At 36.5% G+C, this 72089-nt stretch overlaps 1 protein-coding gene and 1 long non-coding RNA gene across 2 annotated transcripts; one reads left to right on the forward strand and one right to left on the reverse strand.

The window, feature by feature from the left end:
- Positions 1–3660: 3660 nt before the first annotated feature.
- ATXN7L3B (ataxin 7 like 3B) lies at positions 3661–7374 on the reverse strand. Its single transcript, XM_043446775.1, has one exon. The coding sequence runs from the start codon at positions 6992–6994 to the stop codon at positions 6701–6703; it is 294 nt and encodes a 97-aa protein (XP_043302710.1). The 5' UTR covers positions 6995–7374; the 3' UTR covers positions 3661–6700.
- On the forward strand, positions 7375–27567 carry LOC122427360. Its single transcript, XR_006265403.1, has 4 exons — positions 7375–7607; positions 18074–18112; positions 22873–23092; positions 26563–27567. It is a non-coding gene; the product is annotated as an uncharacterized LOC122427360 (long non-coding RNA).
- The last annotated feature ends 44522 nt before the right edge of the window (positions 27568–72089 follow it).

Genomic DNA, 72089 nt, shown 5'->3' on the forward strand with positions numbered 1-72089 from the left:
GTCCCATTTTCTGTTTTTGCTTGTCTTTGGTTGTGTATGTGTGTGTGTGTGTGGGGGGGCATCCACACATGTGTGTAATAGGAAGAGAGAGCTGAATATTTCCCATACTTTTTTGGGAGGATAACAAGACAGTTGATAGTATCTTTGTGGCAATTTATTCAGCATCCAGGTTCTTTTTGCATCAAGAAGTCTTTCTCCAACATCCAGACCATGATACACATAGAACTGGAAGTCTAGTTCACATTTTTGCTATAAATTTTATTACAGAGGTACATATCCCTAAACACAATATAGCATTGTTTTGCATACTGTTTCAAATAAAAGGTATCAAATTATAAGATCAAATGTTTTATGAAGTATTTTATTTGTGCAATCCTGTTATTTTCACTTTTGCATTTGACTTTTTAAAAAATGGATATTTATATCTCTTTCAGTTTTTTCATAGTAGAAAGCAATGCTGCAAGAGGTGGAAATATCGGGATATTGGTTATTCACATCAACTGCAGTAGATATTCCCCAACTGCTTTCCAAAAATTTTTTTATCATTTAACAGTCTGCAATGCACAAGACTTTTAACTGTTCCATATACCTGTCAGAGTTGATATCATCACACTTTTTTAGACTAACTGGTATAAATTGGTATTTAATTTGCTATTAGTTTTTATTTCTCTGAAACTAAGTGAACTTTTCACATTTTTTTTTTTTTACTGTCATTTGGCTTTCTTATTCTATAAATGAGCTGTTCTTTTATTTTGTCCATTATATAATTATTTTGTTAACAATCTTTTTTTAGTTCTAAGAATTTTAAGACTCCTACTAGCATGTTATGGTATCTTGTCATTGTGTGTGTGTTTCTGGTATGATGGTTCATAGATAGTTTTATTGTGGTCCAACATATCCATCTTTTGTTTGGTACTTTTATTTACTTATTTTTCCTTACCTACAATTATGAACATACCTTTCTGTATTTCCCTCTAAAGATTTGATGTTTTACTTTTTCACAATGTCTTAAATCCTCATGGGAATTATTTTTTGTGTCTAGAGTACAGTTTTAATATTTATGGCTAATCTATTCCAGAACTTGACAGTTCATAATCTACTGACTACAATACCAATTCAGTCACACATCAGGATGACATAAATGTGTTTGTTTTCCCATCTAATACTGAACTCTCTTCTATTGTTTCTGCACTGCAATCTCACTATGTATAAGATCCATTTGTCAATATGATCTTGTCTATTCTTGTGCCTTGATTTTCATATAAATCTTAAAATTAACATGGAAACATCTATTTGGATTTTAATCAAGATTACTTCCAACTCATATAATTTGAGTGATGATACTGACTTTCCTACCCACGAACATCCCGTCATTCTCCATTTATTTTGGTGTCTTATGATCATTTATTTGAGTTTTAACATTCCAGACGAAAATTTTTTTTCATAAAACCTTATACTTCTTGTTATATTAGTACTACATAGGACTGTATATACTTTTGTTGCATTACATTATAAATGCAAAATTTACAATGTTTCATTGTTCTGATTTTGGATTCTTATAACTAGCAACTTAACTGCATCCTATTATCACTTCCAATGGATGTTCCTAGAATCTATACAACTATCTATTTAGATATCATCTGAGAAGGAGAGTTTTGTTTCTTCCATTCCTGCTTTCAAAGAGAAAGCTTCCAAGTATTTGACCACTAAGCAAAGCAATTGTAGATTCCGATACATAAATTATCAGTGTATGGAAGTTCTTTAGCCCTTGTTTCTATATAACTAGTATTTTTAAAGCCAATAATTGGCACTGAATTTTGCAAACTGTTGTTCCGTATTGAAATTTCACATGGATTTTCTCTAATGGTGATGATTTTCTGAATCAAAATCTTTCCTGGGATTAACATGACTTGACAAAGTTTGGAGTTGGTTTGCTAAAATCTTCCTGAGTTTATAATGATTTTTGTTTTTGCTATACTGTCTGTAAAACTCTATGAGTCTAGTATTTTTATATGTATTTGGGTAGAAACAGGATCTTTTTAAAGTTCTAAATGTAAATTACTACATTTATTAAGATTAAAAATAAAAATTCCTTGTGAGTCACTTTTGTTAAATACATTTTCCACTTTTTCAATGTTTTCATTCATTGTCTTAAAGTTTTCATTAGCATCACATATTCATTCTACTTTAAAGGTAATTTATCTTTTAAAAAACTAGTCCTTTCAGTTAGTAAATTCTCTTGCTTCAACAAAGTGCGCTGGCCTTGCACTAGCATTGTTTTTGTTTCTGTAATTTTGTCTTTGAATTGTGGGCGTCACTGCTGCTGAATACATTTTCTCATCTCTGAAGGGACTATTTCCTTTTCAGCTCACATATGTTCAATTAGGTTCAAGTAACAAGGATCAAAATTTTCAAAATGGAAAAATCAAAACCAAGAAATCTACAGGTTTTTCTTTCTGAGCCAGTGCATCACCTATATTTTCTCTGGAAAATGTGTTAAGAATCAGAAAGCTTGTGCCCTCCACAACAGATTAAAACTTTCAAAGTCTGACATTATCTCTGAGAACCAGCAATTCACTATCCATAATTGAAGACTAATATTAAAATATATTTAAAGAAATCTATTCCTGAATCCTTTACTACTTGGGCATATCTCATTTTCTGTCAACATCAAGAAATCATTTATTTGGTTCCTGACCTCATGTTACATGCCACAGTTAAAACGTAGTATTTAAGGAGTTAAAGGGTATGTACTTTTTTTTAAAGTATAAAGATCATTAGTTAGAAAACATGAACAGAAGTAAACTTGTATGTCCTGCCATCAAGTAATTTAGTAGAGGTCTTGCAAATACCTCATTTCAGAAAAGTAGGTTAGCAAGAAATATATTAATTCAAATCTAAACATACAAAATAAGATACAAAAATATTTGAGGCAGCTGCATGAGTGTTAGGTGACTCAATACATGTCACGTGTCAGTAAGGTCCCCTGAGATATCTGCTTCAACAGGTTTCCTCTGGTCCCGTTCCTGATACATTTTATTCATCTAAATACTATTTATGCTTTTGGGCTGTTTCAAGACCTAGAACATTCAGCAAACAAGTGATTTTGATCAATATTAAGGAGCAATTGCTACAGTTTCTAGGGAAAGTGCTCTTAACTTTGGAATATGAACTGGAATAAATTTTTAAAAAATCTCTGAATTAATCTAAAAAACAAATTTACAGACCTAAACCCTTGGAGTAAAATGAAAAGTATTAGAAACAAATTAACTTTTAGAAAGGCTGACTCATTATTGCTATGAATTATTTGCCTCTCAAGAGCAAGAATATGTATATATTAAGCTACCTCTAGCACCATTTAAACTAAACTATCCTTCACACTGGACTTATTTAGTGACAGGACTGGATTATATTTTACCACCTTCTTACTTATTATCATAAAAGGAAGATTGTATAGCTTCTCTTTCTTACTGGATGTTGCAGAAAGCTAAATCTGAACTATCAGATGAAGAAATAAAATTCCTCTCTTCTGATAAAACTCCTATTCAGAAGAAAATGACTAAGGGTCAAGGGTCAACAGTGGTTCAACATTTATTTCACTATGTGAAAACCCAAGAAACATGTATAACCTTAAAAGATGAATATAGAGTCCAAATAAAATCATTTTTAAAATCTTGTTTATTGTCATCATTTGCCAATGAGGAGATGCAGTTTATTTACACCAGCAGCCATAGGGGCAAGGGGAATACACAGTTAGTTAGCAATCTGTATAGGATGGACTACTTATGCAAAAATAAGACTCTCCAAAACAGAGGACAATGAGTTTCACTATACTTCCCCAATGATCCCAGCATGCGACAATGCCAGGCAATGGCCCCTGGGCATGCGGTGGTGGGAACTAATGTATGGAAGAAAAAGCCACAAATCACAGAAATTTGTAAAGAACCCCCCCCCCCCCCCCCCATACATACACACTCAGATACATAATAGAATTACAGGGTGAGCAATACACTTAATTGAGGAGATTAGGACAGGAATTATGCTGTTAAGAGGAAAGCTAGGTAGGGAAAGGGAGAGTTCCTAACCACTGTCAACTATATGCTAGGGAGAATTCTCTCCCTCAAAATGAAAATAGTCTATCCCCTCAGGGCACCTGTTAGACCTAGCCCACCTCATACTCAATCAGGGGGCCACTGCCCTAATAATGGGGGGCAAAAAAACCAAAAATACAAACCAAGAGGGAGGTAATGTGAACCAACCACTACTCAAAACTATTTCCAATTCTTCCTCCTCTAACCAGGAGAAAAGGCCAGAAAGGAAACAGCAATGTCACAATCTGAGCTCCCTCTCTGAAGTAAGAGTGGACCATAACCTTAAGTTTAGCCTGTTTCCCAGACATTATTGTAGGTAGGCCAGAGTCTCACTTAGACCCTCCTTGCCTTCTGAATCTCCTTAGAAGGAGATGTCTATAAAAAAGTCAAGGGCAGGTAACCCCAAATTATTTTAGTTCTTGCCAAGATCTGACTTTATTACAATTTTTGAAGCCCAATCTATAGCTAGGACCTGATGCTGAGCAGGACAACTCTAGAGGGAGAATGCAATAATAAGCAGCCTCAAGGCCCATTACTATGCTTCCCTTACCCCTGCACGGTATGTAACCCAAACCAGTCCAAGGAAGAGTCCGAACAGTTCCTTCTGGGATCAGGAAGGATACGTGCACAGCAGGGGTGAGAGGAAATGGATCAGGACCTACTCCACTCCTGCGCATCAGTCCTTCAGTGCTCTTCTGCTTGGGTCCTAGAGGCAGTACCCAAGTGGAGGGGGGAGATAAACCTTCTCAGAAAGTGAGACACAGCAGGAAGGCATATCAGCAAGGCAGTCCTACAGGGGAAATGCTTAGGTATGACACTGTTTATCACATACAAAAAAAATTACTTTCTCCTCCCATCCCAATCCCAATAGAGGGAGCCGTAAGACAGATTCCGCTCTCTCTCACAAACACAAGAAAACAAAACAAACTTAAAAGAAGTCAAGGAAAGGGAAACTGGGCAGGCTTCAGAAGCAGGAGAATCAAGAGAGAGAAATTAGAACTGGTCAGCGTGAATGAAGAGTGGCAGGCAGCACCCGGGGTGATGAGCTGCACCAGACAGGCAGTGGGGCAGGGACTGGAGGACATGGGGCCAAGCCAGGAAAATGAGGCTGGGCCCCTTACTGGGGCACAGATGAGGTAAGAAAACATTTCAAAGAAAGCAGCACCGTTCCCGCTCACCTTGGGGGCTCCCACCCCTCTACACAGCATAAACTTCAATCAGGGAGTCAAGTGGAGAGTAGCTTTGAAACACAGCTCACAGTTCCCATCATCCCCTACCCCATTCTCTAAAACCAGGGGGTTTCTGGGGGTCCTTTCCTTGAAAGGTCCTGTCCTTCACGCAACAAAACGACAGCTCGTGTTGTCAAGAAAGTTCAAAGGGGACTGACTGGAGGGCACTGCCCCGTGTGAGGGGCAGGTGGGGACCATCTAGATGTTCGCCACCACAAAACCCTGTGACTGCCCAACCCAAGGAGCAGGGGTGTGCGACAGGATACTGCAGTCAGATGAGAGATGACCCAGGATTGCTCCTTGGTTCCCAGCACATTGCTGACTACAGATGGAAAAGGTCCCCTCTGGGCTCAACTTTGAAAGTTCAGCCTCCTGGCTAGCCATGATGCTCTTCCATAGTTCACTTCTGCCCTGAAAGTGGGAGGCAGGTAGTGACCTGGCACAATAACCAAGTTAGACCCACAGACTGGCAAGGTAACTAGTGACTCGAGAGTAGGAAAATGCCCCACTGAACTGCTGTCCACAGCATAAGACATCCAGTTAAGAATCTTGCAGTTTGAAAGATCGTGCATAGTTGCAGAAGGCCCTGCTACCTCCCCAAGGGATCATTACTCAATCCTCAGCCTGCTTGGATAACCAAGTTGTCCATCTGCTAAGCCTATGCCACCAGATGCGGTGCAAGAAAGAGGGCCCTGTTGAGCAAGATGCTAGCCCAAGTCCCCAAGTCCGTTGATGTCATTTTTAAATGCTGGACCTTTGGGAAACTGGTGACTTTGAGCTTTTCTTCTCCTTGCAGTCAAGACCACAGAGCTTCTCCTACAGATTCGGCCAAGAATTCTCTTTCATGGTTTTACTAGACTGGAATGCCTAATATCCAGCTCTCATCACTGACTTGCATGTGTCTTGGAGAAACCCAGGGCTGAGAGATCAGAGGTGTTGTCCCACTGTGGCCCAACGATAAAGGCCTGTCCATCAGTTATGTCCAAACTGTCACGTACCCAGAAAGCCCTTGACATCAGGCAGACAGAAAGGCTGAGGAACCAAAGAACTTTATATGCTGGGTGCACAGCTGCTCACCTGCGCACTGGGGACAGTACGGGGTTCTTGCGCACTAGAAATCAGCCGCGGCACGGCGCGCTGGATCCATAGTACAGCTCCTCCTGCTCAGGATTTCAAAGCTGACCCAACGCAATACACTTATACAAGGATCTGAATTCCTAAATTCTCCACTTCGGGTTTTTAAAGGGTAGGATCTTCAGTGGGAATTGGGACTTTTGTCTGATTTTTTTTTTTTTTTTTCTACTTAGCTACCTAACTTCTCAAAACCACAGGACTGGTCTATGTCATTGACCTGGTCACCCTCAGACTCTCACGTGGCGGCTACTGGAACTCCGGAGGTGAGCGTTGCAGCTGCTGGTCAGGCCCATTCCCAGATTCCCCAGGAAGGGAGCAAAGCGGGAGGCGACACGCTCCTTTATCTTCAACTGGCTGAATGCCAAAATCCTTCACGTTACCAGTCTCTGCGAATTCCAGGTAGAAGTAGCCACACTTGACTGCCCGGTGCACCTCAAAGCAGAAGCCCAAACAAGAATCCTCTATCAGGTCTACGTATATCTCCTGAGCGATGGCCTCCAGCTTGTTAGTATCCAGGTTAGCCAAGGAAATTTCCTCCATTTTAATCTGTAAACGGCCGTGGAGAGGGCGCTCGGATTACTCACAGCTGCACGGCGGCAACACGTCGGGCTCGGAGGGCCGCGCCTAGGCCTCTAGGCCTGTCAGGGCCGCGTCTTCAGCGGTGAGTGCGGAAGCGTCCGCCGCGGCAACGGCAGGGAAGCAGCAGTCAGCGGCGACTGCTCCGGAATCCCAGGTCCTTCCGTTTTTCCTGGCGTTTCCCCGGGGCTGGGACTTGCAGCTCTGGCTGCCCGGGACTCACCGCCGCCAAACGCTGTGGGTGCCGCTCTCCGCCGCCGCGGCCTCTTCCGCTCGCCGTCCCGGCTTAGCCCCGCCTCCCCACTTCCGCTCCTCAGCTCGCCTGCGCACGGGCGGCGCGCAGACGCGCGGGGCTCGTCCCTGCGCGCAGCTGCCTGGCGAGCGTTGGAGCTCAGGGAAACGGGTGGGAAGAAAGTAAAATATGTTAGACTCTCATTTCTGTAATGGGAAAAAGATGCTAAGGATGCTATTTTATGTTATTTTGTTTACAAATTTAAACATTCGCTATTGAATTGAGCACCCATGCTGATCAATTCCCCCTTAAAAAAGACAGAAGACGACTATGTCCATGTTTGAGGTATGAGCTGAAGTACAGTTTTAGCATTTGTTCTCCAGATGTTTGAAAATTTGACGTGTAATTGACTTATAATCATTTATACCACTGCCGCAGTTGTCATTTAAATCCACTAGATGGTGCAAGGAAGCAAATTACAGTATAATTTTTATCTTTGTTTTTTTTTTTTTTGAATGAAAAACTAGGCACTAAAGACATAATTCGTATGTATTGATCACATGAACCTAAGGCATTTGTCTCATTTATAAGACCATTAAGCCAGTGATTGTAAGTAAATCATCATATATATCTCTAAAATAATCCAAAGAGAAAATTATGAATATTCTCTATTGAAGAGGGAGGAAACCTGATCTACCTTAAAGTTAAATACTGGGAGGGAGGTAAAGGAAGCCTTTCCTAAAATTCTGCAGCATGAAATAATGGGATCTTGAACCAGTATTAAAAGTGAAAGTATTCGTGGCTCGGTCCTGTCAGACTCTTGCCAATGTCATGGACTGTAGCCTGCCAGTCTCCTTTGTCAATGGGATTCTCCAGTTAAGAATACTGAAGTGGGTTGCCATGCCCTTTTCCAAGAGACCTTTACAACCCAAGGAGCAAACCCTGAACTCCTGCATTGCAGGCAGATTCTTTACCATATGAGCCACCAGGGAAGCCCTGCCTATCTGGGTTTAAATCTTAGATCCAACATTTACCAATTCTGTGTCCTCATCGGAATAAAGCTAGCTCCTATTTCATGGCTAAAATTAAATGATAGTTAAAAAATCTTCTTGTGACAACTTCTTACATGTAAGCAAGTATTCAATAAGTGTCAGCTGTTTTAATCATAGTTATAACCATTAGTTACGAACTTGAATATATTACAAGAAAAATTTCCTGTATCTTGTTAGTCTTTTGTACCCACCCCCCCACTCATCACTGTGAAATAGAGTGGCATCTTGTACCTTTATACTTTATCAAAATGCAGCTGTAGCCAAAGAAACAAAAACTTTAAAATCATCTATTTGTATCTGTCAGATTCTATAATTCCCTTTCCAGAATAAAGGAAAATATAGATATGTATCTTTCCAGACAGGTACAAATAAGGATTTTCTAATGTACGTAGACATTATAATGTATATATATTGTGTGTGTGTGTATATATATATATATTGTATATATTATATATATATTGTATACATTATAATGTATATAATCATCAGACTACTATTAAATAGTTTTAGAATTCATTCATAGAATCACACTGTATATTTTTATGAGCAGAGGGTTAAGTACTAGTTTAACTATTAGTTGATGAGTATTTAGCCAGTACTTGTCCCCATCCAAATTTTCTGATTGTATGTTCTATCACCTTAAGAAACACAAATTGGCAGATATAGAGGATTTTGAAAGCTTAAGCTATTTAAGACCCATGCATGACAAAATTTTTTTCCTTTATCTAGGATGGAATTTTTTTCCATTGTAGCCTTTGTGCAATTTATACATTTGTCATTCATAAATTGGTACCATGCTTTGATATAAGTTGGAATCTGCATATTATGTGCTAAGCCATAAAATATAATGATTAAGTGCATACATTCTTGAGTCAGATGGCCTCCCTTCTACTAGTTACTATTTTTGTGAACTTACCTTATTTACTTAACTTCTGTAAATCACAGTTTTCTCATTGTAAAATGTCAATAACATTTTCATCATACAAGGTTGTGGTGAGATTTAAACTTGACAATGAATTTAAAAGTCTTCACAAAGTGTCTGACAAATAGTATATAATATTGTTTACCTACCAATTACATGCCTAGTTAGGTAAGAAAATACAGATAAAAATACAATCATTTCCACTCCCTCCTGACCCATGCTTTCTCCAAATTTCACTTAAATCAATGATTCTCAAAAAATCCTCAGGTGTAAATAAACCACTCAGAGATCCTTTTAAAATATAGATTATGATTTGTTAGTTCTGAAGTAGTACCTGGGTTTCTGCATTTCTAACATCTTTTGATGCTGCTGGTTCCTGAACTACACTTGGGTAACAAGAAATGAAAAGAGCTTGATTGTGTACTATTCTTCATATTGTTTTACTCCCATATAATTTTTCTCACCAAATTATTGTGAGAACCTTTGCATACTTGATTTTGACAGAAGAAGTGATTGTTTTTCTGCCTCTTAAATCCTCCTTATATTGTAAAAGAACTCAAATTCTCAATTTATTTAATGAAAAAATAGTTTATTCAGAACAAATGTGAGACCATCATATTAATTAGAATACAAATAATCAGGACTAGGACTAGACTTATATTTCTTGTCAGTGTTTTATTATATTTACTCTTAGAAAAAGAACACTCTTATGATGCTGAAAATTTATGCTCATAACCACCTTGTCACCTCCTTCTATTTGTATAATTTAAAATTGCCTTGCCTGCCTGCCTGCCTGCTAAGTCGCTTCAGTCGTATTCAGCTCTTTTCTAAGCTATGAACTGTAGCCCACCAGGCTCCTCTGTCCATGCGATTCTCCAGGCAAGAATACTGGACTGGGTTGTCATGCCTTTCTCCAGGTGATCTTCCCAAGCTAGGGGTTGAACATCTCCTGCACTGGCACGTGGGTTCTTTACCACTAGCGCCACCTGGGAAGCCCCTAAAATTCCCTTATGTCTTGTTAAAATGTACTGAAATTCTTCATGTTAAATCAGTGACATGTCACAAAAAAGATATTAGAAAGAATTTTGTTCCATTCCAATTAATAGGGTTGAAGGCATGTAAGCCTTTGGTGTACAAATATTTTTAAAAGTAGAAACTCTCCATTATCTAAATCATTTTTCTCAATACAAAGCAAGTAACAGGGATTTGATTCTTCATAAATGAGTGATCTTCAAAGAATATATACATCATATATGATTAAAATATTTAGAGTACAAATTAAGGGGAGTAAAAATATATTGAAATTTAATTGTCTTTGATTATTCTTTTGCCATTCAATAATCATAATATATACCCTGGGAGAATCAGCTCTTGCAAAGAGGAGCATGTTTTAAATTATTTAAAGCTTTCTCTTGGAGACTGAAATTTCCTGCTTTTTTGTGTGTGTTCACATAAAACAAAATAGTGACACAGTAGAGTGCACTCAGGGATACACCTGGGAGCCAAAAGACCTGACTTATCAGATGACATTTGGTCAGAAGGTGAATTCACATTTGTCAAAAATAGACACCTGGACTTAGGTTTTCTGACTGGTCCTTTGAAAACTAAATTTCTGCGAATCAAGTATTCTGAGGAAACAGGTTTCACCAAATAAAGTTCAAATGTTGGATCCTGGGTGTTTTCTTATCACAGACTAATCTGTTCAACTTCCTAGGGCGTCTGGAAGCACCCCACTGTCTTTGGGTTAAGAGCATTATTTGTCTTCAGAGCTCCAAGTGGGTGTTGTCATTATCTTGCCTAACATCTGGAGATGTAGCCTGTACATGGTCATTTTTAGTTGAAAATATTGTGACTCCCATCAAATCCATTTTCACCTATAAAATATTAGTTAAAACTTTACTTGCTTTTCTGTACCTACCTAGGTTTTTAAGGTAATTGAAGAGTAAATCAGAGAGAGAGGTAACATTTGACGATATTGTCTTCTTTTATTACTAGGACCGTGCTTTATGTCAGAAATAAACTATATAGTATGATGCCTTTTTGTCTATAATTTTCTGAAAGAAATATATGTGTGTCATAACTCAACTGTAAACATTCACATGTCCTTCCAGGCATGACCAGCTTGAAGTTTCAAATTCATCCTCTGCTGAAATCCATTTTTCAGGATTTGCATTTAAAACCTGATTATCATGCCTTGCATGAGATTCTCAGATGCTGAAATTTGATATGAGATAAGAGTGTCATGTTAAAATTGCAATGTCAAAAGTAAATTTACGATTTTAATCTGCCCTACTAAACTGTGATATCAAGGTGACTTAGTGAATTTTGGCATTTATAGCAACTATGGTTTACTATCTACTAAGGAAAAAAAAACAACAAAAAAACTGTGATCCTGAGCTAACTCCAGTTGGTAAGCAGTATAGTATGCTAATGTGAAAGAACAATTTCAGTATTTAGCATAACAGTCTTTCTTTAAAAATGATATTTTGATAGATCAATTGGTCAGCATCAGTTTGAACTATGTGAAGAGGCTCTCTGGAATTATTTCCACATATTTGCATGTTCAGGCAAATGTTAAACATATTTTTCAAGTGTTTATGACACTTGAAGATTATAAACTATTTTTTAAATAAAAATAATTATTGCTGGCCCCTCCTTTTGTGAGAGAGTCTGCATGGTAGTGCAGAAAAGGCTATTTGTTTACCTTATATGTAAATATAAGGATGGGCTCAGAAAAATGTAAACTCAAACAATGAAGATAATTTCTGTTTAGGCAATACCATTGTGATATGGCAACAATTAACAGAGACTTTAAAAAAAACCTTATTTAATAGAATTTCAAATTTACAGAAGTGTCGTGAGGCTATTGCAAATAATTTCTATATAACGACTCTTCACTCGACTTTAATTAACATTTTGCTCCTTTTACTTTGTCTCTCTGCTGTTTTCTGCATCCCTACCTTACTGCTGCTGCTGTCCCCTCCTCACTGTCCCCAGTCACAAACTACTCTGCGCTATTGTTTTTCCTAATCTATTTTGTCCGTACATTGCATACATCATGCCTTGCGTGCATGCTAAGTTGCTTCAGTTGTGTTGGACTCTTTTTGACCCTACAGACTATAACCCACAGTGTCCTCTGTTCATGGGGATTCTCCAGGCAAGAATACTGGAGTGGGTTGCACGCTTTCCTCCAAGGGATCTTCCTGGCCCAGGGATTGCACCCGCATCTCCTATCTCCTGCATTGGCAGGCGGGTTCTTTACCAACTGAGCTATCAGGGAAAGGAAGAAAGTGAAGTCGCTCAGTCGTGTCCGACTCTTTGCGACCCCATGGACTGTAGCCTACCAGGTTCCTCCTTCCATGGGATTTTCCAGGCAAGAGTACTGGAATGGGGTGCCATTGCCTTCTGCAGGAGATCTTCCTCACCCAGGGGTTGAGCTCCGGTCTCCCTTATTGTAGGCAGACGCTTTACCGTCTGAGCCACCAGGGAAGCCCTAATAATTGAATATGTGTGTGCCTTAAAAACAGGCATTCTTTTATATCACCACAATACAGTGATCAAATTTAGGATTTTGACTTGTTTAGGAAGTGACTATTGTTTTAAGTCTAAAATAAAATCCATATTCAAATATTGTCAAATGTGCTAATAATATCCTTTATAGTATTTTACCCTCTAGATCTAATCCAGTGTTATATATTGCCTTTACTTACTGTGTCTATTCAGTCCCCTCTAATCTGTAACAGTTATATAGCAGAAAACCTTGAGAATAAAAGAATATTGTACACCAGTTCAAAGACATTCCATTTCAACTTATGATAATAAAAATATATTTAAAGATATGCCATTTCCCTAATTATACCTTGATTATGGTAATAATGTGACTTAACAGGTTAGGACTCTGTAGCTATGTTGCTTGAAAATGAAGATGATAATGAAGGAAGTTTATCTACCAGACTAAGTTTGCCATGCCGACATATTATTATTATTATTATTTTTTAATAGATGCCTTCTGGAACTTCTGTTACATTCATTTTTTAGATATATTTAAGGACAGTAGTATTGATTTCATTCCTTCTCTGCTAACATATGTACTTCAGGAGATCTTGAATTTGCTAACTCTAGTTTTGTCAAGCACAAAACTTTTCAGAAATAAAACCCTCAAGGTTGAAGAGTTTCTGTTACGATGTAAACTGTTGCTTGGGCCTGTCCTGATTAGTAAAACATGTATTTTGGTTGCTAGTACACATGAGAGTAAACCAATAGAAAGTAACATCTAAACATAGGAATTACTGAAAAACAATGGCTCTCTTTATTTAACCAATCTAAAAGAAAAAGGAAGAAATTATAATAATGTATTAAAGTCTGATTTAAAAAAAAACGACAGCTAAGGCCAGAGATGTTAAATGAATTGTCCAACTAATTGTTGGCAGAATTAGAACTAGACGTTAAATCTAACTTCAAGTTTTCTCTCTTACACAATGGTATCTCTAATATGTACTTTTTAATTTCAAACTGTCAGTAATGACTACTTCCTATAATGCATTTTGTAAAATACTTTAGAGTCAGCATTAATATGTAATACAGCAGAATCTTATTGTCAGGTGTGGCATGCACCAGTGGCCAAAAACAAAAAATGAAAAAAAAATTTTTTTTGCTTATTCACAAGGTGCTAAAACTCATAAAGTGATGCTCTACACAATGTATTTTTTAATATTTTTATGTTAGAACTCCAAAAGGAGTATATTTGAGATTAATAAACCATGCATTCCACAAAATGATCATAAACTTAATTTAGAAACATATTTTGAGAGTTTTAAAAATCAGAAATTCACAGAAAAGTTTTTACTGCCTAAAAGTAATGTTATTTTTAGAAGTTTTCCAACAAATTGATTTTAAATTATTCAGTGCAGCATTGTTTCTTTCTTCTTCCATAATTCTTTGGAACATAGTTCTAGTTTTCAAGCTATAGAGAAGTTTTCATGTAATTAATTGAGCATACTTTTTCTCTAACGACTAATGTCCATTAGGTTTGTTTTTGTTTATCTTTTCCCATCAAGAGCTGTCTCATATTTTCTTAAGTCAAGCTGTTAGACTGGTGGGTGGGATGTCTTTACTTCTTATAGTCCACAGACAGGCATCTGGCAGTTGCCACCAAGCGAGAGATTAATTTTCTTGCAAATGTCCTAGTAAGGGTAAAACTAAAGACAAATTTAAGTACTAACATGAGGGTATCTCAGAATCTCTCACAAATTAAGTAAAGATTTTTTATTAGTATTATTATTAAAGTAACTCTGGTTTCTCTTTTTGGACTTAAACTTATTTTATATAAGTTTTTTTTTTTTTCCTTTGTTTCCTCTCTCTTTTTTTTTTTTTTCCTTTGTTTATCTGAAACTACTCTTTGGTTTTCAGTTCTCAAAGGACTTCCAGCAGTTTGATTTGTCCCTATTGCCAGAGGTTATTAGCTGTTTCTAGACTCACTTTTTATATTTGCTGAAAATTAACTCTTACATGTTCTCACCCTGACAGCACCGGGCCTCACCCCTTATGGGCATCACCATCTACTTGTGCTACTCACTTCCTTAGCAGCTCCCAGTGCTAATCAGTCAACTGCAAATAAATTCCTAACATGACCCGCAAACATTTTTCTCTTACTTCCTGACTTGTGTGGTTCTCATGTGCTGTAAGTGCCTAGGCCTTGTACTTTGGAGAAAAATACAAACATAGATGTGTGTACTATCACTGGCATTTGGCTAATTGCGATGTATATGATGGGCTTCCCTGATAGCTCAGTTGGTAAAAATCCACCTGCAATGCAGGAGACCCTGGTTCAATTCCTGGATCAGGAAGATCCATTGGAGAAGGGATAGGCTACCCACTCCAGTATTCTTGGGCTTCCCTTGTGGCTCAGCTGGTAAAGAATCAGCCTGCAATGTGAGAGACTTGGGTTCAATCCCTGGGTTGGGAAGATCCCCTGGAGAAGGGAAAGGCAACCCACTCCAGCATTCTGGTCTGGAGAGTTCCATGGACTGAGAATTTCATGGACTGGATAGTCCATGGGGTCACAAAGAGTTGGACACGACTGAGCGACTTTCACTTTCACTTTATAAAGTAGATCCTTAATACTTTATACACCACCAGAATCTACTGCACAAATTTTAGAATTCAATTTCATTTTTCAGTATTACTATTAGTTAAATTGATATTTCATAACTCAGGTTTTTGCCTTAGGATTCCTCAAAGAACAAAGTGAAAATTTAATTCTTTAAAATAGAATAAAGCTTATTCTGTCTTATGGATCCATTGGACATATGTCCAAATCTAAGCTACATTATAGAATCTTCGTGATCTCGTTTTTTCTCTGTTTTTTAATGTTTTTATATTTCATCGTTATAAGGACTATTTCATTAATAGTTATTAATTGTCCTTAGTTAAGTTTTAAAATATAAAAATAAAAAGATGAGAAGAATGATGGAATAATCTAGATTCATAGGGGTATGCGAATCATGAAGTTGAGTTTTTGTGAAAAAAGTTGCATTAGAACACAGTCACATATGTGTATGTATTGTACATAACTGCTTTTGCTTAAATAGCAGAGTTGAGTGAGTAGTTGCACCTGAGACCATATGGCTTGAAAGCCATATTTACTATATAGCCCTTTAAGAAAAAGTTTACTTATGCTATGTTTCTTGTGAAAGTGAAAGTCGCTCAGTTGGGTCTGACTCTTTGCGACCCCGTGGACTATCCAGTCCATGAAATTCTCCAGTCCATGGAATTCTCCAGGCCAGGATACTGGAGAGGGTAGCTGTTCCCTTCACCAGGGAATCTTCCCAACCCAGGGATTGAACCCAGGTCTCCTGCATTGTAGGCAGATTCTTTACCAGCTGAGCCACAAGGGAAGCCCATGTTTCTCTTAGAAGGACAAAATGATAGTGAAGGAATTACTGTTATCCTTCACTTTTGTTATTTTGTTGCCAACTATCACATTATCTTTCTAGAAGATATGAGAGAAACCTGGAGATACCACCTCTATAACCTGCTTTTAGCTTTTGTTGCTGTTGTTTAGTTGTTCAATCATATCCACCTCTGTTGTGACTCCATGGACTGTATGTTGCTCACTAGGCTCCTTTTTCCATGGGATTTCCCAAGCAAAATTACTGGAATGGGCTGCCATTTCCTTCTCCAGGGGATCCTCCAGACCCAGGAAATGAATCCACGTCTCCTGTGTCTCCTGCATTGCAGGCAGATTCTTTACCTCTGAGCCACTTTTTACTGAACACAACCAAGAAATCAGAATTTTTCATTTTCTAAACTTAATAGCATAGAGAAGAAAATTGACAGAGGAGGATGTTTCACAATTATTAGGTGAATTGGAAGATAAATTCTAACAGACAGATAACAGTACTCTAATGTTGATGGTGAAATGCATCATGGATGTGAAATGGATTGTCTAAGTGGAATCTTAGACAAGGAGACAATAAGTGTTCAAATGACAATATTTAGATGAATTTTCTAGAATATCTGTGTGAACAATATATTTCCTAGAACAAAGGGAGTAGGTGATTTAATCCAGTTGTTATTAAATAGGAAAAACTTCATCAGGAAATGTTTTGCAGTAAGGACTTAGACTATTCTGTCTTGCTAAAATTAGGTGTTTTCATCTTTATGATGTTTGTGTGCCAAAATTTACTTGTTACAGAAAAATTTGTAATGTTTAAATTTGTTTTAAAATTTAGAATATAGTTGTTTTTGACTATCTTTTTATTTTTGCCTCTGTGAATTATTTATTAAAGGACAAAATTATTTTTCAGGTCCATTGGATCCAGACAACAACTGGTACTGACAATTTTCTTGATGCACTGAAAGTTAAATATTAATGACAAAAAGAAGACACAAAAAGGAGTGAACTTAGGAAAGTTAGATTTAGTGGTTTTAATTCATAGTTTTTAAAAAAACTATATGATATTTAGTGGGATATTAGTGTGATATTTCTGTACTTTAAGCATTTGTCTTTCTCTGGGAGATAGCCTGTCTGTATCCCAAGCAAAATCTCAAGCATTCAACTATAAATAAATTTATTGGCTTTTATAATAAAGCTTTCTTTTAAAACATACAAGTGGCATATCCCCTTAAAATAATTCTGTGCAGTGAGATTCTCTTCTGGTCAAACATAAATGCTGTCACCAACCTTCTTTAGATCAGAGGTCAGCTTCCCAGAGTTACTTTGTTTTGTAGTTTTTCCTTTGTGTACCTGCCTTTCCCCTTATTTTTCATTTGAGCAGATATTTCTGTAGATATGTTTTCATGTACTTACTTTTGGTTCTTGGTAAGTTTTCCTCATGACTTTTAGGTATATTGTAAGGCAGCTTTTTTCCTTAGCCCTCAAATACTTGCTCCTATAAATCCCACATATATAAACAAAGTACAGCATAGAATACAAGAAAAAATATATATATACCCTTAAATTATGATGAGCTATAAGAAAAAGTTACATTATTTTTTAAACTTCTGTTCTTATACCTGAAATAATAAAGCCAACTTTTTGACACCATATATTGACAATTGTTGACGTGGGGGAGACAAGTCAAGTGAATAGTGTCAGGCTTAAAGTAGGCAGTTTGCAAGTTGACAAACTCTGGGAGTTTGAGCAAACTCCAGGACATAGTGAGGAATAGGGAGGCCTGGCGTTGCTGCAGTCCATGGGGTCGCCAGGAGTCGGAAACGACTTAGTGGCTGAACAACAAGCTGACAAAGATTTACTCACTTTTTACAACTTTTCACTGCACGGAATCCATTGTAATTCTATACAAATTTCACTGTATAATTTTCTTTTTTTTTAGGGAACAACAACACAGAAGAAGACAAGAAATATGAGAAAGGTAGGAGAGAGCTAACTGGTTTCTAATTTGATGCCAATAATTGTTTGTGTTAAGGTTGCAAAAGGTTAAATTCATTACATCTACTCTCCAGTGTCTTTAAGTTATAAATTTTTCCATATTCATTTTTGCATAAATGGCAGTTAAATTGAGGTACTTTGACGTTGCAGCCTGGGCTACTTACTATTTACACAACCCTGCACAATTTTAGTAACAGCTCAGACTTAGTTACTTCATCTGTAAAATGGACATTAATATAGTGCTTTCCTTATAAGGAATTGTAAAAATAAAATAAAATATAAATTGTTTAAAAGAATGTTGGGCATTAAGTAAGTATTCAGTAAACATAACCTATTTGTATAGTGATAATCATTTTTTTCACAGCACTAGCTAAAACTTTTAGTGCCCAAAATCCTATAAACCTTTACAGACAACTGCCCTATATGAAATCCAGGTCTTTGACTCATTTACTGTTAGAGGAATCCAGCTATGCCTGGCATGAGCTTAAAAACACTGAGATCTCTTTCTCATATCCCACATTTTGGGCCCGTATATGCATTGACATTAGATCTGCTGCATCTGTTCATGCATTTAAATGGAAGTTAAAGACTTTCTCTTTTGATCAAGTTTTAGGGTTTTCATAATTTATATGCACCACACTATTCTACAAGACTTTGTTTGAGCAATTTTCTCTGTTTTATCTGTCATTGGTATTTTTATGCCTCTTATTCTGCAGCCTTTAAGATGTGATGTGAATAAAAACAGCTTTCTAAATAAAGATTGATTGTCTGGTAACAGTTACACAATAAACAACAGGCTTCATATGAGACTTTTAAAACACATACGTTGGTTTAAATGATAGAATGGCACATATCATAATTTATGGAATTGTACATAAAGCATTATCCTCATGTAGATGTTAAAGTTAAATTGGGAATTTTTTAAGAAAAATTTTTGCAGATGCTTTGTTCAAATTGCGAAAAACATCTGTGTATAGTGTTTTCTTAATATAGACATTGGAACCACCATTTTTTCCTTATGAAGTTTGATTCTGTCCTACTGAGAGGAATATCTTTTGTTGGGATTGAATGAACCATTCCCAAGCAAGTCCACAGGTCAAAAATCTGTAGTCATTAAATTTGCTTCCATTAATCTTTTGACAATCTTTTCTAACACTTTTTCAGTCCACTGGAATAAAGTAGAATGTTTAGAAAAAAATTTTTCTAGTTTTTCCTATATAAGGGGTTTGTTGGATTTATATTTGCATTATTTCATTAAAAATATGATGTGACAACCTAGAAGGATGGGATGGGGTGGGGGTGGGAGGTTCATGAGGGAGAGAACATACATATACAAATGGCTTATTCATGTTGATATATGGCAAAAAGCCCCACAATATTGTAAAGCAATTAAAAAAGCAATTAAAAAGACTAAAAAATATGACATGCATTTCAAGAAGAGATTATTTTTATTGATCCTCAGTGAAAAGTGAACTTATGTCTGTAAGATACAGTGTTCAGTTCGGTAGCTCAGTCGTGTCTGACTCTTTGCGATCATATGGACTGCAGCATGCCAAGGCTTCCCTGTCCATCACCAATTCCCAGAGCTTGCTCAAACCCATGCTCATCGAGGTGGTGGTGCCATCCAACCATCTCATCCTCCATCATCCCCTTCTCCTCCTGCCTTTAATCTTTCCAAGCATCAGGATCTTTTCTAAGGATGAAGTTCTTCACATCAGGTGGCCAAAGTATTGGAGCTTCAGCTTCAACATCAGTCCTTCCAATGACTATTCAGGACTGATTTCTTTTAGCACTGGTTTGATCTCCTCGCAGCCCAAGGGACTTTTAAGAGTCTTCTCCAACACCGCAGTTCAAAAGCATCAATTCTTAAGCTTTCTTTACGGTCCAACTCTCACATCCATACATGACTACTGGAAAAACCATAGCTTTGACTAAATGGACCTTTTTTATTATCCAACTCTCACATCCATACATGACTACTGGAAAAACCATAGCTTTGACTAAATGGACCTTTGTTGGCAAAGTAATGTCTCTGCTTTATAATATGTTGTCTAGGTTGGTCATAGCTTTTCTACCAAGGAGCAAGTGTCTTTTAATTTCGTGGCTGCAGTCACCATCTGCAGTGGTTTTGGAGCCCAAGAAAATAAAGTCAGCCACTGTTTCTACTGTTTCCCCTTGTATTTGCCATGAAGTGACGGGACCAGATGCCATGACTTAGTTTTTTGAATGCTGAGTTTTAAACCAGCTTTTCCACTCTCCTCTTCCACTTTCATCAAGAGGCTCTTTAGTTCTTCTTCACTTTCTGCCATAAGGGTGGTGTCATCTGTGTAACTGAGATTATTGATATTTCTCCCAGCAAGCTTGATTCCAGCTTGTGCTTCTTCCAGCTCAGCATTTCGTATGATGTACTCTGCATAGAAATTAAATAGGCAGGGTTACAATATTCAGCCTTGATGTACTCCTTTCCTGATTTGGAACCAGTCTGTTGTTCCATAACTGTTGCTTCCTGACCTGCATACAGATTTCTGAAGTGGCAGGTGAGGTGGTCTGGTATTCCCCTCTCTTTAAGAATTTTCCACAGTTTTTTGTGATCCACACAGTTAAAGGCGTTGGCATAGTCAATAAAGCAGAAATAGATGTTTTTTTGGAACTCTCTTGCTTTTTCAATGATCCAACGGATGTTGGCAATTTGATCTCTGGTTCCTCTGTCTTTTCTAAATCCAGCTTGAACATCTGGAAGTTCACGGTTCACGTATTGCTGAAGCCTGACTTGGAGAATTTTGAGCATTACTTTGCTAGCATGTGAGATAAATGGTGCGGTAGTTTGAGCATTCTTTGGCATTGCTTTTGTTTGGGCATGCTTAATTATCATTCTTAATTTTTTATAAACCCAGTTTAAAAAATTGTTTTTAATTTAATTAAAAATGCATTAAGAATGACCATGCTTAATTTTTTAAAAACCCAGTTTTTATCTGGAACTCTTTTGCTTTCTGTTTATGTATTATCCTTTATCCCCTCATTAGAACATAAGTACCATTAGTTTAGATGCTTCATTTTGGTAATTGTTTTATCTTTACTTCATACTTAATTAATTTTTCTGCTTTCATCTTTTCTTTTAATACTCTAACATAGGAGTCAGACATGCAGGATGTGTGAAGCATGTATAGATACTTTGGGATTATTGCCTTTATATTGCTCTGAGACCTTAAGAACATCAGTTACATCAATTTACCTTATTTCTTCATTTTGAGTAATGTAGATATGATTGCTTGAGAGATGAAAACTTAACGTTTGTTTCAAAGTTATGGAAAAAGTAGTATATCTAAAATGTTGAATATATATGGGGAAAGTTGACTAGTAACATAATGATTAAAGGTCTATTAAAATGCATGTATTTTTAAAAAGCTGACTAAAGTCCAGAAAGATTATCATTCAACTTTTTCTTCATGAGAGATGAGAAATAAAGAAAATGAGATACTAATTTTTTTTTAAGAATACAACACTTCATCAAATAAATTGTGTATTAAATCCCATAGTTCATTGGCTCTTTATAGAGAATGCTAACAACTCTGTAGGTTCATATTTCTCCTTCCAGCACAAAGATTTGTTCCAATTATGATTTTTAAAGTATTTTATTAACCAACTCCTACTCCCAAATTTAGTGTTTTATTTCTGTTTTAAAAATTGCTGTCTTTGAGAATTTCTTTCCATTTAAATAATTTGTTGAAAGTGGGGCTCTCATCTTGGGCATCATTGCCTTAATCATCATGACTCATAATTTAAAGAAGTTATTTTCTCTGTGGGTTAAAAGTCGATCCACAAGCAGATATATATATCCACTCTTTGAAACATAGACTTAACATGTATAAACTTTCAACAGAAGGTTCATCTCGCTCTGCATCTCCTGATCACTGCTTCCCATATCCAGTTTCCAATGTTCAGCCTTAAGGTTCCACCTGCAATGCAGGAGACATAGGCAGACATGGGTTCAATTCCTGGATAGGGAAGAGCCCCTGGAGGAGGAAGTGGCAACCCACTCCAGTAATCTTGCCTGAAAAGTCCCATGGACAGAGGAGGCTCGCGGTCTACAGCTCATGGGGTCAGCAAGAGTCAGACATGACTAAGCTCATGTGCAGCAGCAGCAGCTTCAAGGTTCAAGAGAGGAGCAGTACCACTTGAAAGGAGTCACTGCAGAATTCAAAGAGTCTTTCATTCAATTAAAACAAGACGAGCCCAAAAAGTGCAATTCCTTTTGGAGAAACGGTCAAGGAAATCATTTTTTGACTATCCTAGTAACTTAAGAGGGATGCTCTAACAAAATTTTAGGTTGGGGCTTATTATGGTGGCAACTTGAAATATTGAGCTGAACTTGTAAGCTTAAATTTACTATCTGTAAATATAGCTGGAAATGTAACACGGACTAATGGAAATACATTTAATTTCAGACCAGAAATGGCAGCTGTAACATTATTATGTAGGAGAGGGACAATTCTAGATAAATCTCTTCAAAGAGTGGCAATAACTTTATTTAAATTTGATTTAGTTATGCCTTATTCATAGTGATGTGGTAAACGTTAAATGCAGAATATAGAACAAAATTTGTACTCTTTAATGTACTATATAGTAGACAATTTTACCTTGGACTAGTTAAGAAGAAAGCAAAAATAAAGCTAATGGCTTGCTGCTCATGTAATTTGGGGTTACATTTTTCTTCCTCTCTTCTCTAATTTTCTTGACCTATAGAAGTGTGTGAGAACAGGGAGACCCATGGCTGCTTATTGGGAAAAGCGTGCTCTTCACTTGCCTACTTACTGGTGCACCAGGCAGTCTTACATACATGGCTCTAGGCCTTCAGTCGTCAAGAAAGAAAATGAGAGCCTCCTTGGGACTTCAGAGTGAGACTCTCCATGGGGATGCTCTGTCCTGGTTTGTCTAACCTGAAGAGGAGAATAGATTTCTCAAGGTGGGTAAGAACTAGAACCCAGGGTTAGACTTTTAGTTCAGAATGGGTGGTTGTATATTCCCTATTTGCCCAAATACTAATTTGCTATTGTGTTAGAGGATTTTTATTTATTTTTAGTGAGTTCGTGTGGGCACACTCTCAGCCCCTATCTATTCTTTATATTTTTCACCAACTTTCTTTAATATAATCCTCATATGTGGTGGTGCGACTAAATACACTCTAAAGAAGAATTTAATTTTTACTAGTGTTATTTGAAATTATGATATACAAATGCTTATTAAATGAACAGGGAATTATTGGCAGAGTTAGTTAAGGTGAGAGACAGAGAGCAATGTAATATCTATAGAAGCAATTGTGTCTCTTATTTCCTGGAAATGTGTCTCTTTGAATGGAAATTATATATTATCTACTTCAGGATACATATCATGAAGTATATCCATGTTTATATTATGTGTACTCTAAAATAATCTCTCCTAGTTGTTTCTTTGTTTTGCACATATATTTTCTTAAACTAAGCCAAATCATTTCTGGGATGATTGTGTTAAAATGTTAGATCATGTCACTCCTCCAGAGAAAACTTCGAGTGCCTTCCTACCTAGGAAGAAAGCTAAAATTCTTTTTTTTTTTTTTGCTAAAATTCTTACTTTGTACTTTAACACCTGGCAGCAAGTAGCCACTGTCATATCTCTGAATTTATCACTCACTGATTTCTCTCGCTTGCTCTCTTTAAGTCACACTGTTCTGATTGTGGTTCTTTAAACATGACAGACTCACTTTTGACTTACCATCTTTTCATTGGCTGTTTCTTCTTCCCCAGAGATCCATGTTATTAACCTTTTAATTTCCTTGAACTTTTTGTTCCAATGTGTCCTCCATGAGTTCTAATTGATTGCCCTATCTAGACTTAAAATCCGCTTCCGCCTACCATAGACTTAGATTCCTAAAGCTGCTCATCAGCAGATTATCGCCCCCAATTATATTAATATTACTCTTTCTCTTGTGTGATCAGCTTTGTCTGACTCTGTGACCCCATGGGCTGTTGCCCACCAGTGCCCTCTGTCAATCAGATTTCCCAAGCAAGAATACTGGAATGGGCTGCCATTTCCTGCTCCAGGGGATCGTCCTGAGTCAGGGATCAAACCCAGGTCTCCCGTGTCTCCTGCATTGCAGGTGGATTCTTTACCACTGAGTCACCAGGAAAGACCCAATTATATTACGAGATGCATTTAATTCTGCTTTTCTGAGTCACTTTGATATACTTATTTCATTTATGCTTTCTCACTGTAGTGCATCTATTGCTAAACTTAAGTTCTTCTGTCCATCAAATAAGAGAGGTCTTTACTGAATCACCAGAGTGGGTAAACCCTCAGTTTTCTGACTCGATAGTACCTTCAACTTTCCATTTTTGCACACTTCATCAATTTTCCTTTTGATGTCTGGTTAGAAACTATACACTTTCAAATTTATGACTACCCATATAATCCAAAATGAGCATTATTTCATCACCCGTAGGTGAATAAAGCAGTGATTCTTCTTTAGCAGTAGAGAATAATTTTGACAATCAAATTATATTACCTTCTTTCAGTTTAAAATAATGAGTTTTAGGACTAATGTGATTCCCTCATATTCTTTTTTCTTAAATTTCCAAAGCCCACCTAATTCCAGGATGGTGGTAGGTAGGTAGCCTTAGGGAAAGGGCATTTGTTTTGGGGCTGCTCTCACAGCCATGGTGTGATTCGTCTATACTGCAGCCACTTGCTGCTCTTGCTGCATATTCCTTTTAGCTTAATATATTTTTGAAGACATTTAATTTTGAATAGTTTTAGATTTACAGAAAAGTTGCAGCAATAGTTCAGGGAGTTTCTACATACCCCAAACCCGGTTTCCCCTATTAACGTTGTACATTAGCATGTTATATTTGTCATAACTAATGAACCAAATTACTTGTGGACTCTTACCGATTCTGCTAGTCTTGGTTTTGGTTTTTGTCAAGATAGGTCTACCTGATTTTACCCTTAATTAGAGGGTGTTGCCTTTATTCCCTGGTAGCTCAGCTGGTGAAGAGTCCACCGGCAATGCAGGAGACCCCGGTTTGATCCCTGGGTTGGGAAGAGCCCCTGGAGGAGGGTATGGTCACCCACTCCAGTGTTCTTGCCTGGAGAATCCCATGGACAGAGGAGCCTGGCAGGCTACAGTCTATGGGCTCGCAAAGAGTTGGACACGACTGAGTGACTAAGCACAGAACAGCCTTTATTCCAAAGGAATGTCCTTGCTGGTCTCTCAGTTGAATGTCTAAAATCATCAGCAATGTGTCTTGTCTCCAAATGAGCTGTAATTGCAATATTTTCTATTCTTGGGCAAACACTGTTATCTCCATTCAATCTAGTCCAACTCTACCTTTTTTCTGCTAAGGCTAGTCGGGTCTTTCTGTGAGCATACAAGACTTGTCTCTCAGCCAAAAGCTCATGGTGAACCATCACAGAAGCTTCTCTGGCCTCTTCATTCAACTTCTTCCTTTCCAGGAACCTGCCTTGAAAATTCCATCCCCTTCAGCACTCTAGATTCTCATCTCTGCTTCCCAGCTTGGCAATGTATTGCATCACTTGGGGCCCACTTCCCTGATACAAGTAAAGAAAGTATCTGTCCTCAGAGCCCTGCAGTGCCCTTTCTCTTAAAAATCATAGCACTGCTTTGTCTGTTTTGCTCCATGCAGTAAAAGATCTTCATATGTTTTGTCTGATTTTATAGTTATTTATAGTTGGAGATCACATAAGATACCAGTTACTTTTTGATGGTTGGAAATTGAATTGTCACATAAATTGACTTTTATTATTATTTCAATGTTGGAAATTTGTGAATGGCTAAAAATTAAATTTGTTGTTTAACTATTAATTTATCACTCTAAAACTTTTATAGCCAATAATATTTCCAGGTATATTTATGACCCATTCTTAGAATGTAACTCTGCTCTTGCTAAAGTTTTTGAGAAGCTCTGGTATATAGTATAAACTTTTGGTTCTATTTTGTTGGAGACTTGTTTTTGATATTCTAAGCCAAACTTTTAGAATACCAAACAGTTATTATATTTTTTCAAGTATCTGATCCAAGAATTTAAGTGGTCATCTATAGTGAACAAAAGTCTAGGAAGGTGAGCAGGTTTTCAAGACTGTTTTGGACTTTATGACCAATAAATTAATACTATTTTTGTTATATTTTTTTAATAAGGAAACATCACCTCAAAATCTAGTTTAAATTCAAAAAGGAACACATAGCTCACAATATTACTGACAAAAAAATACACAGGAGAATAAATCACAATATTATCCAGTAAACTAACCTCTTCTCTAGGTGTAATGTATGCCATGGGTATTTTATGCACAGAACACCATCTGAGACTAACATTAATTCTTCTTAGAGTCCTGGAATACATCTTCAGGAATATTCTTCTTTGTATTATCTTTTCTAAACAGGAAACAATGAGCTTGAGGAAGTAAAACTAATTTAATGTCTGTCACGCAAACTTCCATCTATGTCTCAATACAAATATACTTGGGTAATTTTAGTATAAGAAGAAAGAATCCTATGGATTCAGCTAACAGAGTAATAAAAAAAGTACTTTAGAAAGGAGAGTATGGAGGCTCCTGAGGAAACTAGGAGAGCTACCATATGGCCCTGCGATCCCTCCTGGAGAAAGCATGATCCAAAGAGATGCATGCGCCCCAGTGTTGACGGCAGCACTGCTTATAAGAGCCAGGACATGGGAGGAACCTAGATGTCCACCGCAGAGGCACGGATAAAGAAGATGCGGTGCATGCATACAATGGGACGTTACTCAGTCATTAAGGAAAATGAAGCAACGCCATTTGCAGCATCATGGACGGACCTAGAGATTGTCATCCTGAGTAAAGCAAGTCGGATGGAGAGGAGAGACATTGTGTGGCATCCCTTATCTGTGGACCCTAAACAGAAATGATACGAGCGACCTCACAGAACAGAGACTCACAGACTTCCAGAATGAACTTTTGCTTTTGAGGGGGAGGAGTGGGGGAAGATAGTTAGGGAGTCTGCGAGGACATGTATGTACACACTGCTGTGTTTAAATTAGGTAGCCAACAAGGACCTTCTGTGCTGCACACGGAACTCTGCTCAGGATTATTGGCAGTCTAAATGAGAGGAGTTTGGGGGAGAATGGGTACATGCATATGTGTGACTGGGTCCCTTTCCGCTCACCTGAAACTATCGCAGCATTGTTTGTTAATCAGCTGTACCCCAACACAAATTTGTTTTTTAAGTACCTCAGAAAAAAGTAAGCAAAAGTTCTTAAACTATCAAATCTTTAGAAGGTTAAATCTTCATCCTGCAGTAAGGATTGTGCTGGTCACACTGAGAACAGAGCATCTTGGTGACATGGTGATGCATTTCCCAGCCTCAGTTTCACTGTGTATTGTGTGATTATTCCAAAAGACATGCTAGGTTTGGACATGGCTTTGTTTTTTTTTCTGGTAAATATATTTCAGAAAAATGAGTTTTGTGTTGGCTTCCTTTTGTAATATGATTTTTCTAACATCAATATCAAGAACTGAGTCAGCATAACACACTGAGAGGAGATAAGATTCCTAACGTTGACACGTTGTGCATCTGACCCAATTCATCATAGGTTGTGATGTGAGTATGGTGTGACATTTAAGTGTTTTGATGATGACTTTTTTTTTAATTAGAGGTGAAAAGGAGGCCTGATTTCCCAGTACCATATTGGCTCTCTCCTTGTTATAATTCAAATTACTATGCTTTGTAGAAGATAGATATACAAATGTTATCAGAATCTTATAACAAACTAGGCTTTGATTTATTTTTGTCTTTATTGCAAGCCTACTTCAATGAATAACTGACAATATGTTAACCAATGAGGACGGTTTTCGGAGGTTCTGTAGGTCAGTGAAGTTTGTTGCATTTGAAATGACATGAAGCTAATCATTATGTAATTATCACATATGACCTTACATTATAAATGCATTTATGAATACTTTTATATGCTAATAATCAGATAACCAAGCAAATTTGTGTAATAAGATTTCTGGTATTAGGGATATGAGGAGAAGATTAATTAAATGAAATACGATACACAAGTGGAATATCCAGTTTAACTATGAAGTAAAAGAAACTACTAACTGCCTTATAAATATGAAACCTGACATCATTATCATCATGTATTTTATGGAAACCTACTTCACAGATCTGACATGGAAGCATTTATTTGTGTCTTTCATCAAGAAGTCAGAGAGCTAGTTCTGGGATTGTATGGCAGGTTAGTAACATCTGGAGTTTAAAACATCCTGGCCTCCCGTTTTTTTGTGTGTGAACTTTCATCTTTGTAGTGTTAGTGTTCACGCTGTCCTTGCAGATATTGCATTTGATTTTCAAGCAGGAAGACGTGTGAGGAGTGAAAGAGCTGATGGCTAATGTGCCATTTCATCTCCCTGAGGAGCTTTCCAGGAGGAAGTTCCACCAACATGCTGATTTTTTAATCTCATGGTGAGCACTGGGTCATATAGTAAGCCCTAACTGTATGAGGATTTGGGAAGGTTAGTATTTATATTTCCACCTAGTTAAGGAAGGCAAGAGAGAAAGGAAGTGTCTAGTGTCAGAGCTGAAAGTTCACACTACCTGTCATCACTAGTATGAGCAAACCATGGGATTAAGATTCATGGAGGCAGGGCCACCTATTCCCAGAAATAAAAAGTTGAAAATATTTAATAAATACTACATCTGGTAGAAAATTGCTTTTATGGAGAAATATATATATATATATATATATTTTTTTTTTCCTAACATTAGGTATGTCTGTATGTGGTTGACAAGGGGAAAATCACTACTCTGTGTGAGAGGAAGTTTTTAACTTTCTAAAGAGGTAAGAGTTAGAGATATATCAGAGTACAAACCCTGAAAAAGGTGACCTGCCTGTAAATCTTCAAGCTTTGAGTAAAATTGCTAAATTCACAAAATGCTTATTGCAATTTAATTTTTTTTTTAAACTGCAGAGAAGTTGTATTTTACATACTGTCTGACATTAGAAAAAAGTAGGAGGAGCATGTGAAATGCAAGTGCTATAGACAGGGCACGAGAAGAAATCAGCCTGCAAGACAGTATTATAAAGAGAAATCTGACTGTCTCTAAAGGCATGTGGCATTTCCCGCAAGTTAAGATTTTTTTTTTTTTTTTTTTTAAGAACTGTCAGGGCAGGGAAAACCCAGCTGACCTATAGGCTACACATAGAAGACTTCAACTAATGAATAACTAGCAAGCAAGATTGTTGCAGAAATTCATGCATATGTAACTATGTAGTAGATGAAAAAGAGAGAGAGAGTGTGTGTGCGTGTGTGTGCGTGTGTGTGTGTGTGTGTGTGTGTGCGTGCACACACTGAGTGTGTGGTTTAAAAACCTTTGATGCTGGATTTTCTTTTCAAGTTATCATCTTTGTTGTTATATGTTAAAAAGAAAACTTTTCCAGAGGGAACCTTTTTCTTAGCCATTTCTTTATTGCATTCTGTCAGATAACAAACTGAAAGTGAAGTTTTCACTAAGTCCTTAAAAAGTTTTCTTGAATTTGTTTTCTAATGAGATTTTTGAATCACTGTATAAACACCATTTAAGATGGTTACATAGTATCTAAAGTATCTTTATATTATAATTTATAAAATCAGTTATATGTTCATGCACATTAGGTTCTTTCCAACTTTTTATGAGAAACCATACAGTTTGTTGCATATCTTTTTGTACCAATCTATTCTCCTTTTGTGTATACTCCTGGGGTGAGTTCACTGGATCAAAAATTATACGCAGCTTATAATTTTATATAAGCTGAAAAAACAACTACCAGTAAGACTACACTAATTTCTGCTAACAAGTTTTATTTGCTTTTATTGGAGTATCAGCAACAGTGAATCTCTTTACATGTTTGTTAGCTAATTGATTTAATTTTAGAAGTTTTCTATCTTATCCTTTGCCCATTTTTGTCATGTTTTAAATTAAGTTCATAATTTAATTGTGAAAACAGTGTATGAGAATTTTAATGCTTTCTTTGATACATACAAATATCAAAGAAAGTATGAATAATAACAAAATAAAAATATATGTAAAAAATACATACAAATATCAAAGAAAGCATTAAAATTCTCATACATAGTTTTCACAAATAAATCATTGGAAGGACTAATGCTGAAGCTGAAGCTCTAGGTCTTTGGCCACCTGATGCAAACAGCCAATTCATTGGTAAAAACCTTGATGTTGGGAAAGATTGAGGTCAAGAGGAGAAGGGGACAACAGAGGATGAGATGATTAGATGTTATCACCCACTCAATGGACATGAGTTTGAGCAAACTCTGGGAGATAGTGAAGGACAGGGAAACCTGATATGCTGCAGTTCATGGGGTTGCAAAGAGTTTTGGACATGACTTAGTGATTGAACAACAACAAATTAAGTCAATTAGCTAAAAAGCATGAAAAGATTCACTATTGCTATTATTTGTATAAAAGCAGATAAAATTTGTTAGTAGAGAGGCTAATGATTAATATTTTACTTATATATGTTTTATTTATTGTGACAAAATCTTTTCATTTAGATTGTCAAATATATTGGCTTTCAACTATATTATTTCAGGTTCTATTTTGGAGTTTTTAGTATTCCATCAATACAAACATGTTCAACATTTTCTTGTGGTATTCTCTTATTATTATTGTCATTTTAATGAATGTGAAATTTATTTTAAACTGAACAGTAAACTGTGAATCTAGATTTAATTTTCAAAGTAGCCAGCTCATTGTAGTAACAATAAATAATAATATACTTAAAGATTTTAAGTATAACTCCATTATATACAAAATGTCCTTGAAATATTTTTGATTTCTGAGCTCTCTATCCTGTTTATTTAAAACGCATCATGGATGGTCCAAGTAATTTTTCACTAGTAGCAGAAGAAATGGTTCCCTGGAAGGAAAAATTGAAGTATATTATACGGGCTTCCCTGGTAGCTCAGCTGGTAAAGAACCCACCTACAATGCAAGAGACCCCAGTTCGATTCCTGGGTCGGGAAGATCCCCTGGAGAAGGGAGAGGCTACCCACTCCAACATTCTTGGGCTTCTCTAGTGGTTCAGACAGTAAAGAATCCACCTGCAATACAGGAGACCTGGGTTCTATCCCTGGGTATTCTGTTTATTTAATATACATCATGGATGGTCCAAGTAATTTTTTACTAGTAATAGAAGAAATGGTTCCTTGGGAGGAACAATTAAAGTATATTATACAGTGTATGTTTAATTATATAAAGTCTATTATACTGCAAGAAGGTTATAATAGTTTAAAGAGAGGACACACATGCCATTATTATCTTAGTCCTGGATTTCATACTGGGAATTTTCATTTAGGAGTTTAATGGTGAAGACCTGGTTGAACTGTATCTACAATGTGGGGCTTTATGGGAAGGTCAAAGAGATAAGCCATGTGTTTTATGCATCTCACCTGCTGCCTTGAAACTGCAGTCTTGAAACAAGTCCATTACTTGAACTTAACATTTCCCACTCCAGCCTCAAGTAGCAGGGCTCTATTTTGCCAAGTTCTGTATTCCCCAAGACAGTTATATCATAACTGGGAATGTTTCCTATTACACATTTTAAAAGTCTCTCTTATTACTTCAAACCATAACAAAAAATTTAACATGTGTTGTTTGGTTAACCAATAATCATAACTTGTATTGTACACACACATATTTGACACTTGCTTTTTATTAGGGCAGGATTCTCCCACAAATAACTTTTTAAGGTCTTGTTCATATATTTTTACTCTACATTTCTACTTAGACCCCACAATTTAACTACAGTAGTGCTACTCTTGTATTTGAGGACTTTTGCATCATTGCTTATTTATTCTTTCCACAGAAAAGTGTGAACCAAAAATTTTACATATAACAAAATTATTCTTCAAAAATAAAGAATGCTATTATGCAAATACTTTTTACTGCTAAATGTAAACTTAACTTACATCTCAGTGATTTAATTTCTAGAACTGTACTCAAAATAAATGAAAGTATTTATTCACACACACTTGAATAATAAAAGTTGTAAGCAATCTGAATGTTTATCAACTGGGGAAGTGGCTAAGAAAAAGATATATATCCATACAGTAGAATATTGCAGTTCAGTTCAGTTGCTCAGTCGTGTCCGACCCTTTGTGACCCCATGGACTGCAGCACACCTGTCCATCACCAACTCCTGGAGCCTGCTCAAACCCATGTCCATCAAGTCAGTGATGCCATCCAACCGTCTCATCCTCTGTCGTCCCTTCTCCCTCTTCTTCAACCTTTCCCAGCATCAGGGTCTTGTCCAGTGAGTCAGTTTGTCATATCAGGTGGCCAAAATATTGGTGCTTCAGCTTCAGCATCAGTCCTTCCAATGAACACCCAGGACTGATCTCCTTTAGGATGGACTGGTTTTATCTCCTCATGTTTAAGGGACTCTCAAGAGTCTTCTCCAAAACCACAGTTCAAAAGCATCAATTCTGCAGCACTCAGCTTTCTTTATGGTCCGACTCTCACATCCATACATGACTACTGGAAAAACCATAGCTTTGACTAGATGGACCTTTGTCAGAAAAGTAATGAGTCTAGTTTTTAATATGCTGTCTAGGTTTGCTATAGTTTTTCTTCCAAGGAGCAAGCATCTTTTAATTTCATGGATGCATTCACCATCTGCAGTGATTTTTGAGCCCAAGAAAATAAACTCTGTCATTGTTTTCATTGTTTCCCCATCCACTTGCCATAAAGTGATGAGACCAGATGTCATGATCTTAGTTTTTTGAATGTTGAGTTTCAAACCAGCTTTTTCACTCTCCTCCTTCACCTTCATCAAGAAGCTCTTTAGTTCCTCTGTTTCTGCCATAAGGGTGGTACCATCTGCATGTCTGAGGTATAATATTTTTTATAATAGAATATTATTTTATTCTGTATATAATGTAATACTTTATATATATTATTCTATAATATTATTTTGTTCTATTATATATAGAATAAATATGTATATAGAATATTACAATAGAATATTATTTATAAATAAAAACAGAGCAAAATAATGTTCTTGTTACAACACAGAAGAATCTCAAAAACAGTATGGCAAGTAAAAGTAGTCACATGCAAAGGATTGCATATTGTATGATCCAGTTATATAAAAATGTCCAGCATTTATTATTTATAGACAGATGATGACCATCTAATGTGTGTGAAGTGATACCTCATTGTAGTCTTTATTTGCATTTCTATAATAATTACTGATGTTGAGCATCTTTTTTATGCGCCTGTTGTCCATTTGTATGTCTTCTTTAGAGAAATATCTAGTTAGGTCTTCTGTTCGTTTTTTGATTAAGTTGTTTTATGTTATTGAGCTGTTATGAACTATTTGTGTATTTTGTAAATGAAACCCTTGTCAGCTACATCGTTGCAAATATTTTTCCCTGGTTGTATTTTCATTTTGCTTATGGTTTCCTTTGCTAAGTTTTATTAGGTTCCATTTGTTTATTTTTATTTATATTCCTATTGCCTTGGGAGACTGACCTATGAAAAATTACCACAATTTATGTCAGAGAATATTTTGTCTATGTTCTATTCTAGGAATTTTATGGTGTCATGTTTTACATTAAGGTCATTTATTTCCATTTTGAGTTTACTTTTGTGTATGGTGTAGAGAGTATTCTACTTTGTTGATTTACTCTTCTACTTTTCCAACACCTCTTGCTGAAGAGACTGTCTGTTCTCCATCATCAAAAAGTCTAAAAATAATAAATGCTGGAGAGTGTGTAGAGAAAAGGAAACCTTCATACACTGTTGATGAGAATGTAAACTGGTGCAGTCACTATGGAGAACAGTATAGGGGTTCAACTACCATATGATCCAGCATTCCCACTCCTGGGCATATATCTGGAAAAGACAAAAATTCTAATTTGAAAATATACATTCACCCCAGTGCTCACAGCAGCCCTGTTTACAATAGACAAGATGTGGAAGCAACCTAAGTGTTCATCAACAGATGAATGGATAAAGAAGATGTGGTTTGTATACACACACACACACACACACACTCACAACACATACACACAATGGAATACTACTCAGCGGTAAAAAGGAATGAAATAATGCCATTTGGAGCAACATGGATGGACCTAGAGATTATCATACTAAGGGAAGTAAGTCAGACAGAGAAAAAGACAAATATAAAACCACTTATTTGTGGAACCTAAAAAAAAATGATACAAATGAATTTGTTTACAAAACAGAAATAGACTCACAGACATAGAACACAGTCTCATGGTTACCAAAAGGGAAGAGGGGGCAAGGGATAAATTAGGAATTTGGGATTAACAGATATACACTACTATATATATACAGAAAATAAATAAATAAGGACCTACTGTATAGCACAGGCAACTATATCAATATCTTGTAATCACCTAACATTGAAAAGAATCTGAAAAATAATATATATATGTTTAACTGAATCACTTTGCTATAAAACTGAAACTAACACTCATTGTAAATCAACTATACTTCAACAAAAAATTTAAAAATACATATATATATACACATATACATACATATACACACATATATATTCCTAAAGAAGAACAAACAAGTAGGGTATGATGTGTAGTGTCCGGTATATCTGATTATTTAAGAGATTATCAGTCTTTCTTAATTTAAATGTTTTGTATTCTTTATTATAGGCAATCAAAATGAAAATCTCCCTATACCAACAAAGGGAAATCCTCATAAAACAACCTTGCATATTTGGAATAAGATTTACAAACTCACTGGAACATCATTTTTATTGATTCTGATTATAGGTTCTTATATTTAAAATAATGAAAGTATCTTACAGGCATTATCAGTCATAATAAATTGAGTTGTTCATGTTACAAAAAATTAAAAAAAATAAAATGTACAGAAAATGCAGATTTATAGAGACAGAAAACAGCCCAGTGTTTGCATGGAGTTGAGACAGGGGTAGGAATTGACCACAAGTTCAAGGGAATTTTAGAGGAGCAGGATAAAAATGTTTTAAAATTGGATTTTTTCTGGTGGTTGAAAAACTCTGTAAATTTGGTAAAAAATCTTAAATTATACATTCACTTGCAATAGGTAAAATTTATGTTATGTGAATTACACCTTAACAAATTGTATATAAAAAGGAAGGGAAAAAAGAAGAATTGATGCCATAATTAATTACTGGCTGCACATTTCATTTCACATATTTTAAAGTATATTTCAAGTATTATTTTGTACAAGTAGAATTATGAGGTAAAAATTGTGTTTTAAATTTTTATATAGTGCTAAATTCCTTTTTGTAGGAACTGTAGCAATTTTCACTCCCACTTATAAAATCTAAGAATGCCTGATTCCCCAAGCTTTCCATGTTATCATACTTGGATTTTTTACATTCTAGTAGTCTGTATATACTTTTTGGTTTCATTTGCCATTATATAAGTGAGGATGAAAATCTTTTCATATATTTAAAAACTATTTGTTATTCTCTGCACATTCTGTTGATGTCTCTTGTTTTCATATTGTGTTTTGTCTACTGTTGATTTTTAAGAACTCTTTAAAAATAAGAAAGTTTAGCCCTTTATTTGTTCTTCAGTTGAAAGACATTTTTTCTACTTATACACATCTCTTTGACTTTTGACTAAATGTATTTCATTAGAAGTTCCAGGTTTGTTTTCATCTTTCTCTTTTAACTGTGTGATCCAGTCTCTTTCAATTTTTACAAATGAAAAACAATTATTGTACAAATCTGCCATCAGTTTTGGAGGGTGTGTGTGTGTGTGCATGCTCAGTCGTGTCTGCCTCTTTGTGACCCCATGAACTGTAGCCTGCCAGTCTCCTCCGTCCATGGAATTTTCCAGGCAAGAATATTGGAGAGCATACAAAATGATTTTTTAAATCTATTTTCACTGTTCTATTATTTTTTCTGTAGAATTTTTAATACAATTTATGCTATGATTTTGTGTTTATGAATATTTATCTATGGCACATATCTGGCTGTTTTTTTGCTTCCACATACATGGTTTTTCCAGTAGTCATGTATGAATGTGAGAGTTGGACCATAAAGAAGGTTGAGTGCAGAATTGATGCTTTTGAATTGTGATGCTGTAGAAGACTCTTGAGAGTCCCTTGGACTGCAAGGAGATCAAACCAGTCAATCCTAAAGGAAACCAACCCTGACTATTCATTGGGCAGTAGCTGAAACTTCAATTGGCCACCTGATGGGATGCGCCAACTGATTTGAAAAGACCCTGATGTTAGGAAAGATCGAAGGCAGGAGGAGAAGGGGGTGGCAGAGGATGAGATGGTTGGATGGCATCAGTGACTCAATGGACATGAGTTTGAGCAGGCTCTGGGAGATACTGAAGGACAGGGGAGCCTAGTGTGCTCTAGTACATGGGGTCACTAAGAGTCAGATAGAGCTTAGCGACTGAACAACAACTAAATGATGAGCAAGTATAGATTCAGTTCAGTTCAGTCACTCAGTCCTGCCCGACTCTTTGCGACAGCCCCTTAATTCCCTCCATCCTAGTTTCTATTTATTGAATTTTTTCTTAGTTCTTGATTTTTTAAAAAGGATTTGGTTTTGATGACAGGAAGTTTTGTCTTTTTCATGAGAGTTTTCCTTCTCAATTTCTTTCTGACTTTCTTGCATCTCCATTATTTGTCCTTGTTTTGGAGAAAAATATTCCTCTGTCACTAGTTAATCGCAAGTTAGGAGGAGAGGTATCCCCTTCTGAGAAGCTGATTTAATGATTTAGCAGTAGGCTTATTGCATTCCCCTCTCTTCTTGTTGGTTTGCTCCTAAACCCTACCATTCTTCTAAGGAATCCTGTGACGGGAGGAAAATGGTGGCGCTTGCCTCAAGTCTTACATCATTGCTGCTGCCCCTTCCCATCTGTGAGAATATAGTTGTTGTTTTTCCTTAAACTAGGGATTTTCCCTGCCTGCTTCAAATTACCACTTCAAGTTACATCAGTTACTCATTTACTGTTATAGTGCTTGAGAAAGAAAATATTTATTGTTGATTCCTCATGGACCCTTTTATTTTGGTCAATAGTGTATCAGTTTTGGCTGATATTTCTGCAGTGTATGCATACTTGAGATTCTCCCTCCCTCTCTCTTTCTCTCTCATTCTTTCTCTTCTGTCCTCTGGTTTCTGTTCTCACTTTGATATAATAACCAACTTATTTCCTGTAAGAAAATGTATCACTTTACTAGAAAAGGCCTGACTTCCCAGTAGGCTTCAAGAATAACAAACTCTCCAAGAAATAAACTTTCTGGGAACTAGTGCATTTCATCACATTAAAACATTTCTGACTGTAGCTACAGAACTGGGACCAAAGGGACATCACAATACAGCAAAGACTGTCAGCTATCAATGGACCAAGAGCACTCCGCAGAAATTGGAAGACATGCTCTTTGTACTTTTAACCTATTACTTTCTATTAAATGTGTATTATAAGAGCAACTCAGATGTTTTGAAAGAGGAAAGAAGAATATGAATGGGAGAAACATGATGAATTATAATGAAGAAATATCTAAACTGAGAAGAAAGTTTTCTTTTTTTTTTAGTAGACATGGTGTCTAAAATTTACCTACAATGACTTTCTATGTTAAAATTTTATGATCAGTGTTTATTTAATATCAGTCACAACTTTACGCTGTATGGAGAGTGAGCCTACTACTCAGTGTAAGGACGTGCCTGAATTCCAATTTATGAAAGTGGCAGAAAAGAGATACACTTACATCTTGAATCTCACTTATTTTGCTCCACTAATTGTGACACCAGGACTGCAATTCCAGGTGAGAATGGAAGGGAAGACATTTTGAGAAATTAGAAAGTCACATTCTCCCCTGGTTTCCTTTCTTACATACAATCAGTCACTGGGAAATAACGTTCAATTGAAGAAAGTTAATTTCTGTTAACTCTCTTACCCAGAGAACCCTTTCCTAAAAAAAAAAAAAAACAACACTCTATCAGGAAGTTTCCTATCACTCACATCCCCTGTAATAACACTGTGAAAACTTCTCTTGGAGCACTGATTACACTCTTCAGCTGCCAATTGAAGGCCATGATGTACTGTCATTGCAAGTTTGGCTTCAAGGTCCTGAGATCATTGCGGTTTTGCTTCCTTTCATATCGGAAGCTGCTCATTTTTCTCACCATGGGCATGCAGTAAACATCTGCTGAATTAAGAAAAGAACACAAAATTTACTCTTCCACTCTTGTGAACCCAGAAATAAACACCCAAGGCATAGCTGCACAAATATACTGAGGGTGCATATGGTAAATACTGTGTGCACAAGCTCAGTAGCTTCAGTGCTGTCCGCCTCTTTGTGACCCGGTGGACTGTAGCTATTTGCTCTCTGCATCACCTCTGGCATGCATCGCTCTCCTTCTGAATGATACCCTGCTTTCCTGCATGTGGATTTCTTCTTCCCTCTGTGTCTTGTCTAGGAGAGGCTCTCTGTGAAGAAAAAAAGAGGTAGAGACACAAAAATGGAGAAAAACAAAGTGCATATAGTGCATATAAAAGAGGCAGCTCCAGTCACCCAGAATGCTGAGGCTGGCTGCCTTTTATGAACCTAGTTCTTAAGCCACCTTTTTGATTGAGCCGCAGGTTTCTTTTTAGCTAAGGTAGACACAGTTGATTTCCACTGCTTGCAACAGAAGTAGTTCAATGAATATACATGGAGGTGTAGTTAGTCTTAATATAACACACAAAAAGTTATCCATTTATCAACAGTTGACCTAAAAACTGGAGAGGAATTAAAATGGAAAGCAAAGAGAATAATGAATGTGGATAATTTTTCAGCGTCACCTGAGTCAGTTCTAATAGCATGAGTTAAATTTTTCCTTGTAGGGCAGTTCCAGATATCAGATTATACTCATATTCATCTGTAAATATTAAGATATAGTTTCTTCTAAGGTTCAACTACTTTTAATTAAATTGAAAACAATAATACTACTTCCTTTGCAGGTTTGTTGTGAGGATTACAGGGCATCAAGTGAAACACATAAATCCAGCAACTTAAAAAAAAAACGGGTAGCCTCAAAATGAACTATTATTATTAGCAGATGTGAGTTTTCTGGTCCTAGCTCTTGTGTTAGGTAGTTAGACATTAGCAGAAAGCAGGTGACAGAGCAGATAAAAACAAGAGGGGAATAATCAAGCTAAGCCCCAACCATCTGGGGGCTCTCTTCTGACACTAGCATCTAAGAGGTGATGGTGGCTAGAGACAAGCGCGGAATTGTCCGTTAGGCCCCAACCATCTGCAGACCTTCCCTCGACCCCACCCAGGACAGGTGACTCTATGGTCAGGTGGTGGGCAACTTATCCTCCTGGCACGAGAGCATCCCCGGGGTGGCGCATTCCCAGACTAGACCGGCGGGTAACCTCCAGTAGGTGGCGCTAGTGGTAAAGAACCCGCCTGCCAATGCAAGAGACTTAAGAGAGACGGGTTCGATCCCTGGGTCAGGAAGATCCCCAGGAGAAAGGAAATGGCAATCCACTTCAGTCTTATAGACTGGAGAATCCCATGGACAGAGGAGCCTGGCAGGCTCTGGTCCATAGGGTCTCAAAGAGTCGGAGATGATCGAAGTAACTTAGCAAGTACAGCACCCAAACCCAAACTCATTATATCAACATTATAAACAAATCTGCATGTGATTTTGCCCTCCTCTGGGTGGGTTTTTCTTAGTGAATCAAGGGTAGGGACATATTCAATGATGAACTTGTTACAGAACTCAGGACAGTCAATCAAACAGCAATCCCCTGTTATTCACCGATGATCGCACCTGCCTCCTTGCAGAAACTCCTTACAGACACCCTTAAACCTGTTTGAGAGGGCTGGTTTCACCTTGCAGAAACAGTACTGCTCTCCCTCTGAGAGTGCGTCAATGTTTTAATATTGCTTTGCACTTAAGACTGAAGTGGTAGTTTGCAAATTTTTGCTTGCTATCTAGAGGAACAAGATTGCTGGTCTCTGGATTGACCTCCTGGATTGACCCATTGACCTCCTGGATTAAAGCTCTCTGTCTGAAGCCTCCAACTCTGTAATACTTGTATTGATAGTACCACTCTGTCTCCTCCATCTTTTTTTTTTTTTGTCTCCTCCATCTTTTACCCTTACTATTGCCTCCCTCTAAAAAGAGGATTGTTGCTACTTGACTGATCAGACTCCATTGCATTAATCAGGCCAAATTTCTCTGGTGAGACAGATCACTGCATTGGACGATATCGTGAATCTGAGACTTTCCCTGTTTACTTCCTCTTCCTTTATCTACTGCCAGGAGAGTAAATGGCCAGGAGGGTGAGCCAACTTTACCATATTAGAAAAAGAATAAAAGTAAAAAGCAAGAAGACTTGATTAAACCTGATAGTCTCAGCCAATGTCCTGAAATTTTAGAATTAATCAGAATTACTTGGAAGGTTTGTTAAAATACAGATGGCTGGCTCCCATTCCAGTTTTTCAGATTCAGTAGATCTGAGAGAAAGGCTGGGAATTTGCATCTGTCATAAGTGACTAAGTGATAGTGATCATTGCTGATCCAGGGATGTTTCTGAGATCCCTGGACCTTTGCAGACCACTGGTGCCATTTATTAAAACTATTTTCTGTATTGGAACTTATCAGGTCCATTTTTTTCATTTTTTCCATAATTACCACTTCAAATATATATATCTGTGAAGTCATTTAAGGAGTCAGAGTGAATGATTAGACAGCCAAATGCTAAAATGATAAACTAAAAATATTGCAATATATATGAAAATATGCTACCATATTTTATCATGTCTAAATGTCATGGATTGGAAGATATACTATTATTTTAGGTACCGTCATGAAGGAAAATATTCTCTGCTAGTTATGCTATGATACAATGTTTACTTATATATGAGTTTTATGTTATTGATACTAAAATGATGGTTTTATACTTACTGTTTAATCTCATATTTTTATCATATGTCCTTATTATGTAAACGTAGAAAGCAAAATAAAAGTAAAATAATTATTTAGGATGTTGTTAAAACTTTTCATATTCAGAGTTTGATCTTCAATTCTCTTTCCTACTCATATAAAATGAAGTTCAAATTTTTTTGCACGTAGTGTCATGCTGTGTGCCCTCAATAGCACTGGGGCTCCACCCCACTGGAAGAGCTGCAGCTGGGAAGTCTTGAAACAGTGATCACTATTTTCTAAAAGATTTTGTTTTAAAGTATTGACACCTATTCTGAAATTTTGATATTGAGGTGTTCTTGCTCTTACTATAAATCTTTAATTGGCTTTCTGGAAACGGCCAGGAACCATATTCCTTCAAATGTAGCACAACTATTTTGTTGATTGAACCATGATAGAACTGCAGTGGTCTCTTCATGCAATCATGAAAAAGAATCAAGTTTCAGCCATTTTGTAAAAGCTAATGAAAATTAGGTTTAGAACTGCTGTCTGACAGTGATTGCAAGATGCTGTAAAGCATAAGACAAATCCTTAACTTCAGAGATGTTAGAATATGCAGAAGAAACTGTATGTCTTACTGCTGATGAAATGAGTGTTGCTCTCATTTTTCAGTTTCCATAAATCCGTAAGACGCCACCACCCATTTCTCTTCCTTATTGCAGTCATCTACAAAGCTTCTTTCAATCCGTTTGAATTTCAGCACAAATTCTACCATAAATTCTGATCATTTTGAGCTTCCTTAGTGGCTCAGATGGTAAAGAACCTGCCTGCAATGCCAGAGACCTGGGTTTGATTCCTGTATCAGGAATATCCCCTGGAGGAGGGCATGGCAATCCACTCTGATATTCTTGCCTGGAGAATTCCATGGACAGAGGAGCCTGGTGGGCTACAGTCCATTGGGTTGCAAACAGTCAGACACGACTGAGTGATTAACACTCACTTTTCAATGTCCCTCTTGTCGCTTCATTTCCTCTTCAAGGATGCTCTTATACTAAAACCTACCTCTTGCACTTATTCCCAAGTGAATGCTCATAATTACACCTCTTTCATAATCGTAACTTGAAGCATTCCACTCCCAAACATCACCTGCTCTCTTTCTAGGCCATTCACGATTTACAGTACCATGTCACCAGCAACTCTTTGTCAGTGCTTAGAGAAATAACTCCCTCTCTACAACCTGCTTCATCACTGATTCTACATTATCCCTCACAAACCTCATAGCACCACTCCTTCCCCAATTTAGGTCCCATTGTGCATCCTTGCATTGACTTCTTCAATTTGTTTTCCCCATTTGCCCTGTGTTTTATTCGGTTTGTGAGCTCAGTAATTATGCTGACTAAACTCACTCATTGCCTTTGCTGAACCTATGCCTGAACAGCTGAATGTTGCTGGAGAAAAATGCACAACTCTGCTGAAAGGTCTCATTTTAATTTCATGACTACTCATCTCAAGTTGGTTCTTGGTGCTGCTCGGCGTTTGTTCTCTTTTTATTTCTGCCTTATTTTCTTCTTCACCCTTTTTCTTATGGCTTATTTTCATTGGCATAAAAAAAAAAAAAAACCTGCTACAATATTTCTTAAAAAAATAACCTCCCTTGATCCACATTCCTTAGAGCTGTTATCCCATTTCTCTGTTCTCTCCTACAGCTATCCACCTAAAAGAGTTGTTACTATTTGATATCTGCTTATTCTCACTCAGTTTTCTTTTGAACCTACATCTTTCATGCTTTTATTCCTACAATTCCTAAATAGACATCAGGGTTACCAGTGAGTTCCCTCATTTCAAATGCAAATTGCTTATTTTTGTTTTATTCACCTACTGGTACAGTTAATCATTTGCTACACATAAGGATTCCTTAGTGGCTCAGCAGGTAAAGAATCCGTCTGCAGTGCAGGAGACCTGGGTTCGATCCCCGGGTTGGGAAGATCTCCTGGAGAAGGGAAAGGCTACCCATTCCCGTATCCTGGCCTGGAGAATTCCATGGGCTGTTATAGGCCATGGGGTCACAAAGAGTCGGACATGACTGAGTGACTCACACGTAAGGATATTCTCTTCACTGTTTTCTTATAAGACAATTCTCTCTGTTTCTCTCCTCAATCATTTTCTACTTTTGCTGAAGATTCTTTGCTGATTGCTCTCATTTTTCTGACCTTTAAACATAGATTCTTTCATGTCCTAAGTATTTAATCTAGGCTTATCATTACAATGTTGTTTTACAACATTACATTACAAACGTTGTTTTAATTCTGGTGATGTGCAAATTTTTATCTCCAGCTTAGACTTCCCTCCTGAACTCGAAATTTTCTATTGCATATATCTAGTATGCAACTCAAACATGCCTAAAAATCTTTTTCTGATGTCTAACTTCTGCAAATCTATTTGTTTTGCAACTTTGTGTCTCAGTTAATGACAAATATATTCATATGATCAGGCCTAAAACCTTGAAATCCCTCTTGCCTTCACAAACTTTATCACATCCAATGTGCAGTCCAAAAGCAAATGTCTGTAAAATCTACACTGAAAATATATACAGATTCTGACCACTTCCATCCTTTTATTGTACTCCTAACATTTGGTGTAGATTCAATGTTATTCCTTACAAAGATTTTTGCAAAATTCTAATGGTAATTTCACTTTCATTGTTGCTGTTACATTCTTCACAATGTAGTATTTAAAAATTAAAGACTGATCATGTTATCCCTGCCTCCCAAACATTTCAATGCTTTTCTCATTTCATTCATTCAAAATTGGAAAAAAAAAAATCTTAAAACTACCTGCATGAACTACATAATTCTGTTGCTTTACTTTCTGACTATTTTAAATTGTCTTCTATTCTCCCTCTTGCTCACTTATCTCTGGCCACAAGGGTGAAAAAAAAATCACCTAATAATGTGTTACTTCAAAGCTACCGATATTGCTACAATATTTCCTATTAAAATAACTTCCCTTGACCCACATATTTTAGAGCTAGTGGCAGAATTCATAAAGTAGGAATGTCTTGAGAAACCTCAAACTGAAATTTGTTTTAGTGTGGTTCTAGGTTGGCAGTTCCCTGAGAGGCCTGGAAGAAGAAAATGCAAATCTTCTTTGGAGAAAGTCATTGTAAAAATAAGTCTCAAAGAATCAATTAAAGTGACCTAGAACTTTTTGCCAAAAGTCATTGCTGGAAAAAGACCATAAAAAAGAGCCAGCAGAAAAAAATAAACAAAATCTTACTACAAAACATTCAGATATTGAAATCATTGAATGCAGAATATAAAATATGTATCTAAAGAGTAAAAAGTAAAAGGGCTATTGACGAGTTAAAATAGGTGGCTATAAAAAAAATTACCAGGCAGTTTTGCCTAAGCATGGAAGAAAGCTCTTAAAAAATTAAACTAATGAGGGCAGAAATATTGTTAAAGGATGAAACAAATTATATAGAGCCAAAAGGGGGATTCATAAATTGAGACAGATATAAAGAAATTAAACAAAATGCAAAACAATGAGACAAGATGTTAAAAAAAAAAAAGTGTTAAAGTACATAAAGAAGAGAGGAAGATCCAGTTTTCTCATCTAACTGGAAGTCTAGAAGGGGATAATAGAAGTAGAGAGGAAATATTTAAACATACCATTTTTACAACTGAAAATAGACAAATTATCTGATAAAAGTAACAGTATGTTTCTAGGAGGAGAAATTAAATATTTTCAATTACAACTCAGGGTGAAATGAATATCATTAACGTAAAAGAGTTGATCTCTGCAGTAGTTAAAAAGAAAAGGTAGATAACATATTAGAATGAACCATTTCAAATATATTGAAAATGGTCAAATAGCTTCAGTTCATATATGGTCAATCTATTACAAAGAAACAATCCCCAGTTGTTGGGAATTTGGGAGACAAAATGATCTGTGCTACAAAAGTATAAGAAATTATCATAATGTGTAACTTCAAAAGCACCTACATATGGGTCTGTGGGAAGAATTTACAAAACAGGTATGTCTGTTGGAACAAGTTCAAAAGCCATGATGAAATATTTGCTATGCAAAATAAAATCTTCAAATTTTGGAAAGAAAATAAATGTCAACCTGGAAGTGTAAACCTGATTGAACTAAGGACTGAATAAAAACATTTTTTTCTGGCAAACACTGGCAAATTTTAGCACCCTCCTTACAAAGACTTCAGAAGAATCTACATTTACATGGCCATCATCATGAATGAGCTTCCTGGCTAAAACCTTGGAAACTGACAGCGCTAAATGTTGATAAGAATCTAGAACAACCGAAACTCTAATTTATTGCTGGTGGGAATGCCAAATGGTACAGCCACTCTGGAAGACTGGCAGTTTCACTCAAAACTAAATGTACCATTATGAAAGGATCCAGCAATCACGGTACTTGGTAATTGTCCAAATGAGCTGAATACTTATGCCTAAATGAAAACCTGAACACAAACGCTCATAGGAACTTCAGTCATAATTGCTAATATTTGGAAGCAACCAAAATGCATTCAGTAGGTGAACTGATAAAAATTGAAGTATTTCCCTATGCACACATGTACTCAGTCACTTTAGTCGTGTCCAACTCTTTGAGACCCTGTGGACTGTAGCCCACCAGTCTCCTCTGTTCATGGGATTCTCCAGGCAAGAGTACTGGAGTGAGTTGCCATGCCGTCCTCCAGAGGATCTTCCCGACCCAGGGATCAAACCCACATATTTTATGTCTCCTGCATTGGCAGGCAGGGTCTTTACCGTGAGTGCCACCTGGGAAGCCCTTATTTCCCTACAATTGAATATTATTCTGTAATGAAATGAAATGAGCCATCAAGCCATGAAAGGACACAGGGGAACTTTGAATGTATATTTCTAAGTGGGAGAAGCCAGTCTAAAAAGACGGCTGCGCTGCACTGCGGGGCTCAGCTGTGTCCAACCCTTTGCGGCCCCATGGACTACAGGCTGCAGGCTCCTCTGTCCACGGAATTCTGCAGGTAGGAACACTGGAGAGGGTTGCCATGCCCTTCTCCAGGGGATGCCCCCAACCCAGGAATCCAACTCAGCTCTCCTGAATTGTAAGCGGATTCTCTACTGTCTGAGCCACAAGGGAAACCCAAGAATACTGGAGTGGGTAGCCTATCCCTTCTCCAGGGGATCTTCCTGACCCAGGAAGTGAACCTGGGTCTCCTGCATTGCAGGCAGATTCTTTACCAGCTGAGCTACCAGGGAAGCCCTCTCAAAATCCTATATAAGGTCTAATTCCAACTATATGACATTCTGGGAAAGGCAAAACTATGAAGATAGTAGTTGTCAGGAGTTCAGTGGGAGAGAGGTAGAAATGAATAGCAGGAGCATAGGAGATTTTCATAGGGCAGTGAGACTATTCTGGAAGATACTGTGATTGTGAACACATGTCACTAGACATGTGTTAAAACCCATACAATGTACAATACAAACAGTGAGGCCTAATGTAAGCTATGTACTTTAGCTGTTAATACTGTATCAGTCTTGGTCTATGAAATATAACAAATGTAAGATATTAATAATATGGGAAACTAGAGGGAGAGGATGAGTTACATGGGAATTCCATGAGTTGCATGGAAATTTTATATATATATATAAAATATATATATGTGTGTGTATATATATATATATATTTTAAAGAATGTGAAAGAGCTGTTTATAGCCATTACTTTTGGGAAAGAAACTGTTAGTTGGAGTTAAATAGCTGGTGGAAGGAGATATAGGCATCTTATTGTATCCCTTTTATTATTTGTATATTTTATTTATGCAAAATGAAAAGTTTAGAGTTAAAGGTACTCTGTATACCATTTCATATATATTTTCCAAAATTTACTAGTGATAGTAAATTGATACATATAAGATTTAGTAAAACTCAGTGCATATTGAAAGACTTTTTTTGCCAACTTAAATGAATTATTTTATAGTGTATTACTTACCTATGGATTACATGACTGCTTCAATGCTCTGAAATATGAAATCACTAGGAATGGGATGACCTGAGTTAGGGAGGGAAGATGAGTCAAGTAAAAAGCTTTGAACTGAACTGCATGTAAAAATAAATTAAGTTTTGATTTGCTTTGGATTGGATCTTTTGATAGAGAAAGTGCTGAAATGGACTTTTCCTTTATATAGACATTATCAGGTGGAAAAAAGAAATATGAGTAGGAAATAAGAAAAAACACTGTAAGATCTGCCTAATAGTGCATCAAGAAATGAGGAAAGGAAAGCTAACAGATCACACAAAGTACCTTTATGAGTAGTGGCTGCAGAAACATAGTCATTTTCATTTTTGTGCTCCTATTGCTTTTAAGTGTCACGTAAATTAAGAAACAATAATGATACTCTAAATTCTAAATTTCTGTAGCAGGAATCTGATTCAATAAATGGCTGAATACTATCTATCATGTGGCATGGTACATCTAAAAGGTAAATCAAGAAATAACTTTTTTTTTCCTCTTTTGCTCTGTTCTCTTGTGGAGAACTTTTATGATCTCAGATGTCTGGTAAATTCCATGACTAAAACTATCATAATGCATCACTACAGCCTCAACTAATGGTTATGAACTAGGAAGAAGAGGCTATTTTTATTCAGAGTAAAGCATAGATAATGATAGCAAATAATTTAAGTTTTGGATAGTCCCTATGTGCATGGAAATGTTAACAGATCTTTTAAAACTTATATCTGTAATATATGTTTGTTGTTTTCTTACTGAGACAAAGAAACTATTTACTAGACTTACTCTATAGCCACATTTCCAAAGCTGAAGATAAAGCAAAATGGTAGAATTTCTCGGTACATATTTCTAAGCAGCTGGTGATCTGCAGTCAGGACTGTGGCTCCGGCAGAGATGCTTATACCTAGGTAACTGCCAGTATTTCAGTTTTGTGTTACTTCCCTGGGGATGGATGGAGGAAGAAATTTGACCTTTTTTTTTCAAGCAATCATACAAGAAGTACCAATTTAACACCAAAGTCACCTTGAGAGTAATGTATGCAAGTAATAACACTTTTATGTGTGTCTCTGATGAAGCCTGGAATAATGAACAAAGAAATGATACTGCCTAAGAGAAGAGCAAATCAGGAAACTAGTTTTGTCGAGTTGTCCCAAGCACTGGACTCTGGCCCTGCTTCTGAGGTTTTATGGATGTATAATTGAACCAGGCCTGTTATAGGCTTCTCTGGACACATTTAGCTCCTAAAACAGTTTCTGTCAATGTAACAACTTGTGTATTACATCCTGTGGACTGTAGATAATTGCTCAAGCTCTCTGCTTTACTGATTCCTCTCCCACAGACCTGCAAGACTGCTTAACCTTTAATATTGCACAACGAGAACTTGGTATCTGTAAAGGAGACCTTGAAGTCCTAGCATCTCAAACTATAAATAAAGTGAGATAAGACTGTTTATGTGACTTGACTAAAATCAGCAATGTTTGTTAATCTGCACTGGATTCTAAAGAATTGTGTGACCTTTTCTAGTAATTAAACCTGCAGAATGAAAGTCCTTTCTTTCTTTTCATTGTAAAATAATTCTGCCAGTCTGGGAAGAAGTATAAGAGAGCAGAATGACACTCCTCACTAACTCAGTGGACCAGCCAGTCAAATATTACCGTCTGTTGCCATGTGGGGCATTGTGGAGCTGACACACATTTAGCCTTTGAAGAGAGGGCATGTAATTGCATTGGTGTGCCATGAAATCCATTTAAATCTGGCAAATGTACTGCAATGCTTTGCTAGCAATTATAAATTCACAGTGGTAGGTGATAGGAACAGAGTCAGAAATGGGATGTCAGGAAAAATGAGGATCACTTGCTGGTAACTGTCTATTCAGTTGCCAAGATATTAAACAGTTTGAGTTTCACTGGGGTATTAGTGCTATTGCTTAGAAACTAGCAGTTAATTTTTATACCCCTCTGTCATCCCCACCTTTGTTCTCATGAAGCAAACAGATTTAGCTTCTAATGCACAGAGTGATGCCGTAATGAAAAGATGTGGTTCTCTGAAGGAAGAGATGTTTAAAAAGGACGTATTTCTTCCTAAGATTACAGCTTTTAAAACTGCATCAACAGAAGCATGATCAGGAGAGTCAAAAGGGAGAATATTTTAAACCTGAATGTGCTTGTGCATAGTTGCTCAGTCGTGTCTGACTCTTTGCAACCTCGTGGACTGTAGCCTGCCAGATTCCTCTGTCCATGGGAATTCTCCAGGCAAGAATAATGGAGTGGGTTGCCATTTCTTCTCCAGGGGATCTTCCTGACCCAGGGATCAAATCCGCATTTCCTATGTCTCCTGCATTGAAAGAGGATTCTGTTTACCTGTTGAACCATCAGGGAAGCTCTTAAACCTAAATGTAACTGTCCAATATACAACATACTGTGTGAGAGTATTATTCTTGTATGAAATTGTGGAATGTTCATCCTTTGTGCTTAGTCACTCAGTCATGTCTAACTCTTTGCGACCCCATGGACTGTAGCCCGCCAGGCTCCTCTGTCCATGGGGATTCTCCAGGCAAGAATACTGGAGTGGGTTGCCATGCCCTTTTCCAGGGGATCTTCCCAACTCAGGGATGGAACCCAGGTCTCCTGCATTGCGGGTGGATTCTTTACCATCTAAGCCACCAGGGAAGCCCTTTCATACTCTGGCTTGGCACATATATACAAAACTCCCAAGTTGTTGAAAAAGTGAAAATGGTAAGGCTAACACAATGAAAATATTTAGCTTTATGATGCATTAAATTTATAAATAGCATCTTTGTTTCTTAAAATCAAATATGGGGATATAATCAGAGTACATGTCTCAAAAATAGGGATCATTTTGACCCTCCTGACAGGAATGAATCTCATGATCACTACTCAGATGTGCAATTGCAAGTGAGTTTAATAGATTAGGTAACAAAATGCACTTTGTGTAAATCTCCCAAGTACATTTTAAAGCCCAAATATTTAATATATAATTATAATTTGTAACATAAGCCTCAGGGAGGACTAGGGAAAAGGCCTTCATCCTCACTGCTTACTTTCCTCCCTAACCCTAACTCTTCATCAGGCCTCTGGCTCTCCCAAACACCCTGATGCAGTGGCCAACCATTCCTCCAAAACGTCCCTCAAAAATAGATCATTATTTAAAATCACTTCTACCCCTGTGCTACTGCAAGTTTCCAGCCTTTTTTCCTTTTAAAATTTCCTACTTCAAACTGCCTCTTCCTTTCTAATTCTCTCCCAACGTATTTTGCCATATTTCTTCCTTAAGAATCTGCAGATAATGGCAGTAATTGCTAAATGAATAATATATGAAGTAAAATGTGGTTAGCTAAAATGTCAGTCTTATTTTTATTGAAAATCAGCCAATTAAATTATATTGAAGGAGATCATTTTCTTATTTCTGGATTTGGAGAAAGTATTTATTTGGAACTCTAATGAGAAAATGAGAGTTGGATATCTTACTATCTAATTCTGAGAATACATTAAAACTAAATCAGGTATTTTCCCAGTACAGTGACATCATATTTTAAATTATGTATCTGCAGGACTAGAGTTGATCATTGAGCTCACATATAAACATTCTGTGGAATTTTTAGTAAACTTAATGGCACTCCATGATGATGAATTAGAACTCACTGTGAACTGAAAAGCAGGATAAACTCATTAATCAATTCAATACAGTATCTGTCACAGGTAACTTTAGAATTATCTATTTCCTTCTCGTATCTGGAAAAGCCTAGTTGCCAGATGACTATTGATAAAATGTCATAGTGAAAAAACATCTGAAACTGAAGTATACCTACTTTGATATAAAGTACTTGAATTATAGAAGTAGAGAAAAATTTGGTATTATAGTAACTCCCTTAAGTACCCATGCGTCAGCATTTTATATGAAATTAGAATGAAGATGAAGTAAATTAGATGTTAATTGCATCATTTTAACTGAATAAAGGAGCTACAGCGTAGGCACTAAATTAATATGCTGGTAACTCCCAAATCCGAATATTAAGCTTGGATCCTAATTCCCAGGTATGTGTCTTAAGCTTAAATTCTCATCAGAACTCCAGCCTCATAATATAACCATATATAAAGTCTCCACGTGGATGTGTAGTATCTCAAATTTAGTGTAACCAAAAGGGAACTATTACCTTTAGTTCTTAAACATCCTTCTGCTTTAGTCCCCCATTTCAGTAAGACTATCACAGCTTAAACAAAAAATTTAAAAAAAAAAAAAAAATTAAAAAAAAAAAAATTATGAGTCTAATCTGATTACACTCATTTCCCACTTCTTTTATCTAACCCGTGAGCAGCTCATGTAGATCCATGTATATTTCCATGTACTTTTTACCATTCTCACTATTTTTACCCTAATTTATGTCATCATGGCTATGGTTTTTCCAGTGGTCATGTATGGATGTGAGAGTTGGACTGTAAAGAAAGCTGAGTGCTGAAGAATTGATGCTTTTGAACTGTGGTTTGGAGAAGACTCTTGAGAGTCCCTTGGACTGCAAGGAGATCCAACCAGTCCATCCTAAAGGAGATCAGTCCTGGATGTTCATTGGAAGGACTGATGCTGAAGCTGAAACTCCAAACTTTGGCCACCTGATGCGAAGAGCTGACTCGTTTGAAAAGACCCTGATGCTGGGAAAGATTGAAGGTTGGAGGAGAAGGGGATGACAGAGGATTAGATGTTTGGATGACATCACCGACTCAATGGACATGAGTTTGAGTAAACTCCGGCAGTTGGTGATGGACAGGGAGGCCTGGTGTGCTGCTGTTCATGGGGTTGCAAAGAATTGGACATGACTGAGCGGCTGAACTGAAATCATCATGATTTCTTGGCGAGATCAAGCTAAAAGTCTGTTTATGAATTTTTTCTGCTTTCCTTTTGGCCCTTTCTTTCTCTTGTCCACAGTATGATCTGAATAATGGCCTAAAAGTTAAACCAGATCATGCCAAACCTTATTTAAAATTCTTCACTATTTTCTTAGAATCGTTGTCAAAATCCTTATAGATTTAAAATTCATACACGTACTGGTTCCTGCTAAATGTTCAGACCTCAGAGTGAATCATTGTCTCCTTTGCATATTTTGTGCCCAAATTACTGGAATGGTTTTGGTTTCTTGATTTTAGCAAGCTTGTCCCCATCTTCAGGTCTTTGCAGAAATTATTTTCTCTCCTTGAAATGTACTTCTGCTTAACTTTCTAAAGGCTGTCTCCTTCTTGCCGTTCAGATCTCTGTTAAACATCAGTGTATCAGATTCCTTCCCTACCTTCTCAAACTGTGATAGCCACCCAGGTGATTGCCACTGAGTCGAATTAATCTAATTTAAGTCTTTGAGTAGCACTTAACCACAATTCTTTTTTCTTTTTTTCCTTTCTTTCTTTCTGCACCACATGGCATGTGGGATCTTAGTTCCCCCAACCAGACCAGGGATCAAACCCACAAGCCCTGCATTGGAAGCATGGAGTACTAAACACTGGGCCACCAGGGAAGTCCCTACCTGATATTTCTCAAGTATTTATGTATTTTATTTCTACTGACTGTCTCTCTCTACTGGAATGTAAGCTCCATCAGAGCACAAAACTTAATCGGTTTTGTTTACTCTTCTATTCTCAAGGTATATAATTGTGGTCAGTGCATTCAGACATTCTGAGTATTTTCCAAATAAATTTATTAATGAATTATATATTTTCCAGCTGCATAATTATGATAGCTTGGTAAGTGTGAACCAGGCAGGAAAACATCTGGAAAAAATAGTAAAAATGTTGAATCTACCTGCCAACATGTTACTTTAGAAATGAGATTCGTTTCATGTTCCATGTTGGATTGAGTTGGAATATTTACGTGTTTACCTTATCATTTTGGACTGTAAAATTTTAACATCCCAACAGTTGTTGTATCCATATATGATTATTTAAAGTTTATTATGTTCCATGCAATCATTTATGTGCTTTACACATGCTAACTCATATAATGTTTCGTCACATCATCATAATACAAATTTTATTTTATAGATGAGGAAACTAAGGCATAGAAAGATTAAACAACTTACGATTATATGGCTAGTAAATAACAGAACTGGGGAATCAGACCTTGCCACCTGGATTGTCTGTGTTCATAATCACTAAGCTATATTGCCTCTTAACCTTGAAATGCAGTTTAGCTCATTCAGCCAACCTTCCATAGTTATTCACTGATAGCGTACATGTTATTGACAAAGTATTAAATATTTTAGATGGAAAGATAAATATTGCAATTATAGTCTTCAGGAAACTTTTATTCCTGATGGGCTAGTAGCAAAGTTAAAAATTAATGAAGTGTCTATTATAATGGGTATGGAAAATGTTTGATAAATAAAAGTGGCAGGGTCTAAGTTAACTCATAGAAACACTTGGAAATGATATTAGACATACTGAGGAAGGGAATTTGCCAGCCAAGGGATCCTGAGGGAATCTGTGTTTACATTAAATCCAGAAACATCAGTAGCATTACCCAGGAGAGGAAGAAGCATGCTCATGGCAAAGGAGCACCGTATAAAGCTTAGAGTCCGGCCTCGCGTGTGTCCCATGTGATGGGGCTGCACTGGGACGGTAGGACTCCCACCCCGACTGGCTTTCTTGGTAGCTGTCAGCAGCATGGTCTTAGGAGAATCATTCCTCTGATTCCTACACTCACGGGCTTTTCTGACCTATTGATTACAAGTCAACAAAACTATTGGCTATCTGTTTTTGCAACAGAACTATTTCTCTCATTCTATACAAAAGAAAGAGAAAAGGAGGTAAAAGTGACCTAAAAAATAAAAAAGCTCATGCAAATAAACAGCATTAAAACATATACCTGAAAAAGAATTTAGAATAATGATAATAAAAATGATCCAGAATTACTTTTAAAATGCTACAAAATAGGAACATTATTTTTAAAGGAATTGTCTATGAGAAACATTTTTAATTTTAACACTAACCAACAATGACAATTAATATCCTTAAAAGTATTTTAAATTAAGACAGGTTTTAGTAACTCACCCCACAAGCAACTTTAAATTATATTTTAAATATAATATCAACATTAAAAGAATAAATATCAAACTAATCACCTTGTAATGTCTGTGGATTATTACTTTAGAACATTTGTTCCAAGTTAAAGTAATTATACTCATCTTGAATTGTATGTGTGTGTACTTTTCTTTTAATGATCACTTTTAGAACCAAAAAGATAGATTCAAAATGCTTACTTTTATCTAGTGCCCTATCATCACATAGGAATTCTTGGTAGTTACATTAATAAAGTAAGAGAAAAATAAAGATAATATTAGAATGTGTTCTGCCATCAGATTTCAGGAAATCATTAGAATGTTGAAGACTCTAGTTTAACAAAATCCTTTAAAAGTGGTAATTTCTCTCTTTTGTATTAGCTTGTAATGTATTGGAAAATACATTAATATGTGAAGAAGAAAACAGTCATTCATCTCTTTACTGCTTACTGGTATGTTTCCTTTTAAGATATGAGGATATCTTATGATTAATTGTACAACTTTTCAGTAATTATGGTTATTGCTAAAGAACGTTTCATCAGAAACTTGAGAGAAAATTTTAAAGACATTCATCAAAATTTCCATTTGGAGTCTAGAGAAACAGTAGATATTGACTTCTCTCGAGCAGTGGATCGTGATTTATAGATTCAAAGAGAGAGTCAATATTTACCTTCAGTGAAAATGATTCTTGATGGTCAATGAAGTGTAAAGTTTACTACATTGTTTCTATCCAGAAATACCTTGAAATCTATTAAATAATGACACTGCTAAATAACATTTTTATTTTTCCATTTACAAAAATGTATGTGCACTCTAAGAAATTCTGTTATGTAGAGAATATTAAAAGTAGAAAAATTACCAATAATTTCCCATCAAAGGAAAGCAACTGTTAATATTTGGTGTATTTCATGCCATTCCATTTCTTATAAAAATATTTGGGCGTTTTATAAATTTTGATTTTAAATATGATAAAAATGAAATATGTAGCTTACATTATTCATCCCCAAAATGCATTCTTTCTTCTGCTCAAAGGATTATACACCCTCATCTATTGATGTGTGTATCGCCAACCCACTGATACTGCGTTTGTCCATGAACACTGCTTCGTCCAGTAGCATGGGGTATATACATATGACAACATCCAAGCTTTAAGTGCCATTACAGGTTTCCACCAGCCATCCGGCTGTTTTCTCTCTGTCACAAAACCAACATATGTCATTTGAGGGCTTCTCTTTTCAGTATGGATCCAGAGTTAGAAGACATAATTTTTCTTCTTTTTGAAGAACGCTGTATCTATTTTAGTTTACTTACATGTAATACTAATTCTTGAAGAACATTTTTCTTTTAAATACTTAATATTTTCTCCCAGGCATTTGATGTTTCTTCACATATTTTATGTTTTTTTATTGTTCAGAAGAAAAATTTTGTAGTTTTCTGCTTATGTGTTACGTATATATTCCTCTTTCAGAAATGTCTCGGCCTTCTATACTATGTTACTATGGTAAATGAGTTTTATTTTTAATTAATTTTTATTAATTAGTGGTAAAAATTTCCTCTTACAAGTGTTTTCATTGTTATTGTTAATAAGCTTCAGAATTCTTTTTTTTTTTTTTCATTGCTCACCTCTGAAGCAAGTGCTCTATGCAGGCCTGATGTTGAGATTCAAAGATTGAACTCAACTATTTCATGGATATTAAGGATATTTCTAACTGCAGGTCTTTATATATGGGAATTCCAGCTGAAATATACCATATTTAGAAAAACATCAAGAATAATTTTCTTCAAACTACACCCTATAGGAAGCCCAACTAGCCAAGAGAAAAGCGAGTCAGGAGTGAGGGAAACTGGTGCTCAGTGAAACAGGCCGGAGAGACGGAGAAAAATACCATGTGCTATCACCTACATGTGGAATCTAAAAAAATAAAATCTAAAATACAATAGCAAAAGAGTTGAAAGATAAAAAATTAGAAGACATTCTTTCTTGAGCAACAGCAATGGATAATTCTTACTGCAGTGGATACTGCTAGTGCTTGTTAAAGACTTCGCTGCCAAGACCTTTTGTAATATGGCCAATCAGACCCCACGTTTGATTTTTTAGGCACCAGTTGCAAAGCTTCTGGTCAGCTATGACTTTGGTGTAGATTCTTGAATATTTCTGAATTCAGGATGGCAGAGCACATTCTTCACCTCTCAAATACAATTTCAATGATATGACCTAAACCCTTCATGGCATCCTTTTTAACTTCACAACTTCCAGCCTTCCCAATAAGTTTGTGAGTGCCTGACCTCCTCTAGAAACTTATTTTGTGCTTGAAATACCAAAAACAATTTCTATTTTCCTAAACTGAACAATGTCTGACACAAGTCTTTTCTAACATGAATCCTTATTGAGTGCTAACTCTGAGCAGGCATTGCTCTAAATGCATTATATATATACATATATAAACATATTTAATTTCAATTGATTTTAATTTTCTTAATATAGCTTTCTCACATTCACGCAAATCTGCTGCCCAAATGTAGTTGTTGCACAAGTCTCAAGGCACATTTGCCTCATTTCACTGTTTCTATTAGGTTGCAAGTTAAAGCCAATTAATGTTTGTAATATTTTACTACTCCTTAAGTTGCAAATTTGGAGAAGGAAATGGCAACCCACTCCAGTACTCTTGCCTGGAGAATCCCAGGGATGGGGGAACCTGGTGGGCTACTGTCTATGGGGTCACACAGAGTCGGACATGACTGAAGTGACTTAGCATCAGCAGTAGCAAGTTGCAAATTAGATGATCCATAAATTCCTTTATTTTACAGAGTTAGTCTGTGACTTCACAATTCCTTATTAGACAGTGAGGATTACTACAACATGCCCAGTTGTGATTTATCCCCAAGTAAATGACTAAGAACTGGTTTGTTTTTCAAACAATCAAGACACTGTTTGGAGAAAAAGGCATAAATGGAGTAGTGTTAAGAATATTTTTCTCAGTTATATCTTATTGTTTCTTTATACCAAGTGTGAAGGGTTTGAAAGTTAAGAACCACACTGGAGATTATTTCTAATACATTTGTATATAACTATTCTAAATGAACTCTCTATTCGAATTATGGCTTTATTCCATGGTATGGTTCAATCACTCTCAATATTTTCATTATTAAGTGTTTAAGTAAAGAAAAAATTCAGGAGATTTATGCATAGGCATCTGGATGTGGTAATAACCAATGAATAACTGATTTGTAGACTAGTATGGACTAGATATCTAAGCCATACTCTATATGGACCAGGGTACCAAGCAAATTCCTGTTGGGTATGTCGCATGTTGCCTGTATGTATATTAGTGGCATGGTTACAAGATTTGTAATATCTTTGATAAACTTCAGAATCATTAGTTATATGAAGAAGAGGTTCATAGCATTACAACATTTACAGTTATACTCTAATGGATTCTTATATTAAGTAATTGAGAATAATAAGTTTATTATCACTGAAGTGCATTAGAGACAGGCTTCCAGATATGCCAAAAGTTTACAGTCCCAATTTGTTATTTTTTATAGACAGAACTATTACTATATATAATCCATTAATAAAGCTGCCAGAAGATGCTTGTTATGTAAAGAATATACTACACTCTAGAGATAAGTGGCATTAATGTCACTTAGAAACTAACTGAAGGTTCAATCTACTCTTGGGAACATTTAGGATTCGGTCACATAAGTGACTGATTTTCTATATCATAGAAAGTAAAAAGGTAATTATCAAAATGGATGTAAATGAAGCATGCATTTTAGAAAATAGTTGAGCCAATTACTCTCAGAGGATATATAAAGGTTGGAAAATCTTTCACCCAATTTACTCATCCACTCAAATTTTATTTCTACAAGCAAGCAGAGATTATTTCATAAATATTTATTTCTTAGATTCATAACATCTAGACAGCTCAACCTGCAGAAAACTGTTTGAGACAAAAATTATTTAACAGCTAATGAAAGACCATTCTTAAAACATATTTCTTCTACAGAAGTAAACTTTGGAAAAAATCACTGGTGCCATCTTAGGAGACACTGTTACAGCAGCAGATGAAGTATGCTTATTCACATTACCACAGCGCAGGACTGTAACTGAACCAAACCGTCAGACTCCCTGGAGAAAGGCAACAGTACTCGTCTTTATTTTTATTAAAATAAGTAAATTGAATGTCTAATTATCTAGGGGCCACAGGAACATGATCGTTTTACATCTGGCATTTGCATTCCTCTTTTATAGCCTCTATTTGGTTCCTCATAGTGAAAAACTTCTTTCTTATATAGGAGCAACACACACACAAAAGATTAACATGTTTTCTCTCTGTTTGCCTTCTCTTCTTTCTTTTTCCTTTTATAGTGTTATTACCATTGCCAACATCATCATCATTGTAAGCTAATAAGCAAAATGTGAATAAATGGATGGTTGAACATTAAAATGATGATAAAAGGGAAAAAAGTGAAAATGATAAAGTAATACTACTGTGCATTTGAGTCTTTTAGGGAGGAGTTATTATATCCATTTCTGTTTATAACATCCTTGTGGAATAGGAGAGATTATGCAACTCATTCACAGTAAGAGATTAATGTAGCAGTATTTAAACATATGTATGACTTTAGTATCTTATAACCACAGATTCAGATCTCAGCTATGTTAATTTCTTTCTTGGTGATAGTTGGTGAGTTAGTTAATCTCTATTCTGTACAAGGTTTTACATACCAGTTCACTTGATTTAAAGTCTAAGCTTTCCACTGACCCAGAGTTTTTTCCTTAATTAAATAATATGTGTTTGAAGTTCTTAGAAAGGAAAAGAGACTTTTGTGTATGTGTGTGGTGGTGAGAGTGTTATGAACAAAGAAAGAATGGCAGAGATATATAACTATTCTTTTACTCATGGCACTGGGTTAAAGCGTGTTTACAGTTCTCAGCACTTTTTTCCAAGTGATGGGTGTGTCCTGTGACGTGCGTCGGGTCGGTGGCTCCTCCTAAAGCAAGACTGAGAAGTGCTGGATGGTGGTGTGGAATGATGATTAACAGTACGGGTTCTACATTCACATCTCCTGGATTTAGAACCTGAGTGTACCGCTTACTAGCTCTTTGTCCTGGAGTAAACTACTTAATCTGTCTGTATCTTAGCTAATTCATCTGTAAAATGATAATAATAATAATGTTTAACAGTCCAGGGTCAGTGTGAGTTTTAGATTAGTAGATATAGGAGAAGTCTTCAAAACCCTCTTGTGCAAAGAAAATGCTTGTTACACGTTATTTTCATTATTGCCAAATCTTTCCCAGAAAGCGATGGAGGTGTGGTGGTGTCCTAAAAGCATCCTCTAATTGTTAACATCTTTCATCAGATCAAACTGCCTGAGAATGTGCCAGATGTCAAACTTTGTAGTTCTCTTTCCCTTCCCCATTGTCTGTAGTCCATCTCAGCAGGCTTTTAATGAGGATTCCTCAGATTGTTTGGTAGTGGGTGTGGTGGATTAGTACCCTAAGGACTAGGCAGAAGAGTGTGAACATAGTTTCTATTAGCTCAAATAATTTATCTGACTTGCTTTCTGGTGTGAAAAGATGTCCCAAGCTCACGCTATATTAATATATCTCCAAATCAAGACTTAATTGTTTCCTGTAAATATATAATAGACAGTATATATTAAGAGCTACACATATTTCATGAGATTTATATTACTAATTCCTGATAGTTAGAATTCAGATTTAGTCCTAAAGGATATTTACTTAACCTTGTTAATCTTAATATCTGTTCCTCTGTACTTCCACATAAAACATCTTAGTTCTCAATATTATTAGTCATTTGCATTATTCCACAATATCCATAACACTCTCAAAATGATATTTGCAACACTAACACCAAAGCAGATAATTTCTTTTCAATTTTTTTGTCTCTAGATTATGTTCTTGGTGGTACTTTTGCCTGCACATCTTTGAGATATATTTCTAAAAGTGAGAGCAAAGAGTAAAAGCCTCTGTAATTTTGATAGACAATGTGACATTTTTGTGCAAATTTTGTACTCCCTTTGGTGATGTATTAATGCCTATATTTTCACTGGTGTGTCACCAGAGTATGTTTTCAAAGTTTTAATATTTGCCAAACTAATAGGTGAGAAATGGTATCATAGTGCAGCTTTGATTTACATTCTTTTTGTTATGAATGAGACCTAGGAGCTTATCTGTGGTTAAGAACCATATGTATTTATTTTTTTTAGCGAAAGGTATTTTCATAGATCTAGCCTCCTCAACACGTTAAAACTTTACAACATTGAAAATATATGATACATATTTTAACACAAGCTTCTTTCATGCTATTGATGTTTTTATCCACATAGCTCCACTAATGTACTGCACAACCCTCCCGGCAGCTCTCCACCTTCATGCTCTTTTGCCGAGGGGTTAAAGCAGGACTTAACATACTGTCAAGTTAAGAAGGAGAAACGGGTCACGTGCAGCTGGCTTCTCCCTAACTCTCTTCCCCTGAACCTGTTGCAGAGTAGATGAGCTCTCCATTTTACCTCCTGTAAGTCTAGTGGTTAAGACTGTGAGCGTAGAGTGGAGAGCTAGCAGGAAGCTGCCCTACGGCCGGGAGCTCAGTTCAGCTCTCCGTGCTGACCTGGGGGCGGGATGGGGGGTGGAGAGCGGTGCTAAAGGGGGAGACACACACATGTGTCTATGTACATACACACACGCACACACACACACATAGAGCCCACCCCAGGATCCCTGCCCGGGAAAACCCACGGACGAAAGAGCCTGCTGGCTACAGTCCGTGGGATCTCAAAGAGCCAGACACGACTTAGTGACAAAACAGAAACAACACAGCCGATCCACTTTGTTGTCTGGCAAAAACCAGTACACCATTGTAAAGCACTTACATGCCAGTTAGAAAAAGCCCTTCTATAGCCTGCGGCTAGGCATGGATGTTTGTCCAATTTTGCTATTCAGCAAGTTGGAGCCCGTTGTGGCTTACAAATATAATGAGGATATCTTTGTTCCTGAGAAACATGTGCTACAGTGTTTGGAATAAAAGACCATGAAGTTTGCGACATAAATGGCTCCACAAAAAAGGCACACACACACACACACACACAATACTACTACTTACTGTTATATTTGTATTACTTTTATCAGAGATAGAAAGCAAAGAAGATAAAGTAATCACAATGAGTGAAAGATATTTGGAAGCTCATTGCATTATTGTTGCAACTCTGCTGTACCTGTATAGCTTTCAAGTTAAGAAACATTGGTCATAAAATAAAAATACCTATAGAAGAGAAAAATAAAAGTCACTAAGAGATAAGAGAAGATAAATGATAAGTAGGCCAGTATGTTTTATATATGAAAGCATCACTAACAGAAGTCACTGCATAAATCTTAGAATGATAAAATATTATATTTTTATGAGAATTTTAATAAGTATCATAAATGATAGACATATATTGCTTTTCTTATAATTAATAAACAGAATATTTTAATCTTGTGGTGAGATTATCATTTAGAATGAACAGGCAGCAATCAGTTAAAAGTGCTTATTTTTAAAAAATCTCCCCCCCTTTTTTTTTCCTACTGAAGATAATACTGATGTTTCTGTTTTCAGTCTCTGATATTTCTTTAATTTTGTTTCAGATTCATTCAAGGTCAGACAGGGGAGACAAATGCTGTTGTTTCATAGTCAAGCTCTATGGATACAACTTTATCACTGCTTTCAAAGAGATGAGATGTTTTGACTCCATGATTTATGACCTAAATGACTTTTATTTGATGATATACAATTGTAACTGGGACTCTGACAGTTGGGCTTTCTCTATTATAGAAATGTTAGAAAGTAACAACTATGCACAATTTGTTTTCTTCTCTTGTTGTATCTTATATAAACTATCTTTTGGGATGCAATAAGAAAAGCCAGTGTGTATCAAGACCTAGGAACATAGTTGCAGCTTATCAAACAGAAAATTGTCATAAATGAAGGAATGATGGTTATATGACAAATGTCTGTGAATCTTGACCTATAAACAATATATGTTTAAGGGTTTTATTTGTTTAATAGTATATTATGGAAAGATTTTCACATTTTTCTTATTATTTCACTTGTAAATGGATGTGGTATTTTAAAGAATGAAATATTTTGTGCAACATTTAATTTCACAGTAAGCCAAAAAGTGCAAGGTTCATTCTAGCCCCAGTATCTATGTTACTTTGTTTTGTAACCTTTACCCCTCTTGGTTGGTTTCTTTGGAACAATCCCTTTTGAGCTAATCCCAAGCTAGCAGCCTTCCCATACACTAATCAGGTTTCAGTACCAGTACCTTTGCCCTCCTTCAGTGGAAATACAGTACCTTCCAATGTAACTGCCTTTAATCTGCACTCAAGCCAAGTCAGCTTCAGCCACAGTCCTAGCCTCAGGCTCTCACGTGTGAGTCAGTTACAAGGCCCCCTGAACCTCAGCCTTCAGGGGACTCCTGTCATGAATGTCTTTGAACAATCACCTTTAAGCCCCTCTCGTTCATCCTAGAGACGAGAACACTGCCTCCCACTTCAGATTACACATCACTCTGGCAACTTGCTGCAAAGGAGTTCTCTCCTGAACTGTTTCTGCCTCCTCTCTTACAGTCTACTACAGAGGATAAAGTTAAGGGCAGAAAAACCAGTGTATATCTCTTAGCAGATAATCCAGCATCCCAAACATCTTCTTGGCACCCGTTGTGTTCTTCACGTCCTCTGTACGCACAGCTGGAACTCCCATCAGAGTCTAGTTTATCATACTGTTATGTTTATGTCTACTTTCCAAACTCAGTTTCTAGGTTTATGAACTTTAATTAATATAAGCAATTTCCAGAAAGTGTAATTTTGCTGTGTAGACAAGGTGTGTATTTGGGGGTGCTCTCTTAGAGAACATAGAATCAAGGGGAGAAGCAATCTTGGATTTTACTAGATGTAAAATAGGAGGCTAAAAAAAATACCAAAACTTAAAGAAACCGAACAACTAAAGGCTAAAAAAAAGGAGATGTTTAAAAATAATCCAGATGGAAATGGGTTAAAGTCTGCTATAAAAGGTTTAAAATAACAGGTTGTGTTATTTTAAACACTGAATACACATGATTGTCATTTAGTAATGTACTTCAGGAAATCAGACTAAAAGTCAGATGCTTGTTGATTCTTAGTAATCAGTTAACCTCACAAGGTCTGATGCTTCAGCTACAAAATAAGTAAGTGGAATAAATGGCAACTGCAATCACATACAATTGAGACATTCTAAAGTTTCTAGTATTTTATAATATATTTTGTGCTTATGTTATCATTTTGAGTTTAGCTAGGTAACTTTCTTTCATTCAGTCTAAAAGCATTTTTGAATTTTCATTATGAGCTGGGCCCTCTTCTATGAATTTGAAAGATTTAAGGTGGACATATCAAATAGACAATCTAAACACATCTAATATAGTTGTCAAGTCATATTCGACTCTTTGCAACGCCATGGACTTCAGCACACAAGGCTTCCCTGTCCTCCATGATCTCCCAGAGTTGGCTCAAGTTCACGTCCATTGAGTCAGTGATGCTGTCTAACCATCTCATCCTTGCCTCCCTCTTCTTTTGTCTTCAATCTTTCCCAGCATCGGGTTTCCCTGGTGGCTCAGCGGGTAAAGAATCCGCCTGCAATGTGGGTAACCTGGGTTCAATCCCTGGGATGTGAAGAAGGGAATGGCTACCCACACCAGTATTCTGGCCTGGAAAATTCCATGGGCTGGATAGCCCATAGGGTCGCAAAGATTTGGACACCACTGAACGACTTTCACTTCACTTTTCTAGCATCAGGGTCTTTTCCAATGAGTCAGATCTTCACACGACCTGTGACCAAACTATTGGACATGTTTAATAGGTAGTAAATAAATAAAGACAATAGAATAAAGTTCTAATGAGGTAGAAAGTTCTGAAGCTGTTGAAAAATGTAAAGTATGATAAAGGGGTTCAGGAGCAGAAGCAAGTGAGAAGGTTATGGTTTAAATAGGATTGTCAGAGTCGCTTCCTTCAGAAAGTGACACTTGAGCAGACTTCAGACAGATAATTAAATACTGAAAGGTGGTAAGAGGCAAAGAGCTTTCTTGACTGAAGTCATCATTTCTAGTTCAAAGGCTGGAGGCAAGCAACCCTAGCCCATCCTTATAGAATAATAAGATGTCTGCATGGTGGAGCCTGAGGAAGTGAGGGGGACAGAAATCGTAGAAAAGGTAGAGAGAGAAGGGTGGGAACAGAAGCAATAGAGTATTGAAGTGAAGCAAAATGTAAAGATCTACAGTCTTGTGGGAGGTAAGACCAGAAGATATACAGTTCTGAAAATGCCCCAAAACCTTACTTTTGGCCCTGTTCAGGGTCATTTCCTTTCTCAAGGAACAAGTACATTCAGAAAATAAGAAGCAGAGGTCATGTGTCTGATAACTGTTTCTACTCAGCCTAATTTGTCCTGCAGAAGCTGAAGCATGGGAGAGAGGTGAAGAATAAAATACTTGCAGGAAGAACGAATGCAAATTAAAACTATTTCTTTAGCATCAAAAACATTTGGAATATTGCCCATCTCTCTTCTTTACTGGAGTAACTGTCTCCGCTTCTTATAATACTTTAGAGAAATTAATTTTTCAAAATTATAAGTATTGATAAATTATCAACTACTGATAATTACAAATTTAATGATTTTAATGTGCTTCAATGACAATCATTTATACAACAGATCTAAGAATACTAGTATGACACTTTACCTGCTAATCTACCCAAGCATCAGACAATGTTTAAATCCTATTGGATTACTAGTTCTGATATGTTATTAATGTAATTTTTTAGAGGATTTCTAAAAAATTAAGGTAAATTGCTTTCCAGAAGTCAGGTGGGGGCATGTTACTTACAAGTTGCATCTTGTTCTTTAGCATAAATGTGCATTTGGAAAACACAAAGAATATTAGTATATATCATTGCTGGGATATGGAAGTGAGGATGAGGAGTGTGTCTTGTTCTATTTAGGGGAAAAAGAACACTTAAAGTAGTTTTTTATTCCTCACAGTTTTCTTGGATCATTTCAAGGGTATTCTTGTTCTTTTTCTTTGAAGAAAATATTATTATACTTTTCAGCTAGACAATAAATATAAAGCTTTGTTTAAAAGCAATGTTTTGTTCCACTTTGGTAAAAATGAATAGAGAAATACAACAAATAAAGTAATGAAGTTAATCATTATATGCAATGTGATGGGTCTCTTTTGTAGACGTAGTAACTGAAGTAGAGTACAATTTTAATCTCTATAAAGAAAGCTGAGTGCTGAAGAATTGATGCTTTTGAACTGTGGTGTTGGAGAGGACTCTTGAGAGTCCTTTGGACTGCAAGGAGATCCAACCAGTCAATCCTAAAGGAGATCAGTCCTGGGTGTTCAGTGGAAGGACTGACACTGAAGTTGAAACTCCAATATTTTGGCCACCTGATACAAAGAACTGACTCACTGGAAAAGACCCTGATGCTGGGAAAGACTGACGGCGGGAGGAGAAGGGGACAGCAGAGGATGGATGGTTGGATGGCATCACTGACTCAATGGACATGAGTTTGAGCACTCTTCAGGAGTTGGTGATGGACAGGGAGGCCTAGCGTGCTGCGGTTCATGGGGTCGCAAAGAGTCAGACAAGACTGAGCAAGTGAACTGAACTGACTGGCTGGTATGAAGTGGCTGTGGAATAAGAATATATATCTGGTGTCGGAATCAAGGGAAATTTCTTTCCTTCCTTTATCACAAGCAACCTCTGACAATTTAAGATTATTTGAAATATTTTAAGCATTTGCTCACAATGCACAAAAGCCAAGAGTGTTTATTTGTCTCAGAAGAATTTTGTGGTAATGTAGAATTTTCAAGTCAACTTGAAAATAAAATTTTAAGAAAATATATTTCATTTATATCTGTTTTCATCCTTTGTTAAATGATAAATGTCTATAGTAAAAAGTTACATAAAATATGATGTATCTAAGTTTGATATAATATTTTAACAATAAAATTTAATGAAAAGCTGACTTAACGCTTTCATTATCCTATCTAAATTATAACTTCCTCTGATGCAGACACATCTTTTAGTTAGAGAAAAAAACATTTTCCATTTAAAATTTATTATTAATGTCCAAAGCATATCTATTACTTTTACTGTGCCTTTCTGACAAATTTTAAAGCTCTGAATTATTTATGTGTGTCTGAATAAGAAGCTTTTGTTAACTTCATAGCATGGTCTAATGCATGTACAGAAACCAGCCAATTAATAAAGAGGGTACCAGAGGCAAAGGCTCTTGAATTCTGGGCAGTGCTGTACTGAGCAAGAACAAGGCATTTATCATACTGTCTTACAGACTTCCTGTTAATCTAAATGTGTCTGGATTAAAGTTGCCAGTAATTTATTTCATCATTTCATCACTTGTGAGGTTTGCAGCATTAGTATTTAATCATTTTAAATACATAATTATTATCATTTGCTCCATGCTTTCTCATGGGTCCTCTGAAGGATAGTGAGGTATTACAATCATATTTTTGAAAACTATTTCTTCTCCCAGTCTTTCACACTGATGAATACACTAGGGATGCAGGGTGAGAGTACATGAAAGGGGAGAAGATCAATTCTGTCCATAAACATTTAGGATGAATGCTTCTGTTTTAGTAATATATGAAATTAACTTCATTTCACGTTATACTTCCATTTCCTTTGTAGATTTACACCTTTTCTGGTTGTGTCTGCAAGCAATGCTGAGCACCTGCTTGCATATATCAGTGCAAACCATGCTTCTTTTTTCCCCAGTTACAATCCATGGAACAATTTTTAAAATATTGGTAAAGATTTACCTTTTAGAACAGCTCTGTAGCTAAGATGGGTACATTGCTAAATCACTAAATAATATTATTAAATATTGCATTAGTTATACAGATAATACACTATCTTGAAATACTGGTTTAATATACTTATGAAAGAAAAAACATTGCCCACTTCTACCCTATGTTAAATATTCATGTTTTCTTACCTGGAAGCCAGTCATCTCCACATGCATTAGCAACCTTAGTAAACAGACTCTAAGGTTCTAATCCTTTGTTAAATTGATGCCCTGATATCAATCGGTTTTATTTTTACTTTTTAGAAACATATATGTATAAAATTCCTATGGATATTAGCAGATTAAACAATACCCTAAAAATTATTTCAGTTCATTGGAAGGACTGATGTTGAAGCTGAAACTCCAGTACTTTGGCCACCTCATGTGAAGAGTTGACTCACTGGAAAAGACCCTGATGCTGGGAGGGATTGGGGGCAGGAGGAGAAGGGGACGACAGGGGATGAGACGGCTGGATGGCATCACCGACTCAATGGACATGGAACTCCGGGAGTTGGTGATGGACAGGGAGGCCTGGTGTGCTGTGGTTCATGGGGTCGCAAAGAGTCGGACATGACAGAGTGACTGAACTGAACTGAAAAATTATTTCAGTAACAACCGCTTATTAGTTTTCTCGGCATATTTAACCATATTTACATTTTATGTTTTTATAGATTAAAGCTTTATAGTGTATTCCTTAGAATGTCTTTTTCATATTAATTTCTCTGACTCATTTTAGGAGAGAATTTAACTGTGGTTCATGTTCCTTTGGGCTTCCTGGTAGCTCAGACTGTAAAGAATCTGCCTGTAATGTAGGAGACCTGGGTTCGATCCTTGGGTCTGGAAGGTTCCCTGGAGAAGGGAATGACTGGCTACTCACTCCAGTATTCTTGCCTGGCGTGGGTGGCCATTCCCACTGGACAGAGGAGAATCCCATGGACAGAAGAGCCTGGCGGGCAGCAGTTCATGGAGTCACATAGAGTCAGACACGACTGAGATGCTAGCACTTTCACTTTCTGTTTTCCTTTAGGGAGATGCTATATTCTTATTTGCACAGGAAGGGAGAATGAGAAAACTAACCAAGTAACTTAGTTTAGTGTAAAAGGAGCTTTTTAACCTAAAATAAATTAGATGAGCTCTGGTGTGGAGTAGAAGGCTTCAGTTCACCATTTGCTTCCAAACTGAGAATGTCCACCGTAAGTAATTCACTTCCCAAACTTAACTTCCGTGTTGCAGTCCCTTTGTTTTCTGAATGAAAGGAAAGGGAGAAAATTAAAGATGAATTCCTTATATATCTGCATTGTAAAGGTGGGTGTTCCTGAAGGTTAAAATGAAAAAAATAAAACAAAACAAAAAACCCAGAATGTGTCTTTCATATGTCTGTTATAAAAAATATCTGTATTTTTGAGAATTTCCCCCGAGTATCTGGCTTCATTCATTTCTCCATTTGACAGCAGATGGATTTATCGAGAAACTACTTGTGGCAGGTATTACTCCAGGTTCTAAGGAGTAAAACTGATAAAGTCCCTAACTCATGACTTTACTTTGCAGTGGAGGTAGATGTGATACAGCCGGATCCATCCTCTACCTGTTAAGCCTCCACTTCCATCCTGAATTGACTAAGCAATGACCACTTTCACTTTAAGGGCTTCCCTGGTGGCTCAGATAGTAAAGAATTTGCCTGCAAGGCAGGAGACCTGGGTTCAATCCCTGGGTCAGGAAGATCCCCTGGAGAAGGGAATGGCTAACTACTCCAATATTCTTGCCTGGAGAATTCCACGGACAGGGGAGCCTGGTGGGCTACAGTCCATGGGGTCATGAACAGTTGGACAAGACTGAACAACTACCACTTTCTACCCTTAATGCATGTATACCCTCTAGGCTCCCACCTGCAGCCTTATTTTCTTGCTTCACATTCCTTGCTGACCAGTCACTTACTGTGATAATAATTATCCACTTCTATCCACTCTGCCTTAAGCTTCTCAAACCTACATTTCACATCTGCACCACTCTGACTGACCTCCAGATGGCTTAGAGAAAAATCAACTTGAATGTTTCACAGGCTTTGTAAGCATAAAGTACAAAATACTAAGAACTCAGTATTTCTACTCCACACCTCCTCTAATGTCAACCAGCCTTTGCAATGTCACGTTGAAATGGGAATCCGAGCTCTTGTCCACGGAGCTGAAGAATGGAATCCATGGACATGCAGACACTCACACAGGCAGAATTTTATTTCAGAGAGTAGAACTACAAAGCTCCCAGCATAGACACCGAGGAGGCGGGGAAAGTGCCCAGAGACAGCAGGAATCACAACAGTTTATATCTTTGCAAATATTGATCTGTTTGCTTTTGGTTGGTTTAGGGTTCCCAATGTATTCAATCCCTGATCAATCAGTTTAAAAGTCATCATGCATAGTTTGTCAATTTTATAACCTTTTTTAATCTTTGAGTCCTTAAATTCTCCTAAAACATTGTCTCCATCCCCCGACCTTTTCTCGTGACCTCAGGCCATTGTTTATGGACTAGATGTATATCTTAGTGTTGATGGTGTTTTCTTTCTCAACAAATTGGACAACCCAGACAGGATTGTCCTGTCATGGGTTCCCGTGTTTTATGGTCTCCAGGCCAGGAAGGTATTCCTCTGAATGTCAAGACAACTGGAACACGAGTATGGTTATGGGTTTCTGGAATGAGACACTTATGTGAGAGAATAAGTGGACATTAGAATTGAATTTTTAAAGGAAGAAACCAAGGGTTTAACCCTGCATTGACCATCTAATATTTTTCTAGGTCAATGTCTTTAATAAATACCATTCATTTATTAAACCAACTGATCTCCCAGTCTCTCACCTACACATTCCCACTGCTTTTGCTCTATTTTGGCCAAGTTGCCTACAAAAAAAGCTAGTATAATATATGATATGATAATATATTGATGTTATTTAATATAATATGATAAGATATGTTATATGATATAGTATAATAAATTGACTTCTTAACTTTAATTTCACTATAGCTTCTTCCAATAAAGCTCAAATTCATCTCAATTACTGAAAAACTTATCATTTAAAAAATCTCTACACATCAAAATCCTTTACCACTTAAATTTTTCCAAGGCTTCAGAAAACCCATATTGTTTTAACATGGCATAAAGAGCACTTCATATCTGTCATCTATTTATATCATATCCTGCTACCCCTCTTTGTTTCCCAGAAGAACACTATTTATTTAACATGTTTACAATTTTTCCATTTTCATATCTCCTCTTGTTTCTTTTGTCTAGAAATATAGTTCTGTGTTGTTCTGAACAAATTTTTTGCATATATATTCCATGGGGTTGCAAATGAGTTAAACAGGACTTAATGACTAAATAACATGCATACATAAATATATATTTATATATAACATATGAATGTTTACTTGGCAAGTTAGACAGCAATATACTTTGTACAATTACTTAATCATTTTTACTTTTTTTTGCAGCATTTTCTTGGATTTATTTTCTTATTACTTCAAGAGTGTTTTCAAAGTGAGTTTTTGAGGGCTAAATTTGGAGTCTTGTGGTATCTACATAAATATCTGTGGTATCTATATAAATCTAGATTTAAAGTTATTTTTATCAACCACTTTATAATTATTACTCAGTTTAATTTTTGCGTCTGGGATTGCTGTTGAGAATTCTGATGTCAGAGTTTCACTGCTCTGTAGGTAACATTTTTTTCTGGAAGCTTTTAAAGTTTACAAGTGTATGTTAGTTTCTGTTTATATAAAATGCTTTTCACTGTATGAATAATGTAAATCTGAGACACTTAATCTTTATTTGACATTTATAATCATTTTATCATATATCTCTCCCTATTTGTATGTGTATGAGCATGTATATGCATGTGTGTGTGTGTGTGTGTGTATGTATTTATTCATTTATTTCCATCCTCTTTTGGAACTCACATTATCTTTGTTCTACTTCTAATCTACACATATCTTAAGCTTTACTTTTTATCCTTTTCTTTTGCCTTCTTAGAGAGTTACTCACACTGACCATCTTGCTCATATTTTTTCCTATTGTATCACATATCTTTGCTGTTTATTTCAATCATTGTTCTATGCATAACTCATCTTTTACCTGGATATTTTTATGACTTCTTACCCCTGTTTTGTTTAAAAATATCATTTCTTGTCACTTTTGAGAATATTTTCTATAGAAATTATATTTATCAAATTGTTCTAATAATCTTGCTTAATGCTTTATCTATTAAACATTATTTTTTTATTTTAATGTGTTTGAACTCTTTGACCTATAAGCTTATGTCTTGGGATAACAGCTATTCTGTCTGATTATGGTAATTAGGCAAAGGCTGCTAGAAATGCAGTGGCAAAGAAACAGGCATTCTCTGCTTGCTTGCTTTAAAAAAAAAAATTATTGAGGTATGGTAGTCATTATAACAAGTTAAACATATTTAACAAATACTGTTAGGTAGTTAAAATAGGGGAAAGGGGTCCAGAATTGGCGGTGGCTAAAAAACCTGAAGGGAAGAGCCCACAAAAATAGAACAAAGGAAGGTCCGAGGACCGGAGTGAGAACCTCAGCTAAGACAAACAGCACCCCTGGCTGGGCCAATTTACACAGGACAGGCCCAGGGACAGAGAAACATATAAAAAGAGGAGCCAAAGTTTCTTCTCCCTCTCTCTCCCGCGCAATGGGGCGCTCTTCTCTTCGCATCTTTGGATCCACGTGCCCTCATGCCTTGAAGATGGATCTTCCCGCTATCATCTAAATGAAATAGAGCTGTAACACTGATTTATTTAAGAGCTATAACACGGTCCGTTCAAGACAGAGCTGTAACACAGTCTGTCCAAGACCCGAGAGCTGTGACCCGCTGAGGGGGCTTTAATGTCCGTCACTCCAAATCTTTGTTGTGACGAGACAAAAACGGAGGAGCATACCCTCGCCTGACAAATACAATTTGATAAGCTCAGAAGTAAATACACACCTGTGAAATCACCCACACAGCCAATACCATAAACATAAAATTTGTCTTTGA

Source organism: Cervus canadensis, chromosome 25 (genome assembly GCF_019320065.1).
Source record: "Cervus canadensis isolate Bull #8, Minnesota chromosome 25, ASM1932006v1, whole genome shotgun sequence".
In the NCBI taxonomy this organism is placed as follows: domain Eukaryota; kingdom Metazoa; phylum Chordata; class Mammalia; order Artiodactyla; family Cervidae; genus Cervus; species Cervus canadensis.

What these genes read in the sequence shown, in the direction of transcription:
- ATXN7L3B (XM_043446775.1), bottom strand. Translation starts at nt 6,994, where the DNA reads ATGGAGGAAATTTCCTTGGCTAACCTGGATACTAACAAGCTGGAGGCC.